Genomic DNA, 72,089 nt, shown 5'->3' on the forward strand with positions numbered 1-72,089 from the left:
GCAAGGTATTTTTGGTGTTTTTGTATGTAGATCTGAATATATAATGTGTAAAATAGACCTGGGTGCCATAGTGTTCACTAGAGGCTTCTCTCATGATAGCAAGTATTACGGTGGGTGAACGAATTACTGTCGAGCAATTGATAGAATCGCGCAAAGTCATGAGGATATCTAAGGAAATGATCATACATATAGGCATCACGTCCGAGAAAAGTAGACCGATACTTTCTGCATCTACTACTATTACTCCATACATCGACCGCTATCCAGCATGCATCTAGTGTATTAAGTTCATAACAAACAGAGTAACGCCTTAAGCAAGATGACATGATGTAGAGGGATAAATTCATGCAATATGATATAAAACCCATCTTTTTACCCTTGATGGCAACAACACGATGCGTGCCTCGCTACCCCTTCTGTCACTAGGTGAGGACACCGCACGGTATGAACCCAAAACCAAGCACTTCTCCCATTGCAAGAATTATAGATCAAGTTGGCCAAACGAAACCAATAACTCGAAGATAATTACAAGGATACGAAATCATGCATATAAGAAGTCAGAGGAGACTCAAACAATATTCATAGATAACTTGATCATAAATCCACAATTCATCGGATCTCGACAAACACACCGCAAAAGAAAGTTACATCGAATAGATCTCCATGAAGATCATGGAGAACTTTGTATTGAAGATCCAGTATAGAGAAGAAGCCATCTAGGTACTAGCTATGGACCCGAAGGTCTGTGGTGAACTACGCATGCATCATCGGAGAGGCAATGGTGTTTATGAAGAAGCCATGTGTGTCTAAATCCCCCTCCGGCAGGGCACCAGAACGGTCCCCATATCGGATTTCGTGGAGACAGAATCTTGCGGTGGCGGAAAAGTATTTTCGTGGCTCTCTTGTTGGTTTCAGGATTTTTGGGATTTTATAGGCGAAAGAGGTAGGGTAGAGGAGCCACGGGGGGGGCACGAGCCTGCTAGGCGCGCCCCCCTAGGGCGCGCCTAGGGGGCTCGTGGCCTCCCCCGAGACCTCGTGCCTTGGTTCTCAAGTCCTCCACGTATCTTCTGTTGTGGAAAAAATCACCCCGCAGGTTTTATTCCGTTTGGACTCCATTTAATATTCTTTTCTGAAAAAGGTCAAAAACACGAAAATAATAGAAATTGGCACTAGGCACTGAGTTAATAGGTTAGTCCCAAAAATGGTATAAAATGGCATATAAATGCACATAAGACATCCCAAGTTGATAATATAATAGCATGGAACAATCAAAAATTATAGATACGTTGGAGACGTATCAAGCATCCCCAAGCTTAACTCTTGCTCATCCTCGAGTAGGGAAGTGATAAAGACCAGATTTTCTATGTGGAATGCTACCTAACATATTTGTTCTTTGTGACTTCTTTATTGTGGCACGAATGTTCAGATCCATAAGATTTAAAACACTAGTTTAATATTGACATGAAAAAAATAATACTTCAAGCATACTAGCAAAGTAATCATGAACTTTTGAAATAACAAGGCCAAAGAAAGTTATCCCTACAAAATCATATAGCCTCGCTATGCTCCATCATCCCCACACAAGGAATTTAAATCACGCACAACCCCGGTATTGGCCAAGTAATTGTTTCCGCACTCTTACTTTCTCAACTTTTTCAACTCTCACGCAATACATGAGCGTGAGCCATGTATATAACACTATGGGTGGAATAGAGTGTGGTGGAGGTTGTGAGGAAAAAAGGAGGAGATGGTCACATCGACTCGGTGTATCAATGAGCTATGGAGATGCCCATCAATAGATCAATGTGAATGAGTAGAGATTGCCATGCAACGGATGCACTAGAGCTATAAGTGTATGAAAGCTCAAAAAGAAAACTAGTGGGCGTGCACCCAACTTGCTTGCTCACGAAGACCTAGGGCAATTTTGAGGAAGCCCATCATTGGAATATACAAGCCAAGTTAGATAATGAAAAATCCCACTAGTATATGAAAGTGACAAAACAAGAGACTCTCTATCATGAAGAACATGGTGCTATTTTGAAGCACAAGTGTGGAAAAAGATAGTAGCATTGTCCCTTCTCTCTTTTTCTCTCATCATTTTTTTTGTTTGGGCTCTTTGGCTTATTTTTTTCATTTTTTTTGGTGGCATCTTTGGCCTTTTTTTTATTTCCTCACATGGGACAATGCTCTAATAATTATGATCATCACACCTTTATTTACTTACAACTCAATACTTAGAACAATAATGACTCTATATGAAATGCCTCCGGTAGTGTACCGGGATGTGTAACGATCTAGCTTAGTGTATGACATTGGAACATCTTGCTAGCTATCTTACGATCATGCAATGGCAATATGAAAGTGATGACACATGTCATGAGACGGAACGGTGGAAGTTGCATGGCGATATATCTCGGAATGGCTGTGAAAATGCCATAATAGGTAGGTATGGTGGCTGTTTTGAGGAAGGTATATGGTGGGTTTGTGCACCGGCGAAAGTTGCGCGGCACTAGAGAGGCTAGCAATGGTGGAAGGTGAGAGTGCATCTATACCATGGACTCACATTAGTCATGAAGAACTCATATACTTATTGCGAAAGTTTTATTAGTAATCGAAACAAAGTGCTAAACGCATACTCCTAGGGGAAGGGTTGGTAGGTGTTAACCATCGCGCGATCCCGACCGCCACACAAAGGATGACAATCAATAAATCAATTATGCTCCGACTTCCTAACATAGCGGTTCACCATACGTGCATGCTACGGGAATCACTATCCTCAGCACAATTATTTCTAGATTCACAACACTCTACTAACATAACTCTAATATTACCATATCCATATCTCAAAACTAATTATGAGGAATCAAACTTCTCTTACTAATCAATTTACTAGAATATGAAAGTTTCTATTATATCCTCTTTGGATGCCTGTCATATTTAGGACTAATTTCATGGCACACGTCAATTACCAAGTTACTTAGAGAGAGCTCTCTCAAAATGATGTAAGTGAAGATCGAGAGTTTTTATTTCTACAAAATATGACACCGCCGTGCTCTAAAAAGATTTAAGTGAAGCACTAGAGCAAAATTATCTAACTCAAAAGATATAAGTGAAGCTCATGGGAGCTAAATTGCCTAGCTCAAAAGATATAAGTGAAGCTCGTTGAGCATTCTAACAAATTCACGATGAGTGCATGTCCCTCTCAAAAAGGTGTGCAGCAAGGACGATTGTGACAAAACAAAAAGCAAAGACTCCTATAATACACGACGCTCCAAGCAAAACACATATCATGTGGTGAATAAAAATATAGCTCCAAGTAACGTTACCGATGGATTGAAGACGAAAGAGGGGATGCCTTCCCGGGGCATCCCCAAGCTTAGGCTTTTTGGTGTCTTTGAATTTGGCTTGGGATGACTTGGGAAACCCAAGCTTAAGCTCTTTCCACTCTTTATTCCATTGTCCATAAGAACATCATCCAAAACTTGAAAACTTCACAACACAAAACTTAAACAGAAACTCGTGATATCATTAGCATAAGAAAACAAACTACCAACTTTTTAGGTATTGTAGTAAACTTTATTTATATTTAGATTGATGTTATATTACTGTATTCTCACTTTTCCATGGCTCATACCACCTGATACTAACCATAGTTTCATCAAAATAAGCAATCAACACAACAAAAACAGAATCTGTAAAAAACAGAACATTTTGTAGTAATCTGTATATTTCGTATACCTATGGTATCCCACAAATTATGAAAAATTATGAAAATTAGGGAAATTTGCATATCAATCAGCAGCAAAAAGAATCAACTCAAAATCTCTTTCTGGATAGGAATTAAAAATAATTTCGTGAGCACAAAGTTTCTGTCTTTTTCAGCATGATTAAACAACTATCACCAAAACTAATCATAAAGGTTTTACTTGGCACAAACACTAATTGAAACATAAAAAACAAAATCATAACAGAATCATGATGGTGTGGACTCAATAAAACATAAATTGAAAAGCAAAAATAAATTTATTCATTGGGTTGCCTCCCAACAAGCGTTATCGTTTAACGCCCTTAGCTAGGCTTAACGATTTCAATGATGCTCACATAAAAAGTAGTAGTTGAGATATGCAAAAGAGCATCATGAATGGCAAAAAACACGTTTAAGTCTAACCCACTTCCTATGCATAGGGATTTTGTGAGCAAACAATTTATGGGAACAAGAATTAAGTAGCATAGGAAGGCAAAACAAGCATAACTTCAAAACGTTGAACACATAGAGAGGAAGCTTGATATAATTGCAATATGTAAAAGCATATGTTCCTCTCTCATAGTAATTTTCAGTAACATCATGAAGGAATCTTACAATATAACTATCACACAAAACATTCTTTTCATGATCAATTATAGCATAAGGGTCATCACCAAAAATTGGGAAACAAAAAATATCATCGTCATCAAGCATAGCATCTCCAAGCTTGTGGTTTTGCATATCATTAGCATCATAGATATTCAGAGAATTCATACTAACAACATGGCAATAATGTTTTTCATTCAAGCAGATATCATGAACCACTTTATAATTTTCTTCTTTCAACACTTCATCAAAATTTTCAGATTCATGATTTTCAAACAAAACTCCATAGAGATAGTCAAGTGCACTCAACTCACTAGCAAATTGTTCATCATAATTTGGTATTTTGAAAAGATTAGCAAGTGGATGAGGATCCATATCAATAGATTTTTAGCAAGCGAAGATGCAAGCAAATAGAAGGCACATGGCAACACAAGCAAACAGAAAGCAAGCAAAAGATAAGGCGAACGAAAAAGGCAAATATTTTTGTAATATTTTTTTTCGAAGTGGGGGAGAGGAAAACGAGAGGCAAAAGTCAAATAATGTAAATGCAAGAGATGAGTTTGTGATAGTTACTTGGTAGATATGCTTCACTTGAATACTCCCGGCAACGGCGCCAGAAATTCTTCTTGCTACTTCTTGAGCTTGCGTTGGTTTTTCCCTTGAAGAGGACAGGGTGATGCAGCAAAGTAGAGATAAGTATTTCCCTCAGTTTGAGAACCAAGGTATCAATTCAGTAGGAGTATCAAGATGAGGCACCAATGAACCTGCGAAAAAACAAACAATCTTGCACCCAACGCGATAAAGGGGTTGTCAATCCCTTCACGATTACTTGCAATCTGAGATCTCATAGTGATGAAAGGTAAATAAAAGTAAAAGTGCAACAAGGTATTTTTGGTGTTTTTGTATGTAGATCTGAATATATAATGTGTAAAATAGACCCGGGGGCCATAGTGTTCACTAGAGGCTTCTCTCATGATAGCAAGTATTACGGTGGGTGAACGAATTACTGTCTAGCAATTGATAGAATCGCGCAAAGTCATGACGATATCTAAGGCAATGATCATACATATAGGCATCACGTCCGAGACAAGTAGACCGATACTTTCTGCATCTACTACTATTACTCCACACATCGACCGCTATCCAGCATGCATCTAGTGTATTAAGTTCATAACAAACAAAGTAACGCCTTAAGCAAGATGACATGATGTAGAGGGATAAATTCATGCAATATGATATAAAACCCATCTTTTTACCCTTGATGGAAACAACACGATGCGTGCCTCGCTACTCCTTCTGTCACTAGGTGAGGACACCGCACGGTATGAACCCAAAACCAAGCACTTCTCCCATTGCAAGAATTATAGATCAAGTTGGCCAAACTCGGATAAATTCGTTGAAATCACATGGTGATGTGAACTAGATTATTGACTCTAGTGCAAGTGGGAAACTGTTGGAAATATGCCCTAGAGGCAATAATAAATTAGTTATTATTATATTTCTTAGTTCATGATAATCGTTTATTATCCATGCTATAATTGTATAGATTGGAAACACGGTGCATGTGTGGATACATAGACAAAACAATGTCCCTAGTAAGCCTCTAGTTGAGTAGCTCGTTGATCAAAGATGGTCAAGGTTTCCTGACCATAGACAAGTGTTCTCACTTGATAACGGGATCACATCATTAGGAGAATCATGTGATGGACTAGACCCAAACTAATAGACGTACCATGTTGATCGTGTCATTTTGTTGCTATTGTTTTCTGCGTGTCAAGTATTTGTTCCTATGACCATGAGATCATATAACTCACTAACACTGGAGGAATGCTTTGTGTGTCTCAAACGTCGCAACGTAACTGGGTGACTATAGATGATCTACAGGTATCTCCGAAGGTGTTCGTTGAGTTAGTATGGATCGACACTGGGATTTGTCACTCCATGTGACGGAGAGGTATCTTGGGGCCCACTCGGTAATACAACATCACACACAAGCCTTGCAAGCAATGTGACTTAGTGTAAGTTGTGGGATCTTGTATTACGGAACGAGTAAAGAAACTTGCCGGTAAACGAATTTGAAATAGGTATACGGATACTGACGATCGAATCTCGGGCAAGTAACATACCGAAGGACAAAGGGAATGACATACAGGATTATATGAATCCTTGGCACTGAGGTTCAAACGATAAGATCTTCGTAGAATATGTAGGATCCAATATGGGCATCTAAGTCCCGCTATTGGATATTGACCGAGGAGTCTCTCGGGTCATGTCTACATAGTTCTCGAACCCGCAGGGTCTGCACACTTAAGGTTCGACGTTGTTTTATGCGTATTTGAGTTATATGGTTGGTTATCGAATGTTGTTCGGAGTCCCGGATGAGATCACGGACGTCACGAGGGTTTCCGGAATGGTCCGGAAACGAAGATTGATATATAGGATGACCTCATTTGATTACCGGAAGGTTTTCGGAGTTACCGGGAATGTACCCGGAATGACGAATGGGTTCCGGGAGTTCACCGGGGGGGCAACCCACCCCGGGAAGCCCATAGGCATTGGGGGTGGCGCACCAGCCCTTAGTAGGCTGGTGGGACAGCCCAAAAGATCCCTATGCGCCATAGGAAGAAAAATCAAAGAGAAAAGAAAAAAAAGGAGAGGAGGTGGGAAAAGGGGGAAGGACTCCTCCTTCCAAACCTAGTTGGACTCAGTTTGGAAGGGGAGAACTCCCCCCCCTTGGCTCGACCGAAGTCCTTAGGGGTCCTTGGACCCCAAGGCAAGGCTCCCCCTCTTCCCCCTATATATACGGAGGTTTTAGGGCTGATTTGACACAACTTTGCCACGGCAGCCCGACCACATATCTCCACGGTTTTACCTCTAGATCGTGTTTCTGCGGAGCTCGGGCGGAGCCCTGCTGAGATGAGATCATCACCAACCTCCGGAGCGCCGTCACGCTGCCGGAGAACTCTTCTACCTCTCCGTCTCTCTTGCTGGATCAAGAAGGCCGAGATCATCGTCGAGATGTACGTGTGCTGAACGCGGAGGTGCCGTCCGTTCGGCACTAGATCGTGGGACTGATCGCGGGACGGTTCGCGGGGCGGATCGAGGGACGTGATGACGTTCCACTACATCAACCGCGTTCACTAACGCTTCTGCTGTACGGTCTACAAGGGTACGTAGATCAACCATCCCCTCTCGTAGATGGACATCACCATGATAGGTCTTCGTGCGCGTAGGAAAATTTTTGTTTCCCATGCGACGTTCCCCAACAGTGGCATCATGAGCTAGGTTCATGCGTAGATGTCTTTTCGAGTAGAACACAAAAGTTTTTGTGGGCGGTCATATGCGTTTTGCTGCCCTCCTTAGTCTTTTCTTGATTCCGCGGTATTGTTGGATCGAAGCGGCTCGGACCGACATTACTCGTACGCTGACGAGAGACTGGTTTCATCGCTACGAGTAACTCCGTTGCTCAAAGATGACTGGCGGGTGTCAGTTTCTCCAACTTTAGTTGAATCGGATTTGACCGAGGAGGTCCTTGGATGAGGTTAAATAGCAACTCACATATCTCCGTTGTGGTGTTTGCGTAAGTAAGATGCGATCCTACTAGATACCCATGGTCACCACGTAAAACATGCAACAACAAAATTAGAGGACGTCTAACTTGTTTTTGCAGGGTATGCTTGTGATGTGATATGGCCAACGATGTGATGTGATATATTGGATGTATGAGATGATCATGTTTTAATAGATAATATCGACTTGCACGTCGATGGTACGGCAACCGGCAGGAGCCATAGGGTTGTCTTCAAACTAACGTTTGTGCTTGCAGGTGCGTTTACTATTTTGCTAGGATGTAGCTTTAGTAGTAATAGCATGAGTAGCACGACAACCCCGATGGCGACACGTTGATGGAGATCATGGTGTGGCGCCGGTGACAAGAAGATCGTGCCGGTGCTTTGGTGATGGAGATCAAGAAGCACATGATGATGGCCATATCATGTCACTTATGAATTGCATGTGATGTTAATCGTTTTATGCACCTTATCTTGCTTAGAACGACGGTAGCATTATGAGGTGATCTCTCACTAAAATTTCAAGACGAAATTGTGTTCTCCCCGATTGTGCACTGTTGCGACAGTTCTTCGTTTCGAGACACCACGTGATGATCGGGTGTGATAGACTCAACGTTCACATACGACGGGTGCAAAACAGTTGCACACGCGGAACACTCGGGTTAAGCTTGACGAACCTAGCATGTGCAGACGTGGCCTCGGAACACATAAGACCGAAAGGTTGAGCATGAATCGTATAGTTGATATGATTAGCATAGAGATGCTTACCACTGAAACTATTCTCGACTCACGTGATGATCGGACTTGAGATAGTGGATTTGGATCATGTACCACTCAAATGACTAGAGAGATGTACTTTTTGAGTGGGAGTTCTTAAGTAATATGATTAATTGAACTAATTGTCATGAACATAGTCTAATGGTCTTTGCGAATTACGATGTAGCTTGCGCTATAGCTCTACCGTTTTTTATATGTTCCTAGAGAAAATTTAGTTGAAAGTTGATAGTAGCAAACTTTGCAGACTAAGTCTGTAAAACCGAGGATTGTCCTCGTTGCTGCACAGAAGGCTTATGTCCTTAATGCACCACTCGGTGTGCTGCACCTCGAGCGTCGTCTGTGGATGTTGTGAACATCCGACATACACGTTTCTGATGACTACACGATAGTTCAGTGCAAAATACTTAATGGCTTAGAAGCAAGGCGCCGAAAACGTTTTGAAACGTCACGGAACATAAGTGATGTTCTAAAGAGATGAAATTGTGATTTCATGCTTGTGCCCTTGTTAAGAGGTACGAGACCTCCAACAAGATTCTTTGTCCACAAAGTAAAGGAGAAAAGCTCAATCGTTGAGCGTGTGCTCAGATTGTCTGAGCACGACAATCGCTTGAATCAAGTGGGAGTTAATCTTCCAGATGAGATAGTGATGGTTCTCCAAAGTCACTACCACCAAGCTGTGAGAGCTTCGTGATGAACTATAACATATCAAGGATAGATACAATGATCCTTGAGTGATTCGTGATGTTTGACACTGTGAAAGTAGAAATCAAGAAGGAGCATCAATAGTTGATGGTTAGTAAAACCACTAAGTTTCAAGAAAAGGCAAGGGCTAGAAGGGATACTTCGTGAAACGGCAAAACCGTTGCTGCACTAATGAAGAGACCCAAGATTAAACCCAAACCCGAGACTAAGTGCTTCTGTAATGAGGGGAACAGTCACTGAGGCAGAGCAACTCTAGATACTTGGTAGATAAGAAGGCTGGCAAAAGTCGAAAGAAGTATATTTAATATACATGATGTTGATGTGTACTTTACTAGTACTCCTAGTAGCATGAGGGTATTGGATACCGGTTCGGTTGCTAAGTGATTAGTAACACGAAATGAAAGCTATGACATAAACGGAGACTAGCTAAAGGCGAGGTGACGATACGTGTTGGAAGTGTTTCCAAGGTTGATATGATCAAACGTCGCACGCTCCCTCTACCATCGGGATTGGTGTTAAACCTAAATAATTGTTATTTGGTGCTTGCGTTAAGCATGAACATGATTGGATCGTGTTTATTGCAATACGATTATTCATTTAAAGAGAATAATGGTTACTCTATTTGCTTGAATAATCACCTTCAATGGTTTATTGAATCTCGATCGTAGTGTTACACATGTTCATGATACTGGTGCCAAAAGATACGAGGTAATGATGATAGTACCACTTAATTGTGGCACTGCCGCTTGAGTCATGTTGGTATAAATTTCATGAAGAGGCTCCATGTTGATGGATCTTTATACTCACTTGATTTTGAATCACTAGTGACATGCAAATCATACTACATGAGCAAAGCCTTGTTTTCATTGAGATGAAACAAGATAGTAACTTGTTGGAAGTGATACATTTTGATGTATGCAGTCCAATGGGTGCTGAGGCACGCAGTGGATATCATTATGTTCTTACTTCAATGACGATTTGAGTAGATACAAGAGTATTTACTTAATGAATCACAAGTCTGAAATATTGAAAAGTTCAATTATGTTTCAGAATGAAGTTCGTCGTAACAAGAGGATAAACTGTCTACGATATGATCATGGAAATGAATATCTGAGTTACGAGTTTTGGTACACAGTTAAGACAATGTGGAAATTGTTTCGCAGTTCATGCCACCTCGAACATCACAGTGTGATGATGTGTCTGAACGTCATAGCCACGCACTATTTGGTATGGTGCATGCTATGATGTCTCTTATTGAATTACCACTATTGTTTATGGGTTATGCATTAGAGACAACCGCATTCACTTTAAATAGGGCACCGCGTATTTCCATTGAGATGACACAGTATAGACTCGGGTTTAGAGAAATCTAAACTGTCGTTTCTTGAAAGTTTGGGGCTTCGACACTTATGTGAAAAAGTTTCAGTCTCATAAGCTCGAACCCAAAGCGGATAAATGCATCTTCATAGGATATCCAAAACAGTTGGGTACATCTCCTATCTCAGATCCGAAAGCAAAGTGTTTGTTTCTAGAAACGGATCCTTTCTCGAGGAAAGGTTTCTCTCAAAAGAATTGAGTGGGAGGGTAGTAGAACTTGATGAGGTTATTGAACCATCACTTCAACCAGTGTGTAGCAGGGCGCAGGAAGTTGTTCCTGTGGCGCCTACACCAATTGAAGTGGAAGCTGATGATGGTGATCATCGAGCATCTGATCAAGTTACTACAAGCCTCGTAGGTTGACAAGGTCGCGTACTACTGCAGAGTGGTACGGTAACCCTGTCTTGGAGGTCATGTTGTTGAGCAACAATGAACTTACGAGTTATGAAGAAAGCAATGGTGGGCCCGGATTCCTACAAATGGCTGGAAGCCATGAAATCCGAGAGAGGATCCATGTATGAAAACAAAGTGTAGACTTTGGAAGAACTACTTGATGGTCAGAGGACTATTGAGTAAAGATGGATATTTAAAAGGAAGACGGACGATGATGGTGATAAGTCACTATTAAGAAAAGCTCGACTTGTCGCAAAGATGTTTCCGACAAGATCAAACAGTTGACTATGATGAGACTTTCTCACTCATAGCGATGCTAAAAGTCTGTAAGAATTATGTTAGTAGTTGCTGCATTATTTATGAAATATTGCACGTAGGATGTCAAAACATTGTTTCCTCGACGGTTTCCTTGAGCAAACATTGTATGTGATACAACCAGGAGGTTTTGTCGATCCTAAAGATACTAGCAAGTATGCAAGCTCCAGTGATCCTTCAATGGACTGGTGCAAGCATCTCGGAGTTGGAATATACACTTTGATGAGATGATCAAAGATTTTGGGTTTGTACAAGGTTTATGAGAAACTTGTATTTTCCAAAGAAGTGAGTGGGAGCACTATAGAATTTCTGATAAGTATATGTGGTTGACATATTGTGGATCAGAAGTTATGTAGAATTTCTGTAAAGCATACAAGGTTGTTTGAAAGGAGTTTTCAAAGGAATACCTGGATTGAGCTACTTGAACGTTGAGCATCAAAGATCTATGGAGATAGATCGAAAGCGCTTAATGGAAGTTTCAACAAGATGCATGCCTTGACAAGTTTTTGAAGGAGTTCAAAATAGATCAGCAAAGAAGGAGTTCTTGATTGCGTTGTAAGGTGTGAATTTGAGTAAGACCCAAAACCCGACCACGGCAGAATAAAGAGAATAGACGAAGGTCGTCTTCTATGCCTTAGCCGTAGACTCTAAAGTATGGCATGCTGAGTACCGCACCTGATGTGTGCCTTGCAGCAAGTCTGTGCACAGAGTGATCCAGGATTGAATCACTGATCAACGGTCAAAGTTATCCTTAGTAACTAAATAGACTAAGGAATTTTTCTCGATTATGGAGGTGGTTAAAGAGATCGTCGTAAAGGGTTACGTCGATGCAAGCTTTGACACTAATGCGAATAACTATGAGTAGTGAAACGGATTCGTATAGTAGAGTAGATATTTGGAGCATTTCCGAATAGCACGTAGTAACAGCATCTATAAGATGACATAAAGATTTGTAAAGAACGCACGGATCTGAAAGTTTCAGAACCGTTGACTAAAACCTCTCTCACGAGCAAGACGTGACCAGACCCCAGAACTATATGGGTGTTGGATTCGTTGAAATCACATGGTGATGTGAACTAGATTATTGACTCTAGTGCAAGTGGGAAACTGTTGGAAATATGCCCTAGAGGCAATAATAAATTAGTTATTATTATATTTCTTAGTTCATGATAATCGTTTATTATCCATGCTATAATTGTATTGATTGGAAACACGGTGCATGTGTGGATACATAGACAAAACAATGTCCCTAGTAAGCCTCTAGTTGACTAGCTCGTTGATCAAAGATGGTCAAGGTTTCCTGACCATAGGCAAGTGTTGTCACTTGATAACGGGATCACATCATTAGGAGAATCATGTGATGGACTAGACCCAAACTAATAGACGTAGCATGTTGATCGTGTCATTTTGTTGCTACTGTTTTCTACGTGTCAAGTATTTGTTCCTATGACCATGAGATCATATAACTCACTAACACCGGAGGAATGCTTTGTGTGTATCAAACGTCGCAACGTAACTGGGTGACTATAAAGATGCTCTACAGGTATCTCCGAAGGTGTTCGTTGAGTTAGTATGGATCGAGACTGGGATTTGTCACTCCGTGTGACGGAGAGGTATCTCGGGGCCCACTCGGTAATACAACATCACACACAAGCCTTGCAAGCAATGTGACTTAGTGTAAGTTGCGGGATCTTGTATTATGGAACGAGTAAAGAAACTTTCCGGTAAACGAATTTGAAATAGGTATACGGATACTGACGATCGAATCTCGGGCAAGTAACATACCGAAGGACAAAGGGAATGACATACGGGATTATATGAATCCTTGGCACCGAGGTTCAAACGATAAGATCTTCGTAGAATATGTAGGATCCAATATGGGCATCCAGGTCCCGCTATTGGATATTGACCGAGGAGTCTCTCGGGTCATGTCTACATAGTTCTCGAACCCGCAGGGTCTGCACACTTAAGGTTCAACGTTGTTTTATGCGTATTTGAGTTATATGGTTGGTTACCGAATGTTGTTCGGAGTCCGGATGAGATCACGGACGTCACGAGGATTTCCGGAATGGTCCAGAAACAAAGATTGATATATAGGATGACCTCATTTGATTACCGGAAGGTTTTTGGAGTTACCGGGAATGTACCGGGAATGACGAATGGGTTCCGGGAGTTCACCGGGGGGGCAACCTACCCCGGGGGAGCCCATAGGCATTGGGGGTGGCGCACCAGCCCTTAGTAGGCTGGTGGGACAGCCCAAAAGAGCCCTATGCGCCATAGGAAGAAAAATCAAAGAGAAAAAAGAGAGGAGGTGGGAAAAGGGGGAAGGACTCCTCCTTCCAAACCTAGTTGGACTCAGTTTGGAAGGGGAGAACTCCACCCCCTTGGCTCGGCCGAAGTCCTTAGGGGTCCTTGGACCCCAAGGAAAGGCTCCCCCTCTTCCCCCTATATATACGGAGGTTTTGGGGCTGATTTGACACAACTTTGCCACGGCAGCCCGACCACATATCTCCACGGTTTTACCTCTAGATCGCGTTTCTGCGGAGCTCAGGCGGAGCCCTGCTGAGACGAGATCATCACCAACCTCCAGAGCACCGTCACGCTGCCGAAGAACTCTTCTACCTCTCCGTCTCTCTTGCTGGATCAAGAAGGCCGAGATCATCGTCGAGCTGTACGTGTGCTGAATGCGGAGGTGCCGTCCGTTCGGCACTAGATCGTGGGACTGATCGCGGGACGGTTCGCGGGGCGGATCGAGGGACGTGAGGACGTTCCACTACATCAACCGCGTTCACTAACGCTTCTGATGTACGGTCTACAAGGGTACGTAGATCAACCATCCCCTCTCGTAGATGGACATCACCATGATAGTTCTTCGTGCGCGTAGGAAATTTTTTGTTTCCTATGCGACGTTCCCCAACACATGTAACATCTCAGTAAGGTGCTCATACCACGCACGTGGGGCTTGTTTAAGGCCATAGAGTTCCTTATCGAGAACATACACATGATTAGGGAACTTGGGATCCTCGAACCCCGGTGGTTGCTTGACATAAACCAACTCCTTAAGGGGACCATTAATAAATGCACTCTTCACATCCATTTGGTATAATTTGAAGTTATGATGAGAAGCAACTGCAAGCAACATGCGAATAGATTCAAGGCGAGTGAAAGGAGCAAAGGTTTCACCATAGTCGCTACCCTCGACTTGGGAATAGCCTTGTGCCACCAATCTTGCCTTGTTCTGAGTGATGACACCGTCCGCATCTTGCTTGTTCCTAAAGACCCACTTTCTCCAAATGACATTGTGGTTCTCCCTTGGTCTTGGCACCAGTCGCCACACTTTGTTGCGCTTGAAGTTGTTGAGTTCTTCATGTATGGCTTCAACCCAGTCCATGTCTTCGAGAGCCTCTTGTACCTTTAGTGGTTCAATGCAAGAAACAAAATGCATGATGGGCACTAAAGTTTGATAATTGACGACGTGTGGTTACCCCTCTCTGTAAGTTGTCATAGACATTCTCCAACACATGATAAAGATTCTTGAGCGTTTTGGTAGTCTTGGCAACGCGTCTTTCTTGAATCTCCTCAGGGGTAAGCTGAGAAGCATGTATGCGACCTTTGCTGCCTTTTTGAGTTTGTCCTTAATCTTGAGCTTGATTTTGTTCATGCGCTTCCTCTTGATCTTGAACTTGGTATTGATCTCGAGCTTGCTCTTGATCTTGAGCATTCTCAGAGGGGTGAGCAGGATCAAGGACATCATTTGGTGCAGGACCATCTTGAGGTTGATCTTCTCCTTGATCGGGATCACGGGGATGAGGGCCTTTAGAGCATTCTTTGGAAGCATGTGGGTCTTGCGTCGGTGATGGTTCTACATGAGTGGAACATTGTCCTTCTCCTTGAGCCAAAAAGGGTTCCTCAACGGGCAGGAAGTATCCCACGCCCATTCTTCTTATGTCTTGGGGAGGAATTTCATCACCTACATCACAAAGACCACTTTGCTCCAGTTGGGAGCCATTATTCTTGTCAAACTCCACGTTACACGTATCCTCAATGAGTCCTGAGGAATTTTTGAGGACACGGTAAGTGCGAAAGTTTGTAGCATAACCGACAAATATGCCCTCTTGAGCTCTAGGTTCAAATTTAGACAAACGATCACCTTTCTTAAGAATGAAACACTTACAGCCAAACACCCGGAAGTACTTGAGGTTGGGCTTGTTGCCGGTAAGAATTTCATATGGAGTATTGTTCAAGCCTTTGCGAAGGTAGATCCGATTGGATGCATGACATGCAGTGTTGGTGGATTTGGCCCAAAAGTTATACGGAGATTTAAACTCCGCCATCATGGTTCTTGCCGCATCCATCAACGTCCGGTTCTTCCATTCCGCCATGCCATTTTTCTGAGAAGTGTAAGGAGAAGAGTATTGATGCTTGATTCCTTCATCACTCGGAAATTCATTTAGGGTGTAGTTCTTGAACTTGGTGCCATTGTCACTTCTGATCATCAATATCTTTGCATTATGTTGGTGTTGTGCTTCGTTAGCAAAGTCGATGACTGTTTCTTCAGTCTCACTCTTTCTCTTGAAAAAGTATACCCAGGTAAATATTGAGTAATCATCCACTATCACCAAGCAATACTTTCTTCCCCCAAGACTATCATAAGATGAAAGACCAAAGAGATCCATGTGAAGGAGTTCGAGGGTCCTTTTTGTATAGATGATAGTCATGGGGCGGTGGGATGTCTCATGAATCTTTCCTTCAATACATGCACTGCAAGCACGATCTCTGGGAAACTCACATTGGTTAGTCCGAGAACGTGATCCCCTTTGAGGAGACTTTGCAAAGATCTCATATTGACATGGCCTAGCCGGTGATGCCAGTGCCATCCAACATTAACTTTATCCATTAGGCAAGTCGCGGCCTTAGTGTGTTGCTCCAAAAAGTTAACCACATAGAGACCGTTCTCGACATGCCCAACAAAGGCTACTTTAAGAGTCTTGCTCCACAAAAGGGCTACAGAGTCAATGCCAAAGAAAGTACTAAATCCCATAAGTGCAAGTTGATGAACGGAAAGTAAGTTGTATGCGAGGGTCTCAACAAGCATAACCTTTTCAATGGTAAGTTCCGGAGAAATTACCACCTTGCTCAGACCCAATACCTTTGAAATCGCGTCATCACCAAAGGAGACTTGGGTGGCAATGGATGGGTCGGGATGAACATCCACCACCAAGTCCTTGCTTCCGGTCATATGATTTGTTGCTCCACTATCAAGCAACCATGACACCCCACCGGAAGCAAACTCCTGCATAAGTTCAATGCTCGGATTTAGGTACCCATTCTTTAATGGGTCCTATTATGTTAGTAACAAGGGTCCTAGCAACCCAAATAGACCATGCAATGTACTCATCATAAGAACCAACAAACTTAGCAAAACCGTTTCCATCACTGGCATGACACGACACATAGGAGGGATTAAAATCGCTGGCTGTGTTGGGTAGAGGGGTATTGCCCTTCACGGCATTACCACCCTTAGCTTGGTCTTTTTTCTTCCCATGAGTACCATCCCCTGATTTAACAAAGGTTTCCGTAAGCCGGGGAGGTTGCTTGGTCTTCTTCTTGTTGTTCTTCTTCTTGGACTTGGGTGCAAATCCAACTCCTTCCTTTGCAACCACTTCCTTTTGACTGCTCAAAAGGTCATTAAGATTCTTTTCACCTTGGATGCATGTCACAAGGCCTTTCTCAAGCTGCTCTTTTTGATTTGGAGTTATCCTCCACAAGATGTCCATGCTCACAACAGGGGTTAGTAGCATGGACATTATCAATTAAAACAAATGGAGAGCAAGTGGCTATTTCCTTAGTGAGTTTTACTTGGAGTTGAGCATGAGACTCTTTTAAAAAGACACGAGCACTCTTCAAGGCCTTGTGAGACTTGTCAAGTGTTGCAAGCTCTTTCTTGAGTCTATCATGATCAAGCCCAAGTGCACTCTTTTCGAATTGAAGCACACGGGTAAGAACAAGAGCATGATCAAGATCTTTCTTTAACTTTGCACGGTCATCGTTAGGTGATTCCTCAAGAATCAAGCAAAGTCCTTGCTCTTTTTCAAGAGCAATCGAAAGATCCACAATCTCATCGGCATAGTCACGACTATGACCTTGTAGCATGGAGATAGTATCTTCATGAGATTCAATAAGGTCATTAGCCTCACCGAGTTGTTCCAAGAGAGCAACAACATGCTTCTTGGATTTACCCTTGAGATTTCTCATGAAATTACCAAAGGAGTATTCCTCCTCCTCTACATCTTCCTTTTCATCTCCGCTATCCATGTTAGTGGAAAATGTAGCTTTGATGTTGGAAGTTTGAGTGTTAGATGTTACCTTGTTGGATGCCTTGGCCATTAGACACTTGGCCACACAGTTCTCATTGGGGGCCTTGAAGAGAGACACCTTGCTTGGAGAATAAGATGCAATGGCCATCGTGGTCATTCCCATTACTTCACCACTTGTCTCATCGTCATCATCCTCATCGGAGAGATACTCTTCTTGAGCCACCAACCCCTTAGGGGGCATCTTCTTGGGGAAGTTGTTCTTCTTTGGGAAATACTTGGTCTTGTCTTTGCGAATGAGCTTGCTACCATTGTCTTCCCTCTGCTCATAGATATAGTCTGCCACAAAGTGACTCACATTGCCACAATTGTAGCAAGTTCTCACGCGTTGCTTTCCCTTAGACCCGCTTGAGTTGTTCTTGGAGAAGTTGGGACTTGAGTTTTTCTTGTTGCCCAAAAACCGCCTTGATGCAAGAGCCATGTGCTCGTGGTAAGCATACTTGGTGTCTCCAGGATAAGATTCTTCTTCGTCTTCGTCATCTTCCTCCACATCAGCCTTGGCCTTCAAAGCTAGGTTGGGGGAGCCTTTTATTGACCGTTGAACTCGGGCTAGAGCATTGTTAGCAGTTTTGTTCAAAATGTTCATGGCAATAAACTCATCCAACACATCACTTGAGGACAAGGAATGAAAGTCTGGCCTTTGACAGATGACAGAGGACATGGACTTGTTGAAAGGCATGATGGCCTTGATAAACTTGCGCTTAATCCAGATGTCATCCACATCTTTGCTTCCATGATCCTTAAGAGCAACATAAAGAGTTGTAACTCTTTGATATAGCTCACGAGGATCCTCATCCTCGATCATATCAAATTCATCGACCTCATCAAGAACCACTTCATAGTTGGACCGTTGAATGCTAGAGCTTCCCTTGTACATGGAGATGATGTGCTCCCAACAATATTTGGTATGAGTGAAGGGACGCAAGTGAGGAAGATCTTCAATAGGAACAACTACTTCAACAATGAACAAGGCAGAGTGATTGAGCTGATTGCCGGCCTCTTCTCTTGGCGTGAGGTTGCTTGGATCATGTGGGTAGTACCCTTACTCAATGATTCTCCAAAGTTGTGTTGAGTTGTGATTCAAATGAGACTTGATACGAAAAACCCAATTAGCAAAATCATTCTTAACAAGCTTTGATGGAGGACCTAAATTAACAATATGCGGTGGGTGGACCGGTCCTCCATAGACCATGTGAGGAGGAACAGAGGCAAAAGCATTTGCGCCGCTTGTTCCTTGAGGTGTTTTATCCTATTCACTACTAGTATTTTCCTTTTCGGAATTTCCCCTCGAACCCAAAGTCGTGGGAGGCACCAACAACGGGTCGGTAGGCGGTTTTGTAAATATCAAGGAAATCCTTAAGCATGTTTTTGACTTCGATAGCCATTGAGGATTTAAATATGGACATGACCTCATTTAATTCCTCTCGGGTGACCGAGTTTGCAACACCTCCCTCGGGCACCTCATCAACCCGTTCCACGTCGTCAACCATACTCTTTGGGTGGTGAAACCCTTAATAAAGAGACGAGGCTCTGATACCAATTGAAATGATCGATATGGTTGACTAGGGGGGAGTGAATAGGCTGTTGGGGAACGTCGCATGGGAAACAAAAAATTTCCTACGCGCACGAAGACCTATCATGCTGATGTCCATCTACGAGAGGGGATGAGTGATCTACGTACCCTTGTAGATCGTACAGCAGAAGCGTTAGTGAACGCGGTTGATGTAGTGGAACGTCCTCACGTCCCTCGATCCGCCCCGCGAACAATCCCGCGATCAGTCCCACGAACTAGTACCGAACGGACGGCACCTCCGCGTTCAGCACACGTACATCTCGACGATGATCTCGGCCTTCTTGATCTAGCAAGAGAGACGGAGAGGTAGAAGAGTTCTCCGGCAGCGTGACGGCGTTCCGGAGGTTGGTGATGACCTTGTCTCAGCAGGGCTCCGCCCGAGCTCCGCAGAAACGCGATCTAGAGGAAAAACTGTGGAGGTATGTGGTCGGGCTGCCGTGGAAAAGTCGTCTCAAATCAGCCCTAAAACCTCCGTATATATAGGTGGGAGGGAGGGGACCTTGCCTTGGGGCTCAAGGATCCCCAAGGGGGTCGGCCGAGTCCAAGGGGGGAGGACTCCCCCCCCAAACCGAGTTGGACTTGGTTTGGTGGGAGGGAGTCCCCCTTCCTTCCCACCTCCTCCTTTTTTTTCTCTTGATTTTCTCTTCTTGGCGCATAGAGCCCTTTTTGGCTGTCCCAACAGCCCACTAAGGGCTGGTGTGCCACCCTCAAGGCCTATGGGCTTCCCCGGGGTGGGTTGCCCCCCCCCCCCGGTGAACTCCCGGAACCCATTCGTCATTCCCGGTACATTCCCGGTAACTCCGAAAACCTTCCGGTAATCAAATGAGGTCATCCTATATATCAATCTTCGTTTCCGGACTATTCCGGAAACCCTCGTGACGTCCGTGATCTCATCCGGGACTCCGAACAACATTCGGTAACCAACCATATAACTCAAATACGCATAAAACAACGTCGAACCTTAAGTGTGCAGACCCTGCGGGTTCGAGAACTATGTAGACATGACCCGAGAGACTCCTCGGTCAATATCCAATAGCGGGACCTGGATGCCCATATTGGATCCTACATATTCTACGAAGATCTTATCGTTTGAACCTCAGTGCCAAGGATTCATATAATCCCGTATGTCATACCCTTTGTCCTTCGGTATGTTACTTGCCCGAGATTCGATCGTTAGTATCCGTATACCTATATCAATCTCGTTTACCGGCAAGTCTCTTTACTCGTTCCGTAATACAAGATCCCGCAACTTACACTAAGTTACATTGCTTGCAAGGCTTGTGTGTGATGTTGTATTACCGAGTGGGCCCTGAGATACCTCTCCGTTCACACAGAGTGACAAATCCCAGTCTTGATCCATACTAACTCAACTAACACCTTCGGAGATACCTGTAGAGCATCTTTATAGTCACCCAGTTACGTTGCGACGTTTGATACACACAAAGCATTCCTCCGGTGTGAGTGAGTTATATGATCTCATGGTCATAGGAATAAATACTTGACACGCAGAAAACAGTAGCAACAAAATGACACGATCAACATGCTATGTCTATTAGTTTGGGTCTAGTCCATCACGTGATTCTCCTAATGACGTGATCCAGTTATCAAGCAACAACACCTTGTTCATAATCAGAAGACACTGACTATCTTTGATCAACTGGCTAGCCAACTAGAGGCTTGCTAGGGACGGTATTTTGTCTATGTATCCACACATGTAAATGAGTCTTCATTCAATACAATTATAGCATGGATAATAAACGATTATCTTGATACAGGAATTATAATAATAACTATATTTATTATTGCCTCTAGGGCATAACTCCAACAGTCTCCCACTTTCACTAGAGTCAATAATCTAGCCCTCACATCACCATGTGAATTACATTGTAATAAATCTAACACCCATACAATTCTGGTGTTGATCATGTTTTGGCCGTGGAAGAGGTTTAGTCAGCGGGTCTGCTACATTCAGATCCGTGTGCACTTTGCATATATTCACGTCCTCTCCCTCGATGTAGTCGCGGATGAGGTTGAAGCGTCGTTTGATGTGTCTAGTCTTCTTGTGAAACCGCGGTTCCTTTGCTAAGGCAATGGCACCAGTGTTGTCACAGAACAAGGTTATTGGATTCAGTGCGCTTGGCACCACTCCAAGATCCGTCATGAACTGCTTCATCCAGACACCCTCCTTAGCCGCCTCCGAGGCAGCCATGTACTCCGCTTCACATGTAGAATCTGCTACGACGCTTTGCTTGGAACTGCACCCGCTTACTGCACCCCCATTAAGAATAAATACGTATCCGGTATGCGACTTAGAGTCGTCCGGATCTGTGTCAAAGCTTGCATCGACGTAACCTTTTACGGCGAGCTCTTCGTCACCTCCATACACGAGAAACATCTCCTTAGTCCTTTTCAGGTACTTCAGGATATTCTTGACCGCTGTCCAGTTATCCACTCCTGGATTACTCTGGAACCTACCTGCCATACTTATGGCCAGGCTAACATCCGGTCTAGTGCACAGCATCGCATACATGATAGAACCTATGGCTGAAGCATAGGGGACGGAGCGCATATGCTCTCTATCTTCATCGGTTGCTGGGCACTGAGTCTTACTCAATCTCGTACCTTGTAGAACTGGCAAGAACCCTTTCTTGGACTGTTCCATTTTGAACCTCTTCAAAACTTTATCAAGGTATGTGCTTTGTGAAAGTCCTATCAGGCGTTTTGATCTATCCCTATAGATCTTAATGCGTAGAATGTAAGCAGCTTCTCCTAGGTCCTTCATAGAGAAACTTTTATTCAAGTAATCCTTTATGCTCTATAAAAACTCTACGTTGTTTCCAATCAGTAATATGTCATCCACATATAATATTAGAAACGCCACAGAGCTCCCACTCACTTTCTTGTAAATACAAGATTCTCCAACCACTTGTATAAACCCAAATGCTTTGATCACCTCATCAAAGCGTTTGTTCCAACTCCGAGATGCTTGCACCAGTCCATAAATGGATCGCTGGAGCTTGCACACCTTGTTAGCATTCTTAGGATCGACAAAACATTCGGGTTGTATCATATACAATTCTTCTTTAAGGAAACCGTTAAGGAACGCCGTTTTGACATCCATCTGCCAGATTTCATAATCGAAAAATGCAGCTATTGCTAACATGATTCTGACGGACTTAAGCATCGCTACGGGTGAGAAAGTCTCATCGTAGTCAACTCCTTGAACTTGTGAAAAACCCTTTGCCACAAGTCGAGCTTTATAAACGGTCACATTACCGTCAGCGTCCGTCTTCCTCTTAAAGACCCATTTGTTCTGAATGGCCTTGCGGCCCTCAGGCAGTACCTCCAAAGTCCACACTTTGTTCTCATACATGGATCCTATCTCGGACTTCATGGCTTCCAACCATTTGTTGGAATCTGGGCCCACCATTGCTTCTTCATAATTCGCAGGTTCATTGTTGTCTAACAACATGATTGATAAGACGGGATTACCGTACCAATCTGGAGCAGCACGTGGTCTCGTCGACCTGCGTGGTTCGACAGAAACTTGAACTGAAGTTTCATGATCATCATCATTAACTTCCTCCTCAACTGGCGTCGCAATGACAGAGGTTTCCCCTTGCCCTGCGCCACCATCCAGAGGGATGAGAGGTTCGACAACCTCGTCAAGTTCTATCTTCCTCCCACTCAATTCTCTCGAGAGAAACTCCTTCTCGAGAAAAGCTTCGTTTTTAGCAACAAACACTTTGCCCTCGGATTTGAGATAGAAGGTGTACCCAACTGTCTCTTTTGGGTAACCTATGAAGACGCACCTTTCCGCTTTGGGTTCCAGCTTTTTAGGCTGAAGCTTTTTGACATAGGCATCACATCCCCAAACTTTAAGAAACGACAACTTTGGCCTTTTGCCATACCATAGTTCGTATGGTGTCGTCTCAACGGATTTTGATGGTGCCCTATTTAAAGTGAATGTAGTTGTTTCTAATGCATAGCCCCAAAATGATAACGGCAAATCAGTAAGAGACATCATAGATCGCACCATCTCTAATAGAGTACGATTACGACGTTCGGACACACCATTACGCTGTGGTGTTCCAGGCGGTGTTAACTGTGAAACAATTCCACATTGCCTTAAGTGAGCACCAAACTCGAAACTCAGATATTCACCCCCACGATCAGACCGTAGGAACTTGATCTTCTTGTTACGATGATTTTCCACTTCACTCTGAAATTGCTTGAACTTTTCAAATGTTTCAGACTTGTGCTTCATCAAGTAGACATAACCATATCTACTTAAATCGTCAGTGAAGGTGAGAAAATAACGATATCCGCCGCGTGCCTCCACGCTCATCGGACCACACACATCGGTATGTATGATTTCCAACAAGTCACTTGCACGCTCCATTGTTCCTGAGAATGGAGTCTTAGTCATCTTGCCCATGAGGCATGGTTCGCACGTGTCAAGTGAATCAAAGTCAAGTGACTCCAAAAGTCCATCAGCATGGAGTTTCTTCATGCGCTTTACACCAATATGACCTAAGCGGCAGTGCCACAAAAATATGGTGCTATCATTGTTAACTCTAACTCTTTTGGTCTCAATGTTATGTATATGCGTATTGCTATCAAGATTCAATATGAACAATCCTCTCACATTCGGTGCATGACCATAAAAGATGTTACTCATAGAAATAGAACAACCATTATTCTCTGACTTAAAAGAGTAACCGTCTCGCAATAAACAAGATCCAGATATAATGTTCATGCTCAACGCAGGCACTAAATAACAATGATTTAAGTTCATCACTAATCCTGACAGTAACTGAAGTGACACTGTGCCGACGACGATTGCATCAACCTTGGAACCATTTCCTACGAGCATCGTCACTTCATCTTTCGCCAGCCTTCGCCTATTCCGCAGTTCCTGTTTCGAGTTGCAAATACGAGCAACAGAACCGGTATCGAATACCCAGGCACTACTACGAGAGCCGATTAAGTACACATCAATAACATGTATATCAAATATACCTGATTTTTCTTTGCCCGCCTTCTTATCTGCCAGATACTTGGGGCAATTGCACTTCCAGTGACCCATACCCTTGCAATAGTAACACTCCGTTTCCGGCTTAGGTCCAGCTTTGGGTTTCTTCGTCGGATTGGCAACAGGCTTGCCGCTCTTCTTTGAATTGCCCTTCTTGCCTTTGTCGTTTCTCTTGAAACTAGTGGTCTTATTCACCATCAACACTTGATGCTCTTTACGGAGTTCAGACTCTGCGACTTTCAGCATCGCAAACAACTCGCCGGGAGACTTGTTCATCCCTTGCATGTTGTAGTTCAACACAAAGCCTTTATAGCTTGGCGGCAGTGATTGAAGGATTCTGTCAGTGATAGCTTCTTGCGGGAGTTCAATCCCCAGCTCAGCTAGACGGTTTGAGTACCCAGACATTTTGAGCACATGTTCACTGACAGATGAGTTTTCCTCCATCTTGCAAGCATAGAATTTATCGGAGGTCTCATACCTCTCGATCCGGTCGTTCTTCTGAAAGATAAACTCCAACTCCTGGAACATCTCAAATGCTCCATGACACTCAAAGCGACGTTGAAGTCCCGGTTCTAAGCCATACAAGACTGCACATTGAACTATTGAGTAGTCCTCCTTACGTGCTAACCAAGCGTTCTTAACATCCTGATCAGCCGTAGCGGGTGGTTCATCTCCTAACGCAGCATTAAGGACATAATCCTTCTTCCCAGCTTGTAAGATTAGCTTAAGATTACGAGCCCAGTCTACAAAGTTGCTTCCATCATCTTTCAACTTAGCTTTCTCTAGGAACGTATTAAAATTCAGGATGACTGTCGCGTGAGCCATGATCTACAACACAAATATATTCAAAGTGGACTTAGACTATGTTCAAGATAATTTAGAGTTTAACTTAATCAAATTATTCGCTAAACTCCCACTCAAAAAGTACATCTCTCTAGTCATTTGAGTGGTTCATGATCCACTTACACTAGCTCAAGTCCGATCATCACGTGAGTTGAGTATAGTTTCAGTGGTAAGCATCCCTATGCTAATCATATCATCCATATGATTCATGATCGACCTTTCGGTCTTATGTGTTCCGAGGCCATGTCTGCACATGCTAGGCTCGTCAAGCTTAACCCGAGTGTTCCGCGTGTGCAACTGTTTTGCACCCGTTGTATGTGAACGTTGAGTCTATCACACCCGATCATCACATGGTGTCTCGAAACGACGAACTGTAGCAACGGTGCACAGTCGGGGAGAACACAATTTCGTCTTGAAATTTTAGTGAGAGATCACCTCATAATGCTACCGTCGTTCTAAGCAAAATAAGGTGCATAAAAGGATTAACATCACATGCAATTCATAAGTGACATGATATGGCCATCATCACGTGCTTCTTGATCTCCATCACCAAAGCACCAGCACGATCTTCTTGTCACCGGCGCCACACCATGATCTCCATCAACATGTTGCCATCGGGGTTGTCGTGCTACTCATGCTATTACTACTAAAGCTACATCCTAGCAAAATAGTAAACGCATCTGCAAGCACACACGTTAGTATAAAGACAACCCTATGGCTCCTGTCGGTTGCCGTACCATCGACGTGCAAGTCGATATTTCTATTACAACATGATCATCTCATACATCCAATATATCACATCACATCATTGGCCATATCACATCACAAGCATACCCTGCAAAAACAAGTTAGACGTCCTCTAATTTTGTTGTTGCATGTTTTACGTGGTGACCATGGGTATCTAGTAGGATCGCATCTTACTTACGCAAACACCACAACGGAGATATATGAGTTGCTATTTAACCTCATCCAAGGACCTCCTCGGTCAAATCCGATTCAACTAAAGTTGGAGAAACCGACACTTGCCAGTCATCTTTGAGCAACGGAGTTACTCGTAACGATGAAACCAGTCTCTCGTAAGCGTACGAGTAATGTCGGTCCAAGCCGCTTCAATCCAACAATACCGCGGAATCAAGAAAAGACTAAGGAGGGCAGCAAAACGCACATCACCGCCCACAAAAACTTTTGTGTTCTACTCGAGAAGACATCTACGCATGAACCTAGCTCATGATGCCACTGTTGGGGAACGTCGCATGGGAAACAAAAATTTTCCTACGCGCACGAAGACCTATCATGGTGATGTCCATCTACGAGAGGGGATGAGTGATCTACGTACCCTTCTAGATCGTACAGCAGAAGCGTTAGTGAACGCGGTTGATGTAGTGGAACGTCCTCACGTCCCTCGATCCGCCCCGCGAACAATCCCGCGATCAGTCCCACGATCTAGTACCGAACGGACGGCACCTCCGCGTTCAGCACACGTACAGCTCGACGATGATCTCGACCTTCTTGATCCAGCAAGAGAGACGGAGAGGTAGAAGAGTTCTCCGGCAGTGTGACGGCGCTCCGGAGGTTCGTGATGACCTTGTCTCAGCAGGGCTCCGCCCGAGCTCCGCGGAAACGCGATCTAGAGGAAAAACTGTGGAGGTATGTGGTCGGGCTGCCGTGGAAAAGTCATCTCAAATCAGCCCTAAAACCTCCGTATATATAGGTGGGAGGGAGGGGACCTTGCCTTGGGGCTCAAGGAGCCCCAAGGGGGTCGGCCGAGTCCAAGGGGGGAGGACTCCCCCCCCCCCCAAACTGAGTTGGACTTGGTTTGGTGGGAGGGAGTCCCCCTTCCTTCCCACCTCCTCCTTTTTTTTTCTCTTGATTTTCTCTTCTTGGCGCATAGAGCCCTTTTGGGCTGTCCCACCAGCCTACTAAGGGCTGGTGTGCCACCCTCAAGGCCTATGGGCTTCCCCGGGGTGGGTTGCCCCCCCGGTGAACTCCCGGAACCCATTTGTCATTCCCGGTACATTCCCGGTAACTCCGAAAACCTTCCGGTAATCAAATGAGGTCATCCTATATATCAATCTTCATTTCCGGACTATTCCGGAAACCCTCGTGACGTCTGTGATCTCATCCGGGACTCCGAACAACATTCGGTAACCAACCATATAACTCAAATACGCATAAAACAACGTCGAACCTTAAGTGTGCAGACCCTGCGGGTTCGAGAACTATGTAGACATGACCCGAGAGACTCCTCGGTCAATATCCAATAGCGGGACCTGGATGCCCATATTGGATCCTACATATTCTACGAAGATCTTATCGTTTGAACCTCAGTGCCAAGGATTCATATAATCCCGTATGTCATTCCCTTTGTCCTTCGGTATGTTACTTGCCCGAGATTCGATCGTTAGTATCCGTATACCTATTTCAATCTCGTTTACCGGCAAGTCTCTTTACTCGTTCCGTAATACAAGATCCCGCAACTTACACTAAGTTACATTGCTTGCAAGGCTTGTGTGTGATGTTGTATTACCGAGTGGGCCCCGAGATACCTCTCCTTTCACACGGAGTGACAAATCCCAGTCTTGATCCATACTAACTCAACTAACACCTTCGGAGATACCTGTAGACCATCTTTATAGTCACCCAGTTACGTTGCGACGTTTGATACACACAAAGCATTCCTCCGGTGTCAGTGAGTTATATGATCTCATGGTCATAGGAATAAATACTTGACACGCAGAAAACAGTAGCAACAAAATGACACGATCAACATGCTACGTCTATTAGTTTGGGTCTAGTCCATCACGTGATTCTCCTAATGACGTGATCCAGTTATCAAGCAACAACACCTTGTTCATAATCAGAAGACACTGACTATCTTTGATCAACTGGCTAGCCAACTAGAGGCTTGCTAGGGACGGTATTTTGTCTATGTATCCACACATGTAAATGAGTCTTCATTCAATACAATTATAGCATGGATAATAAACGATTATCTTGATACAGGAATTATAATAATAACTATATGTATTATTGCCTCTAGGGCATAATTCCAACATAGGCATCTAACAAATTTTAAGCTTTTCTTTAAACAAATTAGGTTTAGCAACAAATGGATTGTCTTGATATGCAACTAGGTGAGCAACCTATATGATGCTAACAACAACAATAATAAGCAATGAGTAAATACAAGTAATGGTAATAAATAACCACAAGTGAAACCGATGAAGACGAGGATGTGTTCCCGAAGTTCCTTCCCTTTGAGGGGAAATACGTCTCCGTTGGAGTAGTGTGGAGGCACAATGCTCCCCAAGATGCCACTAAGGCCACCGTATTCTCCTCACGCCCTCACACAATGTGAAGTGTCGTGATTCTACTAAGTGGTGCCCTTGAAGGTGGCAACAGAACCTTTACAACAAGGTTGGGGCTCTCTTCGCGACTCAATTGGAGGCTCCCAACAAAACCACAGAGCTTCACCACAATGGAATGTGGTTCCGAGGTGACCTCTTCCTTCTAGTGTGCTCAAACACCCAAGAGTAACAAAATCCACACAAGGACTTGGGGGGAATCAATTTTCCTTTGGTGAAAGTGTAGATCTAGGTCTCCTCCTTCAATCCCTAGCAAGACAACAAGTTTGGATAGCTAGGGAGGGAGATCGGGCAAGAAAGCTTCAGTGCATCAATGGTGGAGAGAGAGAGAGAGGTAAGAGATAAGGGGGAGGAAGAACAAAACCCCCCTTATATAGCCCCCCCCAATTCTAACCGCTACAACCATTTTACACTAGACGATACAACCGGTTGCCACGCCGGTTCAACCGATGTTCCTATATTAGCGGAATAACCGGTCAACCACCGCCCTACAACCAGGCCAAAACAGAAAGTTGGCCCTGAGGTGCCACCAGTCTCGACCGCTGGGCGTGGCTAAGTCCCAAGCGGTACAACCGCTTGGAGCACCGGTAGTACCGACTATAATTAATATAGCGGTACAACCGGGCCACCACCGCCCAACAACCGAAGTGAAATAGAGCCATGATCGGTTGTGGACCGTTGCAGGGCTGGTACAACCGCCCAGCTGTTAAGCGGTACAACCGCCCATAGCAGCGGTACAACTGGTTAGTTAGAAAAATAGGGGCTTCCCTCACAATGATGCGACAGAACAAGATGGGTGCAAAAGTGTGTGAGAAGAATTGATTCACCCATAGACTTCCAATGTGGATTCCTTCTTAATAGTACGGGATCCCTACGATCAAAGAGAATAAACACGTAGGGAACACGTCTTCGATCTTTTCAATTTGAAGGGAATACCTAACCGTTTTGTGTCTAACATATGATACCTGCATACTTAACACCCTGCATAGTGAGTTGTCATCATCACCAAAACACTTAAGCAGGAGAATGCCCTTACACATGTGTATATGAGTTTTTCACTAAATCACATAACCCAGGATCATAACAGTTATAGCATAAAATATAAACTATTAGTTATGAATATGAAAACATAATAATACAATATTATTGACTCTATGACATATTTCTAACATTTTCGCCCCAACCCCAAACCCTAACCCCATCCCCACACCGCCCCAAACCCCACATAGAACGCCACTACCGCGAGCGGGAACACAGTTGCATCATTGTCGTCATAACCACTCAAAGAGCAGCAACGACAGATCCATGACACGGTCGTTGCATGTGTGTGTGTGTGGGGTGGGTGGGAGGGGGATGGTGGGGGTGGGGGCGATGGACGCGGGCGTAGCGGGCGAGGCAATGGAGGTTGACAATGATATTCCTTCTATTTCAACCAATGTATCCTCATAAGATGGTCCATGTTAGATCACATGCATTGATTGACTTAAGTGAACCGATATCGACAAATCAGAAGCTGCCATGTGTCCACCCCTACACTCCCAATTTATTTTTCTGTTTAGTTTTAATTATAAAATTATTCAAACTTCAAATGCTTATAACTCTTGTTCTGTTTGGCCAAAATTTACAAATTTGGTATTCCTAAAATCCTTGGAACATGAATGTCCCAAATATATAATTTCAATGGGAAAAGATTACGTCCCACCGGCTGATCCGGTTGATCCATCCGCCGCCTGCTCGTCCGTTAGATCTCGCCTCGATCACGAACCATTTTCCGAAACTGGCTCATTGTTTCAGAAACTAGAGCGTTGTTTCAGGAACGGGGGCTGAAGCTGGAGCACTCCAGGTTCCTCGTCACGGCTCCTCTGCTACCGGGGGACGAGCCTGCCGGAGTCCGGCGAACCGTCGCCGCCGTCGGTCCTCGCCAGCTCGCCGGATCCCCACCTCGCCGACGAGATCCAGCCCCTCGCCGGATCCCCACCTCGCGCGGCGAACGAGGAGGTGTGCGGCGCGGACGCCGACGAGCTCCCGCCGCCGGGGAGCTTCTCTGCCTCGCTGGAGATGCGTCCCTGCTCGCGCGTCCGACTCTCCGTTGAGCATGGATCCCGGCTGCAACGTGACTTTCGTTGCAAAATTTCCTGAAACTCGACCGTTGTTGCAAAAAATTCTTTCGTAAAAATACCTATGTTACAGAAAGACGATTTTTTTTCTGCAACAAGCAAATTGTTTATGAAACTCGATCGTTGTTTCAGAAATTAACGGATCCAAAGTTTATTTCTTGCAACAAAGCGAAAGTTTTCGCAACTCGAGCGTCGTTTCAGGAAATAACTACTCACCATGCGGCGGGGATGTGGGGCGTTAGATCGACATCCGACGGCTAGCTAGGTGACGGATAATTTTTAAAAATCATTCAACGGGTGCGTAGAGTTCCCGAATTTCTATATGGTTATTAAACAATAAACAAAGCAAATAATTCAAATAGATACTTTATAGAAGTTTGATGATCTAGGATCTTGTTCCACAACCTTCCATTTACACCAAATACACAAGCGGAGCCTGAACCAGCGCAAAGTCATTATTTTCCTCGCAATAGCAGACTCTCCCCCGTCCCGTCCCCTCCGCCCGCATCTCCCTTCCCCCCTCCAGCTCCTCCTCCACCCACCTGAAAGCGACGCCGGCGCACCGAGCACAGCCAACCCCCCTCCCCTCACCTCGTCCTCTCGCCACCAGCGACAGCGACGGCCGGTCGCTTCAAATGACCTAAGCACCCCCGCCCTCGCGCCCCCCTTTTTCCTCCCCTTCCCCCGTCCCATCCCTCTCCGTCCTTATGACCTCTTCGTCCCCCGCCCCAAACCCTAACCCCGTCCCCACACCGCCCCCAAACCCCGCACCGAACGCCACGCCCGCGAGCGGGAACGCGGTCGCAGCGTCGTCGCCGCCGCCGCTCAAGGAGCAGCAGCAGCAGAGCCAGGACGGCATCGTCGCTGGTGGCGGAGCGGGGGCGGATGGTGGGGCCGGGGGCGGTGGCGGTGGCGAGGCTGTGGAGGCGGCTGTGACGGGCGAGGCGATGGAGGTTGACGGCGGCGCTGGTGGAGCTGGGGATGTGGAGGGCGGAGGTGGCAGTGGAGCGGCCGGAGGAGCGCAGCTGGCCTCATCACCGGCGACCGTGTTCCGGATCCGCCTCAAGCAGCCCCCCGCGAGCCTCAAGCACAAGATGCGCGTGCCCGAGCTATGCAGGAACTTCAGGTGTGGCCGCTTGAGTCGCCCACTGCCTCCTTGAACCTCCGTCATTCTATGATGAACTTAAAAGCTACCATTATCTTTGTTTTTATTTTCGTGACAAAGGAAAATGTGTAGCGGAGACAATAAGTAGTGCATGAGTTGGGTTTGCTTTGTTTCCCGTGGCCTCCTAAAATGCTATGATCTCGTTTAGAGAAGGGCTAAACACTGTTTACAGAATTACAGTTACAATTTTAGTGAGATCAATCCGCCCTTCCCAAGCCAGAGAAAATTCGGTAAAAATGATGAAAACCACTTCAGGAAATTCACGTATGTATCTGGACGATTCATGAACAGATCTTGTGAAGTTTTACTGGATGTTCTATAGCTAGTGATCCCGAAATTGCTAGGTGGTGATACCGCCACACTAGGCTGGAAGTGGAACTGCTTAGTTAAATTTGGTAATCTTTTGTGGAGTGTCTTTCTTGTTGGAGTGCACATTTATTCCCATGTCTTGGTAATAACTTCGTAGACAGTCGGTATGCTAAACCTTTACAATTCTGCGTGCTTCTTCATGGTTTCAGGAACAATGGGTGCGCTCTTTAATTGGTTTGACCTGAAATGTGGATTACCATATACCAGCTTTAGGTTTCATATTTTTAAAGCTCTAGTTTCATGCACATTTTCCTTGTTGACATATCTGTCTAAATCGCTAGGATAGTGCGCCTAGTCCAATTTGCCCCACGGTTAACTGAAACTTGTAAATTATATCTTTCAATTGCAGCGCTGTTGCTTGGTGTGGGAAACTGAATGCAATTGCATGTGCGTCAGAGACTTGTGCGCGGATTCCAAGGTTAGATATTCCTCTATCTGTTCCCTGAAGTTTACCTTGACCCTCACTTGTTATCGCACCGGAATTTCATTTTCAGACCAAGGAATTTTAGGTGGCAGCATTAATAGCGCCATTTTACTCTAGAGACGCTTCACAAATTATTTAATCATTTCAAGGAATTGTCCATTTACCTTTTTTCTTATGGTTAGGGATATTCTTTCCCACAAAGTAATGTATTGGATTTTTTGCAGCTCTAATTCAAGCCCACCATTTTGGATTCCTATACACATACTGAATCCAGAGAGACCAACAGAATGTTCTGTTTTCAATGTTAGAGCTGGTAAGCATCTATTCATCAGTTACTCAAAATATTCCTGTATCCTCCATACATGCTGTAATTTGATTATTTTTGTTTGTGAAATGCTGTACTCAACCAAAGTATTCCTGTCTCATTGTGTCTCCCTGTAATTACATTCTTAATTGGCAGATTCTCCACGGGACTTTGTTCAGTTCATTGAATGGTCTCCTACGTCATGCCCACGTTCATTATTAGTGGCAAATTTTCATGGGCGGATTACTATATGGACACAGCCAACTAAGGTATGCAATTCTCTTGATCGAAGTCCAGATCAAATAATAATGTTCTTTTCTGGGGAGGGTGTAGTGCTATTTAATTCAACTTTTCCATTGTAAAATAGTCAGTTTTTTTAATCTTCATACATTTGATGCCATTTAAATAATTTGATTAGTTTATTTTTGAAATGGTGAAGGGTCCTGTTAATCTTGTACGTGACTCCAGCTCCTGGCAGTGTGAACATGAATGGCGTCAAGATCTCTCTGTGGTTACCAAATGGCTATCCGGAGTTTCTCCGGTATGTCGTTAATGTTTACCTATGTTCTCCCTACATGATAATGTTGTGTTGTTGCATTATGATTGAAACAACACTTTATCTACGTAGCATGCTCTTCAAGGACCTGATTTCCTGGTACAGCTGTAGTTTCGAGACTTCTATGCCTCATTTAACATTAATTTTTCTTGTGAACCATACGAGACATGATCCCACCTAGCTCTTGATGATACCTTAGTAAGGATACTAGAGGAGTGAAGCTGAAACTACTGTAAGAGCATCTCTAGCAGACTCCGTATAATGCCGAACCGCATAAGGCGTTTACAGTTCGACAAAGATATGTTTTGCGGGGCAAAATCGTGCGCTGCAGAATAGACTCCGTATATGAAACTGTATAATTTAAAAAAAAACTTTCGCTGGAGAAATTGCAACCACACTGATCATTCATGGTTCATCACATACTACATGATCATACATACTACATTCTACTACTACTACTAGAGGGGGTGGGGGATCTCGCGCGGCGAGGCCGAGGTCGATGTACCAAAATGGAGGAGCTCGCGGCCGAGGACGACGTGGTGGAGGAGCTCAGTCCTCCTCGTCGGAGCTGGCGAGGTCGATGAACTTCTCCCTCTGCTCCTCGCGGATGCGCCGCCACTCGTCGTCCTTGTCCTTCGCGGCGAGGTTGGCCGCGACCGCTTGCTTGAACAGGAGGTCTTCGAGCTCCTCGTCGTGGTGGCGGCTCTCCGCCTCCTCGCGCAAGCTCCGTTTGGCAATGGCGGCCACGACCGCATCGACATCGTCGCCGACGTAATCTTCGGGCCCGACGATGCCTCGAGGCCTTGGTTCGTCCACCTCCTCGCCGCGCGCTTCCTCGCGCCGTCCATGCAGACGCACCGCTCGCGCTCGGGGTCGCCGCCCCTGTCGGAGCTGCGGCCGGAGCTCCACATACGGCCCCACATGGCGTTTGGAGGCGGAAGAGGGCTCATCGGCGGCGAGAAATGCGAGGGAGAGAGTGGGGAATCGCGGCGAAACGCGGCGGCGGGGGGATAGGGTTTCGACCCGTACCTGCCCCGTAAACCCGTAAATATACGGCTTCGGGGGTGAGGTTTGCGGGCTGCGGTAAATTTTTTTACGGGCCTGACGAGTATACGGGCTCTGTTCTAGCCAGAAAATTGGGCCGAGCCCATATACTCGCCGGAATTATGCAGGTTCGCGCGTTATACGGGGTCTGCTAGAGATGCTCTAAGATTGTACTAGTAGACATTTAATTCAAAAGTAGCTGCGAGTTGTAATTATAGGTCCATCCTGCTGATGCACCACATTGTATATTTCTGTTAGTGTTTTTGTTTTCTTTTGTAATTGTAGTGCATCTGTGTTTGATTACCTATTTATTCCAGCACAATTACTAGCTGCTGCTAAATTATTATGTGCATTGGTTCTACAGTATAGATGGCTTCCTGCAAACTCCAGCACTTCAAATTTAAAAGCCTTTGAGGAAAAATTCCTTACACAGCACCCTCAGAATTCAGGTTAGTGAGCCAAATGTTTAACTGAGCAAATGATACGTTTTTTAGGGAGACTTCCTTCAGACGCGTTTTATTTGATTCTGACATAATCTTGTTTACTGCAGCAGGGTGGCCAAATATTCTATGCGTTTGTTCTGTATTTTCATCAGGGTCTGTTCAACTTCATTGGTCACAGTGGCCTCCTCAAAACTCAGCACAACCTAGATGGTTCTCTACTAGCAAAGGCCTTCTTGGGGCAGGCCCCAGCGGCATAATGGCTGCTGATGCCATTATTACCGAGTCTGGAGCTTTACATGTTGCTGGTGTTCCCCTTGTTAATCCATCTACTGTAGTGGTTTGGGAGGTGATGCCAGGTCTTGGTAATGGCATTCAGGCAACTGCGAAGATAAATGCAACAAGCCCTCTTCCTCCATCTCTGAACCCCCCTTCCTGGTCTGGTTTTGCTCCATTAGCAGCTTATCTCTTTTCTTTGCAAGACTACCTTGTGTCTGAGGCTGCACAAACAAGAAAACAGATAGATAATGAGATCACCGAAGCCGCATCGATCCATTGTTGTCCTGTTTCCAATTTTTCAGCTTATGTCAGTCCTGAAGCTGCTGCCCAGTCGGCAACTACTACAACATGGGGATCTGGGGTTACTTCAGTTGCTTTTGATCCCACTCGAGGAGGAGGAGTAATTACAGTTGTAATAGTTGAAGGTGTGTATACTTCTCAACAGCGGAAATCATATATTATTAAGCCATGCAGTTACAATGGCAGTTTTTAGTTTGTTCTGTTGCATTGCATGAATCTCATTGTAATGGTGTACTCCTGTCCTTTCTTCATGTCCTCATTTTTCGGTTTAGTTATGATGCTAAACTCAAATATTATTAGGTGAATTGGTTGCTCTTAGCTTTTATTTGTCTCTTCTACTGACAACCATTCACTAATTGCAGGACAGTATATGTCTCCTTATGACCCCGATGAAGGGCCTTCCATCACTGGCTGGAGAGTCCAATGCTGGGAATCTTCACTTCAACCTGTTGTTCTTCACCCAATATTTGGAAGCCCTTCTAGCTTTGGCGGGCAGCCTCCAATGCAAACTGTTTGGTCCACTAGAGTTAACAAGAGCATTGCACCAACAGAGGACCTTAAAAACCCTCAAACGTATGTTCCAATGCCAACAACTTCAGATGAGCGGAGCTCTTCTGAGTGCAGTGTTGACAGGGCAAACAGACTTAGTTTTGACCCTTATGATCTTCCGAATGATGTTAGACAGCTGGCGCAAATAGTTTATTCTGCACATGGTGGTGAGGTTGCTGTTGCTTTCCTGCGTGGAGGAGTGCACATTTTCTCGGGCCCAAATTTTGATCAGGTTGATAGCTATCATGTCAATGTTGGCTCATCAATTGCTCCACCAGCCTTCTCCTCTAGCAGTTGTTGCCTGGCATCAGTATGGCATGACACACTAAAAGATCGAACCATACTGAAGATAATACGGGTGCTTCCTCCTGCAATTCTTAATGTTCAGACAAAGGTCAGCTCAGCTGTTTGGGAACGGGCAATAGCAGATAGGTATGCAGCACAGTTAATACAAACTGATTGAACTGATTTATTTAATCTCACAGTTGTGTTTTGTTGGCAGATTTTGGTGGAGTTTGATGGCTGGTGTGGATTGGTGGGATGCTGTCGGTTGCACACAGAGTGCTGCTGAAGATGGTATTGGTAAGTAACTAAGTTTGTAGTTTGTCAAGTTCGATTTGTTTGAGTTGCCTTTGCAATTTGATGGGAAGTTGATCCTTTGTGTACTGTACAATTTCCACAATTGGTGTTCCGGATTCTGCAAGTCTCTTTACTTCATGGGGGTAAAATCATTTTTTGTTGTTGTTTAGGGCTTAACTGAATTAAATTTGATGTTTATGATTTGAAAAAGTACTTGGTGACATTGTTTTAAATTTAAATGGCCTATAATGGGACAGCGTTCATCCTCCATCTTATGAGGATAATCCATGGGGCTTCGGAATGACAGCTTGGAATATGCACTGTGCATCCGCCTTACCTTGAAATGTGCTTTTGCCTATGTTCCTTGTCTGGATTTCTTAATGTATTAAATTGATTTTCTGCTGTGACCGGAGATAGACTTTCTTAAGCAAATTGACGTCTCTGTTTTTAGCATATACCACTATTTGCTGCAATATGGTTGGCATCATGTGCAACATTTATGCTTCTCAGCAAGAAACTAAAATCCTTTCTCTTCTTTCAGTCTCACTTAACAGTGTGATAGCTTTGCTGGATACGGACTTCCATTGTCTTCCAACTATGCAACAGAGGCAGCAGCACTGTCCTGTAAGTGGCGGTGTTGTAGTTTGCTATGAACAGCTTGTAGCACTGGCCTTCAATTATTCATTATATTTATAATCAACTTGCTTTCTTATGGAGTATGTAATAAATGTGTCACATTAACTTCTTGAATTCTTGAGATAGTGCATTCATCAATTAGCATGATGGTTCATCTACCACTTTTTACCCTTGCAATTACAAAGGAGATGCATACACTCCCTTCACTCTTTTTTTATACTACTAGTCTTGTGACTTGCATATTTACTGGCACTACTTTGAGTTGTGGTGAAATTACTTGAAACACATGCAAGCCATCACATCATCAGGCGCATGCAACCAATCCACTTTTCACTTTTCACTTTCCACCACAGCATCAAGCGTGCATGCAACCATTCCATTTTCCACTTCTGCCACATGCAAACTCTCCCCATTATTATTTTCATCTTTTGAACAAGAAATAACTGAACTTGAATGTCACAAGCCAATAGAACATGCATCCATCCTCCATTTATCTCTTAAGTTTGCTACCATCATATGGTGAGAATGTTGTACGGTATTATTTTCATGTATTTAAATTATATTTTCAATAATGCCAATGCTATAAATTTCTGCAGCAACATGCGGTGCGTTATCTAGTTACTGAAATAGCTGGATCTTTCAGTAATAATAATCTTTTTTATATATCTCCAAATCTCCAGTGCAATATGCTTTAACAGAAATCCTTAGAGAGAGAATAGTCACATTACCAAACACCTGTACTTTGTAGATGTCTGGACGGATAGGTTATTTAGTGATTAGATTAGAGGTAATTTATATGCATAAGCATCCGATAGACATCGGTGCATTATCAAGCAGCTATGCTAAAGATTAGTACCTTATATGTTGTATACATGGCAAGAAAAGTGGTTTTCTTGGCAGTATGGATTAATCTATTACTTTCTAACACCTGCGATTGATTGATTTTCTGCATGCAGAACCTTGATAGGATAAAGTGTAGGTTGTTGGAAGGAACTAATGCTCAAGACGTAAGAGCACTTGTGTTGGACATGCAAGCAAGATTGCTTCTGGATATGCTAGGCAAGGGAATAGAGTCTGCGCTGATAAATCCATCAACCCTGCTACCTGAACCCTGGCAAGCTTCTAGTGAATTGTTGTCTAACATTGAGCCTGACAAAATGACGGTTGACCCAGCTCTACTTCCAAGCATCCAGGTCTACTACTTCCCGTGCTTCTCATTTCGTTGTCATAAAGCTTGATAAAACTTGATTTATTACCATCCATTGTTTTTATTTTTATTGACATGTGCTTTGGGAGCATTGATACTTTGGAGATTTTTATTAACACTTGTATGTAGGTGGTATTAAATTTCTTTCATCATGAGCATTGCTTTCCCTAGGTTAGGTGAAATCATGCCCAACTCATCAACTGCCACCTATGCTCTGACTAAATTGCGTCATTACACATTCAACATAAGCTGCATGCATAGAAACTTACATGTCGTTAATCCGTGAATGTACTTATTTTTTAACACTGGAATGCAGGGTTATGTTGATGCTGTTCTAGATTTAGCATCACATTTCATCACACGCTTGCGGCGTTATGCAAGCTTCTGCCGGACTTTGGCTAGCCATGCTGTAGGAGCATCTTCTAGTTCAGGCAATTCGAGGAATATGGTTACTAGTCCAACCAACAATTCTCCGTCACCGTCAAATAATCAAGGTTAATTTTTTATTCCTTCTATTTTATCTAAATTTCAGCGTTTCTGTAGTTTGTGCAGAACAGAGACACCTTGAAATCTTCTGTTTGCCATTTCATGTTCTACAAATGACTGAGTTGCTTTTATACTTTATGATTTAGCATTACTGCTTAGCATAATAACATTTGATACTTCTGTCTCCTGCAATTTACAGGTAATCAAGGTGGAGTAGCATCTGCGACAGGGAGCTCACAAATGCAGGAGTGGGTCCAAGGTGCCATTGCTAAGATTAGCAACAATGCTGATGGCGCTGCCAATGCCGCACCAAATCCAGTTAGTGGGAGGTCATCATTTATTCCTATAAGCATCAACACAGGGACTTTTCCCGGGACACCTGCTGTCAGGCTTATTGGAGACTGCCATTTCCTTCATAGATTATGTCAATTGCTGCTATTTTGTTTGCTTTTCCGGAGGAGGCAATCACCAAGATTACTCGCAAATGCACAGAGAAATCCTGATTCTGCCATGCAGAAAATACAGCACTTGATGAACAGTAAGATAGAGGACAGTAGTTCTGCTATTTCTGCTGTAAGATCTGGTCTAGGGGCTGCCAAAGTGGAAGATGGTGCAGCTACACGTGGACAGTTGGTTCTTGGAGCAAAGGGTCTTGAAGAAAATCCAATGGGAAAATCTGTTAGAATTGGTTCTGGCAATGCTGGCCAGGGCTACACATCGGATGAGGTAACAACAGTAATTTATTGCCATGAGTTTCTTTTGCTAAATCACTGTAGCATGTATTGTTTTAAGAGAAGCACTGAAATTGCGTTTTCCGTTAACCATTCTACACTTCTCAGGGACTAACAATATGAATGAAGTAAAAAAGTCATATATGTTGGAGAGAGAGGGGGCAATGCCCACATTTCAGTTTACGTCAGTTGTCAAAGTTAAATCACGCACCAAACATGCTTTTTTTTTATTTCATCATGTTGACAGATAACAATTATAAGTTACTGAAAATGTTACTGCACCTCCATTTGAACATTCCTCTCCAGTCCCTGTAGTTTCTTGACCAAAACATCTGTATAAGAGCCATTACATGGTATATTATATCTGTATGTTATCTGGAAACCGTGAGTTAGCTAGCTTGTTCAGAGCCACTGTAAGACTGATTACTGGGATAGTTTACTTTGTTGTATTAATCTACCCAGTTGACTACTGCAGTTTTACTAACCGTGTATTACTGTAAGACTAAGATTTGATTGGATAGTTTACCGATGATATACTGCAGTTTCACTAATTACTTGGACTCAGGATTTTCTACATGCTTCTAATGCAGTTTCACTAATTATTTGGACTCGTGAAATGCTTTATTGCAGGTGAAGGTTCTATTTCTCATATTGGTTGACCTTTGTCGAAGGACATCAGGCTTGCAACACCCATTGCCTGTTTCTCAGGTTGGCACTAGCAACATAATTATAAGGCTGCACTTCATCGACGGCACTTACACTGTGCTCCCTGAGGTAGTGGAAGCATCTCTTGGTCCCCATATGCAGGTACAACACAGTTTCTCAACGAACCTTCGTCCGTTTAAGAATTTATGTATATGTGTGAGTGTCCAACATTTAAATAACATGCGATAATAATAATGGTATATTGTCTTGGAGAAAAAGAGATTGTAGTATTCTATGTTCTCTGCTACTTATACTTGCCCAAGTTAATGGTGGATTTAGTCCCTAAAAGAATAATCAGCGACAATTAAAATGGATCGGATGGAGCACAACTTTGTACTCCCTCCGTCACGGTTTAGAAGGCACCCTTGTAAAATCTCTGGGACCAAGGTAGTCATCGATTGGTTGTGAGATGTAGCAGGTGTAAATACTAATGCACCTAATCAACTGAGAAAATACTAGTACTAATGTGCGAGCAGCAAATTGGGAGGGCGCATGCATGAGTAGTACTAGTACTAATTAATAGGAGTAATTGCTTTCGCGCCTTAAACCTTGTCTATTTTGGAATGCACGCAAGTTTAACCGTGCCTTCTAAACCGTGACGGAGGGAGTACTAAATCAGCGGCATTTAATATGGATCGGAAGGAGTACTGTTTTTGAGTGACTCGGGTGATTCCGGTACTTATACTATACAACCTCAGTAAACAAGTGCCAAAGATAATAAAAGGCAAGTGAAATAGTGTTACCACCATGGAGGTGGGGCAAGGACATGTGAGTTGTAACTCGACATGTTCAGAGCCTCGCAGGTATTATTTATGGGAATCAGGGGGTCTCATTCTCAACGAAGTGTGTGGAGAGGTGGTGCAGCGATCTGAATATGCATGCTATTTCATTTTGTATTTTTTTTGCAGAACATGCCGCGTCCACGGGGAGCTGATGCTGCTGGTCTTTTACTTCGAGAATTGGAACTACAACCTCCTTCTGAAGAATGGCATAGGCGCAACATGTTTGGAGGGCCCTGGTCAGAACCAGATGATCTCGGTCCATTGGATAATATGCCACATCTGAAAATAGGTGGTCATATCAACCCACACGCGTCTGACATGGAAGAGGAGGGTAAAACTAACTTTGGGATTCAAAGTCTTTGGCCAAGAAAGCGCCGGTTGTCTGAAAGAGATGCAGCATTTGGTCTGAAAACATCTGTAGGTCTTGGAGCTTATCTTGGCGTAATGGGGTCTCGACGAGATGTCATTACAGCCGTGTGGAAAACAGGACTTGATGGTGAATGGTATAAGGTGAGTATGCTTAGATTCGCTTGGCAATTAGTCTCATTCCTGTTTTTTTATACTAGATGTTATCAGTGTATTCTATCCAGTTTTGTGTCTAATCCTCTCTTCTGCAGTGCATACGATGTTTACGGCAAACTTGTGCATTTGCACAGCCTGGTGCCGCAAACATGGCAAATGAACGCGAGGCGTGGTGGATCAGCCGGTGGACCCAAGCATGTCCAATGTGTGGTGGGTCATGGGTGAAAGTTGTGTGATCGCTGTCTTCCGTGACTACTTCACCATGCTAATTCTTCTATAGTAGTTGCTGCTTGGCCAAATCTGAACGAGCATTGTTGGTTACCATGTTGGATAATTTTGTGCCCAACAATTAGATCATCAGTCTCATGCCCCAGCGCTTTGGCTTTTACCTCCAGAGGTCAAAAGCTTAAAGCAGATACTGAGACTTGGCTCTAACGGCTATGTAAAAGTATAGTAATATTAGGGGAGATGGCAATGTTTGCATTGTGCGTTTCTTATGTGTGTAAATGTATCACAATGTTCGAACAAAGCTGTTAGATACACATATTGCTAGTGATGGATGTAGCTAAATTGCTAGCGATGTGAAATGATGATTTACCCCTCATCTTTAGGTGAGTTCAGCTATTTTGATAAAAATAAACTCTGCACACCATGTAAATTTATGTGAATGTTATGTTCTGTTAGATGAGATGGAAGCTGCAGTTGTCACTACCTAGTTCCTTGGCATCGTATGTTCTTGGATCCTTTGATTCAAAGGATTTTTGTAGGAATTTTGAATCCTGAAGGATTGGAAACCTTATGATTTTTTCCCACACTGTTTGTTTGATTTGTATGATTGAATCCTATAAGAAATTTTCCTAAGCATTCCTTTGTACTCCCTTCGTTTCAAAATAAGTGACTCAAAAATGACTTAGTTCTATACTAATTTTAGTACTATAAAATAAAGTTATTTTTGAGTCACTTATTTTGGGACCGAAGGAGTATTACATTTCATACGAATTTTAGCATCCACTCAAGCCTCTTAGAAGTAGAAAGGATCTTTTGTTTTTTCTATGATGCAGGCAAACCAAGATAATGTAGTATTCAAAAGAACATGACATTACAATCCTATCTGAGAAGACTGAAATCCTACGAATCAATGACAAAGAGGCCCTTGATTTCACGGCAGTGTTATGCTTTGTTTCCCGATTTCTTTTGCTGATGTGATCGTGCTGTGTTCGAAGTTTACAATTTTCTCAGCTCCAGCGCGATTTTTTTATTGAACTAATTTCGCCCTCTAAAATAGATAGACGAACTTTAGCTGCACTTTTCGTTTCTTCTTAACTAGCTAGTCTTTTGAGTGCCGCGAAACTGCGACGCGACTTCAGAAACGAGATCACATCCATCCAGATCTCTCTGCACATCGCTAGCGATGTCGTCGCCCTACGCCGGCGCGCAGCAGCCGTCCCCGGCGACGCACCAGCTGCCGGCGGCGCAGCAGAACCATTCGCTGGCGTTCCGCGTGATGCGGCTGTCCCGCCCTTCGCTGCGGCCCGACCCGGCGGCGCTCCTCCGCTTCGACCCCCGCGACGTCTTCCTCCCCGAGGACGCGCTCACCTCCCCCGACCCCTCCGCCGCCGCCGACTTTCTTCAGGGCCTGCTCCACCCGCCCGACCCCGGCGCAGCCACCACCGTTGCCGGGGACTTCACCTTCCGCGATCGCTTCCTCCTCCACGACACCGCCGACGCCCTGGCGCCCCCCGGACTCCTCGTCCTCCCACAGGCCTTCGGGTTAGCCTTTCCATTTCCTTATAGACTATAATGTTTTGTGCGGCTCTAGACGAGAGCCTGCGCTGATGCTTCTGTGTCTTCGTGAGTAGGGCGATCTATTTGGGGGAGACATTCTGCAGCTACATCAGCATCAACAACAGCTCCGGCTTGGAAGCCAGGGAAGTCATAATCAAGGTGTGTTGAGCCGCCGCGCTCTTTTTGTCTCACGAAGTTTCAAGTGCATTAGATCATCTCTAGACAATTGTCTCAATTTCTGACGGAAACCATTGATTCAATTGGTCCAGTTATTATTGGCTGGTGTGAATTGTGACACGTCAGTTAAACTGCTACTTCCTAAATATTCATAGTTCAATTTGAACTACCAAAACGTCTTATATTTAAGAACGGAGGGACCGAGGGAGTAGGTTATTACTTTTGGAATCTCCGGATCAGCAGGATGCTGCATGTTTAGCCTTAGTTCTTGTCGCTGTGGTCATGACCAATCTTATTGCTGCAGTCATTACCAAAGATAGACTTAGTTCTTATTGCTGCAGTCATGACCTATCATTAAGGTCGATTACTGAATCGCCTTGCTACCGTCATGAATGTTCAGTTGTAATTTGTACGTTGCAGTTTCCATATGGTGTTTGATCAAGTCGATCTACAACTGGTGATATGAGGTATCAGCACATGTGAGACAGTATGCACGCAAGTAGCATCATTATTTTCATGTGGATGGCTGGCCTTAGCTCTTTTTAGCTCTTGTTATGCATGCACGATAGTTCCGATCATGGATTTGCAGGTCTATCTGTCTTCAGATTTGTGATACTTATGCATTCCCTTTTGTGATGATATGCATTGTGGACTCTGCTCTCTCATACAGTTTGGTCTTACTCTGTCACAAAGTTTGACTGAACTTTACTTGCATTAGGCAGAAATACAAACCGAGAGACAGAGGATACTTCTCCTGGATACATCGAAATCACCTGTTGAATCGATTCGATCAGGGGGTAGATATGATTTTATCGTGGAGCATGATGTCAAAGAACTTGGCGCACATACGTATGCTCCTTTCCTTTTTATTTAACTTCCACAACTGTTGCTTTGGCGATAGCAATCTTGATTATTTATTTGATTTGTGTGGTTATTGAATCCAGGCTTGTCTGTACTGCTTTATATAATGATGGTGATGCGGAGCGTAAATATCTTCCTCAGTTCTTCAAGTTTACTGTTTCAAACCCATTGTCTGTTCGAACAAAGGTACTTTACTTCTCGTATTTATATATGTATGTATCTGATCTATGTTCTGTAGGTCGAATCAATAATCTGGGTTTCACCTCTTTTTTTTCAGGTTCGCACCATCAAGGTAGGTTACCTCATGCTTTACAAGTGTACATGTAACTGTGAGTCCTTCGATTAAATGTAGGTGTCTTCTTTAGGAATCATTAAATGTATATGTTTGCAAAGATCTTTTCACATTTGCTTCTAGATTATAGTTTCCCTACTTAATCTTGCCCTCTGTGCTTAGATTGTAACCTTGTAGCAATAGCAGTTCACATTTCTTTTTCATGCTTGCTATTCTTTTTTTTTTGGCCCTCTTTTTACCAGCTCAGCTTTCTGCTGAGAATCATCTGTAAACTCTTTTTACTGCCGTATTCTTATAACTGACTAGAACTTCTAGTGGAGAAATCTCAGTGTTCTCCCCTGGGAATAACACTTCAGGGAACTGTTTATTTCGTTAAACCTATAGCACTGTATATTCCATTATACCTGCAGTACTATTTATTCCCTACTGTTTATTTCTTCGACATTAAATTTGTAGTACTGTTATTCTGTTATTACTGTAACAACCTATTACCTTAACTTGATGGGGTTATTTCCTTTAAATTGTGTAAAATTGATGGGGTTAGTCCCTTTAAACCTATAATATTGTTTATTGTATATATTCCATTTTCATTTATTAATTCACCATGGCAATCTTGAACTCCATATAGTTGATCCACGTTGACAGGATACTACATATCTGGAAGCCTGCATAGAGAATCATACAAAATCTAACCTTTACATGGATCAAGTAGATTTTGAACCTGCCCAACAGTGGAGCGCTACAATACTGGAAGCTGATGAACACCCCTCAGTGGTGAAGTCTACAATACGGTAATTCAGTGCTGGAAACAAGCTCATCCATTTCAGCATGTTGACTCTGTCACGTTAATAAATGAATGGCTAGTCTGAGTTTTATTTTTATACAGGGACCTCTGCAAACAACCAATTCTGATTCGAGCTGCAGGAGGAATATACAATTACCTATACCAGCTCAGACCATCGTCCGATGAGCCTGGTCAAATCAAGACAGAGGGTAGCAGCATACTTGGTAAATTTCAGATTACATGGCGGACAAATCTTGGTGAACCAGGCCGCCTGCAAACTCAGAACATTCATAGCACTGTCAGTAACTTCCTGGCCTCTCATTTGATATTTATGTTACGTGTAGACTACAATGATATCTAGTTGGTTTTCCTATTAAAATTGAGAATGAAAATGATTTGCAAGCTCTTTAGTTTAACCCATTACTGATATTTTTGACCTATTTTCTTTTTGGCAGCCTACTCCAAGCAAAGACGTTGACCTTCGTGCTGTGAAAATTCCACCTGTTATATTTCTAGAAAGACCATTTATGGTAAGTGATTTATTGGTTAATATTTCATCCAAAATCGTGCTCCCTAAACTACTGTCGCCTGAATAGCCAGCTAATACAGTTAATGCATGATGGAATTTCCTTTCACAATTTCTGTGGAAAGGCAAAATCATAGATCTTATCTGTGAAGTTTAACATAACTTACTTCTTCTGCAGAGTACTAGATGGAGGTTAATAATATTGAGTTTATTTCTACCTTTTCTTCTAAGTTCTAACAATACAGCTAAGAATTTCTTAGCTTATCCTGCTTCTGGGTATCAAATTGAGTTGGTCTTGCAATTTTCTGCTGGGCCATGTGGATGTGGATCCTCTATATAGTCCATCTATATTTTCTTTTCTTTTATATATTACTATATGTTCACTAGGGGTTCTTACTTGATGTTCCCATATAAAAATGGACTAGTCTAAATCCACTTTGTCAGTTTTTGTTCGTTCCTGTTCCAAGTCATTATCTTTTCCTAGCTGGCTTGTGTAATTGCAACAACCGGTGATAGCATATGGATCTTAGCTTGTTTTCCACCTTAAACAACACATTTGCCTCTTGCCATCCTTGACCGACCGACTCTCTGGCCTTTAGTCTTCCCGAGCTCCTTTTTTTTCCCCCTGAATCTCAAGCCTTTACTTTGTTAAATCTATCACCTGAGAACTTGTATTACATCCGCTACAGTTCCTTGTATACTTGAGCATGCAGGCAAAAGCTTCTGGTAACATTATCTGACCATTTTATATTTGCTGAACTAGGATAAGTATCTGACAGTTTATATTTGTTGAACTAGGATAATAACTACATATTTTATGTATGGTACGGTTTGAAGGCTTGAATCAGTCATATTTTGTTTCTCTCTTCATTTTATGATTGGCGATCCATCATTATGCATCAGTGCACAAATTGCTACAGTTGTTCAATGTACATTATTCTCTTCAGGTTAATCTATGCCTTACAAATCAAACAGAGAAAACAGTTGGCCCTTTTGAAGTATTTCTAGCTCCAAGCGTATCTGGTGAACAAAAAACTGTTCTGGTCAATGGATTACAGAAGTTGGTTAGTTGCTTTACTTATATGTTATTTAATCTTTATAATGATAAATTGATCTGATTTTACCTTTACATTGGAACATTTTTTATGCGGTATTTGATAGCTTCTTAAATAATTGTCATGTGAAAATTATGATTGGTATTCCATTTAATTTGGACATCAATGTAATGAATGATCCGTGGTTTAGGTATGCTAATGTAGTGTGTAGACATGTGTCAGCCCATGTGGTTCTGAGTTGAAAAAAAACAGCATGTCTGACCAAGGTTTTATCTTTGTATTTTTGCTTTCATGCTCATGGCCTTTTAGAGGAAGACGAGGGATGTTGGCGAAGTCAAATGCATCAAGGACGGAGATGATCAGCTTCTTGTGAAGGATGAGGCGATCAAGCGTAGATGGCGGGAGTACTTTGACAACCTTTATAATGGAGAGGTTGACAGCTCTACCATTGAGCTAGACGACTCCTTTGATGATACCAGCATGTGCTTTGTGCGACGTATCCAGGAGTGTGAGGTTAAGGAGGCGTTAAAAAGGATGAAAGTAGGCAAGGCGATGGGTCCTGATGGTATCCCCATCGAGGTGTGGAGAGGCCTTGGAGACATAGCGGTAGTATGGCTAACTAAGCTTTTCAACCTCATTTTTCGGTCAAACAAGATGCCCGAAGAATGGAGGCGGAGTATTTTAGTACCAATCTTTAAGAACAAGGGGGATGTTCAAAGTTGTACTAATTACCGCGGAATCAAGCTGATGAGCCATACTATGAAGCTATGGGAGAGAGTCATTGAACACCGCTTAAGAAGGTTGACAAACGTGACCAAAAACTAATTTGGTTTCATGCCTGGGAGGTCTACCATGGAAGCCATCTTCTTGGTACGACAGCTGATGGAGAGATACAGGGAGCAAAAGAAGGACCTTCATATGGTGTTCATTGATTTGGAGAAGGCCTATGATAAGATACCTCGGAATGTCATGTGGTGGGCCTTGGAGAAACACAAAGTCCCAATAAAGTACATTACCCTCATCAAGGATATGTATGATAATGTTGTGACAAGTGTTCGAACAAGTGATGGCGACACCGATGACTTTCCGATTAGAATAGGGCTACACCAAGGGTCAGCTTTGAGCCCTTATCTTTTTGATTTGGTGATGGATGAGGTCACAAGGGATATACAAGGAGATATCCCATGGTGTATGCTCTTTGCGGATGATGTGGTGCTAGTCGATGATAGCCGAACGGGGGTTAATAGAAAGTTAGAGTTATGGAGGCGGACTCTAGAATCGAAAGGTTTTAGGCTTAGTAGAACTAAAACTGAATACATGAGGTGCAGTTTTAGTGCTACTAGGCACGATGATGGAGAGGTTAGCCTTGGTGGGCAGGTGGTACTGGAGAGAGACACGTTTCGATATTTGGGGTCCATGTTGCAGAAGGATGGCGATATCGATGAAGACGTGGGCTAGCGAATCAAGGCTGGGTGGATGAAGTGGCGCCAAGCTTCTGGTGTACTCTGTGACAAGAGAGTGCCACAAAAGCTAAAAGGCAGGTTTTATAGGTCAGCTATCCGACCTGCGATGTTGTATGGCGCGGAGTGTTGGCCAACCAAGAGACGACATATCCAACAGTTAGGTGTAGCAGAGATGCGCATGTTGAGATGGATATGTGGCCACACAAGGAAGGATCGGGTACGGAATGACGATATACGAAAGAGACTTGGGGTAGCACCGATTGAAGAGAAGCTGGTCCAGCATCGTCTCAGATGGTTTGGACATATTCAACGGAGGCCACCGGAAGCGCCGGTGCATAGCGGACGGATAAAGCGTGATGAGAATGTTAAGAGGGGTCGTGGTAGACCAAACTTGACATGGAAGGAGTCCGTTAAGAGAGACCTGAAGGTTTGGAATATCGACAAAGACTTAGCCATGGACAGGGGTGCGTGGAAGTTAGCTATCCACGTTCCAGAGCCATGACTTGGCTTCGAGATCTTATGGGTTTCAACTCTAGCCTACCCCAACTTGTTTGGGACTGAAAGGCTTGGTGGTTGTTGTTGTTGTTGTTGTTGCTGCTGCTCATGGCCTTTTAGTTTTAGGTCAATAATAATTTTACATCCTGCTACTTATTTCTGATGTATGTAATCTGGTAGTTCGCTAGTTTAGATCATTAAACTCGTTACTTCTCTAGTTTTTAATTTATATACTAGTTAAAAAGAAGTTTAATTCTCAATGTTATCTAAGTTGCAGTTAATCTCAACAAATATAATTCCGTGTCAGTATGTTTTTGACATCTCACTGTTGGCCGTGCACAGGTTTTGCCATTAGTGGAGGCTTTTGAGTCCATCAACTTTGACCTGGTGAGGACACTATGAATACATAACTTGTGCATATATATCTTGTTTGATCGTTCAATAAAATAAATGTCTTTTTGGCGTCACATATAGTATGAAAATTGATAGTATTGATGAATAACCTGTGCTCTTGGTGGTTCAGCAATTCAAACTCTGTTCCCCTGAATCTTATCGACTTTGCTCATTTCAATTACTGTATAATTGCACTTTTGCATATATTAGGAATTGAGAGGACTTCAAGTCTGCATATCATGGCGGCCGTGTAACCTCCCCCCTCCCACTCAACCCAAGTTCAGTTAGGAAAATCGAGATAGCGATAAGAGTTTCTCCCTCCGTTCACAAATATAAGATGTTTTGAATATTTTGATATGGACTACATACGGACTGAAATGAATGAACAGACACACTAAAACTTGTCTGTATACATCTGATTCAGAAAAAAGTTTAGAACATCTTATATTTGTGAATGGAGGGATTGGTTTCCTTTGAATGAAATATTATCTCCTTTAAGTTAGTGATTAGTTTCTTGGGCCATCATATTTTGTTCCCTATAAAAGGTATACCAATGGTACTGTCAGAAAACACAAACTGTAAGCCTCCGAACCTCTCTAATCATGCCAGGGGTTAAGCCCTGTTGGTGGCTAGAGAGACTCATATCCCTGCCCTCTGGAACTTTACGAAGTTTCTGCACATGGCACTTGATGGATGACATTGTTACTGGATATTTAGCTTGCTGTTATGGTTGCTAGGGTTTAAGCGGGAGAGAGAGAGCTGGAGGGCGCGAGAGAGCCGGCCGTGGGGGTCCTTTCCCATGGCCGGGCAAGAGGGAAAAGGGTTTTCCTTCTTAATTCTTGCCTGATTAGATTGATACATCTCCTCTCCATATATAGAGAGGTTTACTTGACCCCTAAGCAAACCCTAAGACCAACGGGCCCAGGCCCATCACGTACTCTAACACTACACCCCGCCTGGACATGCAGCTCGTCCTCGAGCTGCAACCTAACGACGATTCGACCCCACACAACCCTAACGCCTAAAAAACAAGCCTTTTACATCTCGGCCTATTGTATTGACCTGAAATAAGCTAACCTGAATGAGACTCCGACTCTTTATTTTTGACTCCGAACGATAAGGCGAGAATCCTCCGCGCGCCGAACTTGTGCGTTTGCAGCCCCCTGGATCCCAAGGACACCATCGGGACCAAGGGAGCCCTCGCGGCGGCCGGCGGCGGAATGCAGTGGTGCTACGCGGTGCGCTCCTGTCGGTGACACCATGTCTTCTCCCCGCCGGCTGACTGTCGATGTCGCAGAGGTCGTCGCCCGTGGGAAAAACAGCATGCCCGCCGCCCGTGGGGGAAACCGCATCCCAAGATCCTTCACGCAGCGGACGAGATCGAGGTCCGTTGCACCGCGAAGCGTAACTTGGAGGAGCTGCAGCTGCAAATCACGCATCTCCCGCACATGCCGACGCGCTAGGAGGCCGCGCGCAACAGCCTGCAGCCTCACCGCCGCCGACACGTGGTGGGTAGCGATCCAAGCCGGAAGCGGTGCCGGCGACGGCTGAAACTTGATCTGTTGGATGGGATTGTCCTGGGACGGCGGTGGCGCTGCTGGGAACGAGGTCGTCGTAGTCCCGTCGTAGGGCATCCCATGCTGGAACGTGATGACCGGCGCCGTGGTCGCAGCCGAGGGCGGCGGCGGCGGCCGTGCGGGGATCGGCGCCGGTGCTGTGACCATGGAGGACCCCCCATGGAATGGTGCACCGTCGGGACCGGCGAAGCGGGAGGGCCCGTCGTACTGTTGGGGTGGCGCCGGTGGCGACTGGATGTGCGGCGGCGCCCAGGCCGCCGTATAGATCGGCCTGGAGACGGGGAACGGCGGCAGCAGCTGCAGCAGCCTGGCGTCGAGTGGCGGCGACGACAGCAGCAGCGTCGGCTGCCGTGGCCCGGCTATCGCGGCGGAGGCCGCCTGGTGCGGCGGCTGCCACGGCAGCCGCGCCGGCCCGTAGGCGGCGACTGATGGCGCGGCCGGCGGCGGTCCGTAGGGACCGGCCAGGAAGAGGCAGATCCCTTGGACGGCGGTGGTGAGATCGCGGATTGCTCTGGCGATCTCCTCCGAGGTGAGGGCGACAGGAAGCGGCGGCGACGGGGTGAACATGATCGAGCTTGAGAAATCTGGTACAGATGTTATGGTTGCTAGGGTTTGAACGGGAGAGAGAGAGCTGCGGGTGCGAGAGAGCCGGTCGTGGGGGTCCTTTCCCACGGCCGGGCAAGAGGGAAAAGGGTTTTTCTTCTTAATTCTTGCCTGATTAGATTGATACATCTCCTCTTCATATATAGAGAGGTTTACTTGACTCCCAAGTAAGGCTTACTTGACCCCTAAGCAAACCCTAAGACTAACGGGCCCAGGCCCATCACATACTCTAACACTTGCATTTCATACAAGCGTCCTTGAAGCGAAAGCATCCATTTGATCGTCAAAGTCAGTAGGGTGTTCCTTTTTTTACTACTGTGTGCAATCATGTCTTGCCACAGAAGTCCGGTAAGTCGGGTACAAGATTGTGGTGCATTTGTAGTTGTTATTTTTCTGGCGCCTTGTTTGAATGTGGTGTAGTAACTATATCTGGGATAACCTTGTGCAGAGCATGGTAGCTACCCAACTTGGCGTGCAAAAGATCTCTGGAATTACATTGTACGCCGTGCAGGAAAGGAAGCACTACGAACCTTTGCCAGACATAGAGGTAGGAAAGGAAGCACTATGAACCTTTGCCGTAACAACTTTGGTGTCAAGTTCGTCTCTTCATTTGCCGAAGTGAATGGTAGCATTTTAGTTTGTTGAACATTTGATCGCTTTGCAGATTTTCGTCGATGCGGAATAGAACAACCGCATCCACATCGGGAGACCCGTTGGACGTGCTAGATTAGACCTTCAGGGCGAACCATATTCTCGTTGCTGTACTTCTGTGTATTGTACTACTGATATCATCATGTTGTAATTAACCACAAATTTTATATCAAAAGTAATGCATCCGTGCATGTTCGTTGTTAATTGTGGCATGAACTGGTTGAGTCAGGCAAGAAAGGATTATTTTTGCTCCGTTACCTTTTCTGCATTTTGTTAGTGTGTTTTGAGTCGGGCCGGGTGGGCTTAGGCTTGAGACTTTGAATTCCAGCTTTACTAAGCCCGGCTCAAACCCTATACGACACGGAGAATGGTCAGGTTTAGTGTCTGGGTGGACAAATGAGGGAGTAGTCCATTACCATGGTATCCAATGGGCGCCCCCATTTGCCCAAATTCTTCTTTTCTCTCTCCGTTTGTACTTCTACTTCTATGTATGCTCCAATATAGTCTAGCATTATTCAAAACAATGATAAATAATATGAAAACAATTATTACAACACAAAGAATTGCTAAACAATTCAAGTAAGTCGGTGGAATTGTTTGAAGAAAATGAGATTCTTATTCAATGATGACAGAGATCTGCCCTTTTATACAACGGGAGGAGACGCAATCGCAAGGGATGCGTCGGTTCCCGGAGAGAGAACCGTCATTGCGGGAGGAAACCGCTTGACGGTTGGTTAAGGGGAGATTTTCCCCTAATTACATAATTAGTTTTAACACTCCCCCTAATCTACACTTGACCATGTGGAGTTATCTTCATAATTGTCCGGGAAGCTTTATCATCTCAAAAACTCTTCTTCAAAAGTTCTTCATAAAGACTTTGATGAGAACCTGAAATGTAAACTCACAAAGAGATAGCATAATGTGATGTTATTTGAACAAGGATATCTCAAGAAGAAACTCCCCCTGTTGCCTGCAAGTCTCTAAGTCGTCGCATACCAATTCCGTGAACATATTTCTGGAATGTTGAGTTTGGTAGAGACTTAGTAAACAAATCAGCAAGGTTGTCACATGATTTGACTTGCAGAATGCTTATTTCCCCGCTTTTTTGAAGATTGTGGGGGAAAAACCATTTAGGAGAAATATGCTTAGTGATATTACTCTTGATATATCCTGTCTGCATCTGTGCAACACATGCCGCATTATCCTCATAGATAATGGTGGGTGATTCAATAGAACCAATTCCACATGACCGTTGTATATGGTTTATCATTCTGCGAAGCCATACACATTCACATGATGCTTCAAATAATGAAATTATTTCAGAATGATTGGTAGATGTAGCCACTAGAGTCTGTTTGGAAGACTTCCATGATATAGCTGTACCACCATGTAGGAACACAAAACCGGTCTGAGATCTGGCATTATGGGGATCAGACAAATAACCGGCATCTGCATACCCAATTATATCAGAGTCCAGATTTTGCTGGAACTGAAAAATAGGCCAAGATCCTTTGTGCCTTGGAGATATCGAAAGATATTCTTCACTCCAGACCAATGACGTTTGGTGGGAGCTGCGCTGTGTCTAGCAAGTAGATTCACTGCAAATGCAATATCAGGTCTCGTGCAATTTGCAAGATACATAAGCACTCCAACTGCACTGAGATATGGAACTTCAGGTCCCAACACCTCTTCTCCATCATCCCTCGGTCTGAACGGGTCTTTCTCTACGTCTAGAGATCGAACCACCATGGGAGTTTTAGATGGATAGGATTTGTCCATATTGAATTTCTCCAATATTTTCTGGATATAGGCAGCTTGGTGTACCATGATTCCTGAGGGAAGGTGCTCAAGTTGAATCCCTAAGCAAAATTTGGTTTTACCCAAATCCTTCATCTCAAATTCCATCTTTAGGTGATTGCTTGCTTCATCAATGTCTGGTGCACTGCCGATGATGTTGAGATCATCAACATACACAGAAATGATGCAAAATCCTGTATAGGACTTCTTGATGAAGACACATGGGCAATCATCACTATTGGAGTAACCTTTCCGAAGAAGGAACTCACTTAGTCGGTTGTACCACATCCCTCCCGACTGTTTTAAGCCATACAATGACTTATTCAACTTTACACAATACATGTTGCGTTTTGCATTGTTATTCGGGACGGAGATTCCGTCAGGAACCTTCATATATATGTCCGAATCTAGTGACCCGTAAAGATATGCGGTCACGACGTCCATCAACTGCATGTATAGACGATTTTGCACTGCCATAGATATAAGATATCGGAAAGTGGTTCCACTCATTACTGGAGAGTATGTTTCATTGAAATCAATGCCGGGTTTCTGCGTAAAACCTTGTGCTACGAGCCTTGCTTTATATCTCACCACCTCATTGTTCTCATTCCGTTTCCGGAGGAAAACCCATTTGAATCCCACGGGGAAAACATTGGGAGGTGCAGGTATTGCTTCAGTGAATACCTTCCTTTTGTTAAGCGAGGCAATTTCTGCTTGGATTGCATCCTTCCATTTAGGCCAGTCGGAGCGCCTTTGGCACTCGACGATAGACCTTGGATCATGATCAGTGAGAAGGGTATCTGCAATCTTTTCAGCAAAATATATGTCGACAGTCGTAGTCTTACGGTCAAATGATTCTCCAGAATCAACATAGTTGATGGAAATTTCCTGCACCCCTAGAGACTCTTCGTGATTTCCCAATACGGTTGAGTCTGGGTGTTCCGATGTTCCAGCTAGTTTGTGCACACTAGAGCTGGGTTGTGAAGGTTGCCCTTCCACTGGGTGTGAACTACCCATCAGGTGTTTGTCAACGTTGAGTTGACCTGCATTTACTGACTCTGAGGATTTTTTTCTCGATTTCCTTTGCTGCTTGCTAGAAGCTAGCTCCAGGTCAGAAGCCATACTACTCCCCCTCTTTTTTAGGAACAGGGAGTTGAGTGGTTTTTATTGGTACCTCCACTCTTTCTGGCGCGTTTCTGGCCGGATTTAAGGATTTTGTAACACCTTTTAGATCAGTAAATGAATCTGGCAGGTTATTTGCAAGATGTTGCAAATTAATGATCTTCCGAACTTGAAGTTCGGTCTCATGGGTACGTGGATCAGAGGATGAAATGGCATGAGCATTCCAATCGATTTCCGGGCATTCTTTCTGGTACTTGAAATCTCCCCCTAATGCCGGGAAATGTTCCTCATTAAATATGCAATCAGCGTGACGGGCTGTGAACAGATCCCCAGTTAGGGGTTCCAGGTACTTGATAATCGACGGTGATTTGTACCCCACATAGATCCCCAACTTTCTGTGTGGGCCCATAGATGTCCGCTGTGGTGGTGAGATCGGGATGTATGCAGCACATCCGAACTTACGCAGATGGGAAATGCTAGGAGGATTTCCACGTACCAATTCCAGAGGGGAAGAACTGTGATATGCAGTTGGCCTCAATTGTATCAAGTCAGCAGCGTGTAAAACTGCATGACCCCAACAAGAGGTTGGCAAGTTGCAATTCATCAACAAAGGTCTTGCAATGAGTTTAATCCTCTTAATCAATGCTTCAGCCAAACCATTTTGTGTATGGACATATGGAACAGAGTGCTGAACTTCAATCCCCAAAGCCATGCAATAATCATTGAAGGCACGTGAGGAGAATTCTGCAGCGTTGTCCATTCGAATTGTCTTAATTCGACTTTCAGGATAATGGGCTTGCAACTTAATGACTTGCCTCATTATCTTGGCAAATGCATGGTTTCGTGTGGATAGAAGGCACACATGTGACCATCGTGTAGATGCGTCAATCAGAACCATGAAATACCGAAAAGGTCCAGATAATGGCTGAATGGGACCACAAATGTCTCCTTGAATATGTTCAAGGAATTGAAGTGGTTCAACTTGTATTTTGAGGTGCGAGGGCCTCAAAATTAGCTTTCCCGTGGCACAAGATGTGCACACAAAATCAGAAGATTGAGGAAATTTTGACTCAAGCAAATTATGACCAATGGAATTGCTAGTAATTTTTCTCATCATCCCGATTCCGGGATGGCCCAGGCGATCATGCCAGGTTTGGAATGCGTCAACATTCTGAAAAATTACTTTGTATGCAACATGTTCCACGGGTTTGATGTACGTATAGTACAAACCAGACGATAGAGAAGGAATTTTCTCATGTACCTTTTTGCCATATCCGTGATCTTTAGTAAAGAGTAAATACTCCTCTTTGTTGTCTTCATGGGTTTCAATATGAAAACCATTCTTACGGATATCTCGATAACTGATCAGGGTACGTGATGAGTCAGGATACAATAAAGCATCCTCTATCGTCACTTGTGTATCACTTGGGAGTGTGAATATGGCACGTCCAGTACCAACAATCACTGTATCGCGTCCAGCGATAGTTAGAATATCTCCATTCATATTTTTCAGAGTTTGGAAATATTTTATCTCCCTCAGTATGGAGTTTGTGGTACCACTGTCCACAAGGCATAATTCCTCTTCCATCGGATTGTCCCCGTAGAAAAACTATATAAAAACGAAAGAATTTTCAATAAGAAAACCTTATGTTAATACATAGAATACAATCTTTATTATATCAAATGCGCTGATACAATACAATATAAAGACAACAACAAACTTATGTTCTTATTACAATCATCACAAATGGACATAGTTAAATAGATCACTAAGGAGGTCGAGGGACTAGTCAAAGTCGCCAAACACATCGTTTGAGGTGTACTCAAGTAACATGGCCTCCGTTTCAGCAGGGTCCTCAAGAGGATAAGGAATCTTGGCGTTGCTTGGTCCAGGAGGAATATCCTGTGAATCGCCAGCTCCATTTGCGCTATGCGGATGTAGGTTGAAGTTAGCTTCAAGCCTTTTCCCTTGAGGTGCTTTGCGTCCCTGAGATTGCTGGTACAGCATGACCAGATGCTTGGGCATTGAGCACTTTTCAGTAGAATGCGAGTAGCATCCACACTTGTTGCAAAGTTTAGTTTTATCAAACTTTGGCTTTGCAGTGCCTTTGCCCTTGCCCATGTTTCTGAATTTTCTGTTCCCATTGCGCTTGTGCTTGTGCTCAGAATTGGAATGTTTACCTCGAAAGGTACCATTAAACTTCTGTCTATTCGCGACATTCAGATGAACTTCAGGTAAAGGTTGTGCCCCAACTGGGCGCTGAGAGCCATTCTTAGCGAGTAGCTCATCATGCTTTTCAGCCTGAAGTAACATGTGAATAAGCTCGGAATAGACAGTGTAGTTGCGAGCACGGTATTGCTGTTGGAGGATCCTATTAGAAGGGAGCATAGTAGATAAAGTTTTCTCTATCATCTCCCCCTGAGTAGGTTCCTTCTCACAAAAACGCAGTTTGGAACATATCTTATGAACAGCATGATTGTACTCACCAATGGACTTGAAATCCTGAAGGCGGAGATGAGTCCAATCATGGAGTGCTTCAGGCAAGACCACTGCCTTCTGTTGTTCATACCTCGTTTTGAGGGCCAGAAACAGAGTACTAGGAGATTCCTCCTGTAAATACTCAGACTTGAGATCTGGATGAATATGGTGCCTTATGATGTATAAGGCAGCATAGTTCTGCTGTTCTGTCAGCGGCGTGGCTCCAGCCGGGAGAGGAGTCTCCGGGGGCTGGATTGCACGCGCAATCCCACGGGATGCAAGACTGATCTTGATGTCCATGGCCCATGTAGGGTAATTGTGGCCATTGAGGGCAAGCTCCTCAAATTCTTTGGCAGTCATCTTTGCCTACATGGAGAACCAGAGATAATTAATTTACGGGTGGTAAATTAAAAAAACCCTCATGGTTGTGTAATAAGAATGCAAAATTTTGATAGTCAAGTGTAAAAACTTGAAAATTTTCTCAACCTCAATTGTGTGAACATAACACATTGAAGATCACTTAGATCTCACAGTAATAGGCTGCATGGCCATTACCTTGTGTATGCTACAATTTAGATATAAGGAATACACGTCGAAGGTAATCGTTTGTCGAGATTGACAAAGCGTAGACCTCAGAGTAAGAGAGGATAGTCTGCACATGTGCAGTAGATCACAACTCATTACCTTGTGTTCAAAATAAGACAAGGGAGAAATATTCAAAAATTTGCAAGTTTGACACGCGAGAGAAGCGAATCTCAATCGCAAAAACATGTTCGAGAAAATGTGGTAAACACATGAAACATGTCATTTTTCCTAGATGAAATCCGGTACTTTATTTATATCATCAATCCATTGCATAATATAAACACACTTATAATTACACAAATCTTAAACTAGAGTAAATCTAGAACTAGACTAAGTGTAAATAGTAATACTAAAATAGTAGTGCTAAATATAGTCTAAAACTATACTATGTACACTAACTAGTGCTAACTAGTACTAAATAGAGAAATAAGAAAGAGAGAAGAAAAAAATGAACAACGGCCGGCCAGAGCAACACGTGCGCCTGGGCCAAAACAGCCTTTGGCTGGCAAAAGCAAACACGTGTGCCTGGGCTGCATAACACTAGCACACCGCATAAGAGAGAGAGAGAGGAGGAGGTGGGATCGGTTCCAGATCCATCCAGCCAGCACCGCTCCTCTCCCGCATCGCTCCTCTCCCCACCAGCATCGCTCCTCTCCTCACCACCACGCGAAGACCAGTAGAAGCCCGTCGGCGGGAGTGAGGGCTGCTGCCTCCCTAGCATCTCCGGTGATCATCGGCGCGGCAAGGAGGATCCCTCCTCGTCAGAGGAAGAGGAAACGATGACCGAGTCCTGGGGGACAGCTCCGAGGCCAAGGCCGAGGCCGAGGCTCGCCGGAGCCCACAAGCCGGCGCAGCGGCCGGGCTGGCGGTCGAGGGCAGCGACGGCGCGCCCAAAGAGGCGGTCGAAGCGCCGCTCCGTGCGGCTGCCCAGGCCCGCGTTCATCTCCTGCGGTGGTGGGGCATTGGCCGCGATGCCCTCCATTCCTGCTCCGAGACGGACGACACCGGAGGCACCGGTGGGCGCTGAGACGAAGCCGAGCGCCTCCTCCGCGGTCACCTCAGTGCGCATCGGCACAGGTAAGTAGTCGGGCGGGCGTCGACTTGGGCCGGCATCCTCGGCGGCGGGTGTTGGCGTGTGTGGAGGCAGCCAGTGCGCTGGCGGAGGAGGGGGTGGAGGCGGGTCCGCGTGCACCATCGGCGCGGCGTGGCCGGCGAGCAGCCATGGGTCGAGGCCGACGGGAGGAGGCGCGGCGGCGCCAAGGCCGACGGGAGCGCCCTGGGCGGCGTCCTCTGTGGCGCGCTGGCCACCCGCATGCCTGGGGGCGCGGTAACCGCCCCGTGCGAATCCACCGGCGGCATCCTGACCGCGTGCAGTGGCACCCCGGCCACGTGCAGTGGCGTTCCGGCCGCTTCCAGCAGCGTTCAGGCCGCGTCCAGCGAGGGTACAGGGGCGACGGGCAACGAGGCGGTTCCGGCGGTTGTCCTCCTTGACGAGGCGAAGGAAGAAAGTAGTCAGGGGCGACATCTCACCAGCAGCGAGTCTTTCTTCCCTTCTCTGTTTCTCTATTCGCTCTTTTCTGGCAGACTCGTGCTGATAACGTGTTTGAAGAAAATGAGATTCTTATTCAATGATGACAGAGATCTGCCCTTTTATACAACGGGAGGAGATGCAATCGCAAGGGATGCGTCGGTTGCAGAAGAGACGGAGAGAGAACCGTCATTGCGGGAGGAAACCGCTTGACGGTTGGTTAAGGGGAGATTTTCCCCTAATTACATAATTAGTTTTAACAGGAATCTCTCTTAGTTTCCAAACTATTCATCATAGACTTTGACATCCTCCACAATGTGCAAGAACAAATGTTGGAATTGAGCAATGAATCTGCCGTGATTGCATTAACTGGTTACAGTTTACATATAGAGAGGAGTCCCTACATGCAGGGCACGTCCCAAGTCATGAACCCCCCCCACTGCGTGTAGGACGTTCAGACCGGAGCGAAAATTACGAAACACTAACGACGACAATCCCCTTGGCGAAGATATCAGCAAACTGGGATGCCGTTGGGACGTGGAACACCTTGACTTTGCTGAGTGCCACACGATCATGCACGAAATGTAAGTCATTCTTCACATGCTTGGTGCGCCGATGCTGGACGGGGTTCGACGAGAGGTACACCACGTTCATATTATCACAGTAGACAATCGTAGCTCGTCGAGGAGGGTGGTGAAGCTCGGTGAGAAGCTCGCATAGCCAACATGTCTCGGCCACGCACTTGGCGACTCCATGATACTCGACCTCGACGCTGGATCTAGATACGATGTGTTGTCACTTCGAAGACCAAGCGACTAAACTAGAGCCAAGGAACACACAAACCCCCGAGGTGGAGCGGCGTGTATCGGGACAACCAGTTGTTGGATCGAGAAGGGGCGTCAAGAGGGGGGGGGGGAGTGAATAGACTACTTGGCAAAATAAACACATAACCTTTTCTCAATTTTATTGGTTGGCAAGTTTTAGCAATTCTAGCAAGTTTAGCACACCCTACATATGCAAGTCAATGAGTATATCAGTGGAAAGTAAAGCAATGCACATGTAAGTAAGGAGTAGATATAGAAAGACCAAACACAAAGATGCCATATATATATTTTTGGCCTGGTTCCGATAGGTGGTGCTATCATACGTCCATGTTGATGGAGACTTCAACCCACAGAGGGTAGCGGCTGCACGAGTCCATGAAGGGCTCCACCCACGAAGGGTTCACGAAGAAGCAACCTTGTCTATTCCATCATGGCTTACGTCCATGAAGGACTAGCCTCACTCAGGGTAGATCTTCACGAAGTAGGCGATCTCCTTGCCCTTACAAACTTCTTGGTTCAAATCCACATGATTTGGAGGCTCCCAAGCGACACCTAACCAATCTAGGAGTCACCACTCTCCAAAAGGCAATAGATGTGGTATGGATGACGAACTCCTTGCTCTTATGCTTCAAAAGATAGTCTCCTCAACACTCAATCACTCTCTCAGGGGATTTGTCTTAGTAGAAGAAAATGATTGGATGGAAAGAAACTTGGGGAGGCTAGAAATCAAGATTCATATGGTTGGAGTGGAATATTTTGATCTCAACACATGAATAAGTGGTTCTCTCTCAAAAAATGAATGGTGGAAGTGTTTGCTTGTTCTGAGTGCTCTCTCTTTGAATGAGAGGGAGGTGGAGGAGTATATATAGCCATCTCCAAAAATCCAACCGTTACAACATTATTGCCCAACTCGGTGGAATCGAAGTAAAAATTCGGTTACACCAACTAGTGCAAAAGGTTGCAACTTTCGGCTTTTCGGTGAGACCGATATACAACATCTCTGAGAGACCGATTTGGTTGACCTAGGCAGTACCAAGACTCAGCGAGACTGATTTGCCAAACTCGGAAATTTTGATTTTATGCAAATGATCAACAACAAGTTTGCCACTGTTTTCGGCTGTACCGAGATGGGACTTGGTTATACCAAGTTGCTAGGGTTTTGCTCCGGGATCTGTCTATGGAAAACTCGGTATGGCCGATTGGAAAATGTTGGTGGCACCGAATTTGACTTTTAGGAATTTGACAGAATATATTGTGGGAGAATTCTTGAGGGTTTTTGGTGGCTAATCTCTAAGCACCCGAGCAACCAGATCATCATAGATATCTCATCGCCTTTTAATAGTATTGCCTTTACTATGGACTTAAGATGTGATTTCTCTCATAAATATAAAATACTGAGTCTTTTAACCTTGAAGCTTTGCCAATCCTATCCTTTCCTTCTTGGGGATTCTCCTCACAATTCTAGCCACAACAGTCTTTTGGACTTAATCTGGAACACTAGGTAGAATCATTAGTCCAAGAGATAATGTATGTTGTCATGAATTATCAAAACCTCCAAGGGAACATATGTGCTTTCAATCTCCTCCTTTTTGGTAATCAAAGCTTCAATTAAAAATTAGACAATAACATGTGATCGCTTTGAGAGACATATGACTAAGACAAGCCCCCCCTAAATGTGTGCAACCCTTTTAAGGACTAGTTGTTTTTGGAATGCATGAGTGCACACATAGTAGACAAATCATGACAAGTCATATGTACCTTGGCTATATGCATAATATAAATAAGAATGAAGTATCTCCATGTTCAGGACTCATCTTTGCAAAACAATATGTGCAAGAAGCAAGAAATTGTCCTGACTAAGAATATGATGCATATACTTACCTTGAAGTTCTGGAGCATTTTCACTTGAGGAACACACTTGAGAAAACAAGGTTAGATAACACATGAGTATTTCTTTCATACAAATGCAAGGAAAAATTCAATTTGACCAAGATTTGGAAGACATTTAGGAAACATTATTTTTCAAGATTAACATGTATCCAAGAATAAATTTAGAACTTTCTCCCATGATTGTAGATTTTAGTTTCTCCTCTCCCCTGAATCTTAACATGTAGATATTGGGAGTAGGTAGGGTGAGACAAGTCTAGCAAGAAAGATATATCGATGCAAGAACGTGAATAACATGAATCCATGTCACATAGTCTTTTATCTCTATCTCCTTTTAAGAATATTGAAAAGAGTTGATCTCTCCCCCTAATGGTTAGCTTTGAGATTTGAGATTCTCCGCCCGAAGCTTTGAATTTAATCTTTGATCTTTCTCCCCTTTTGGCATTAATTTCCAAGAAGGGCTAGAGGGTAAGGGATCCTTGAGAGTAAGGGTCATGGAGAATAATTTCTGAAAGAGTGAAAATCATGGCAAAGAACACAGATAGTAGCGAAGTCGGAGGCTTCAAGGCAAGTTTAATTGGTGGACCGAAAAGGAAATTAGAGCACTGGGTAATATCGGTGATGCCTAAGAGTTCCATGTCGGTACCGAAGGGACTCTCAGCAGTTTATCTGGTACATCGGTGAAGTTGATTCCTCTAAGTCGGAGGCTCAGAGCTGCGATCATAAACTTAGCAAAGGCATTCTTGGCCATTTTTTGTCAAATATTTCAGAACTACTTGACTTAATTTTCCAGAAATTTTAATAAGCTTTGCAAGGAATTTCCATCTAGGAAGAATTGGATGAGTGCAACAAAGAAAAATTCTTCCATACAAGTTCCTTACCTAGATGGTGGGCGATGACTAGGTAACCTATATTAGAGTATATTGACTTAGAAGCCAAGAAAGAATGATTAATCATAGGTCATACTCATCGTTAAACGCAAAATGGGGTTACCATTTTTCGTTTAGCATTTTAATGTCTCCATATCACTTAGAATTGCTTTAACTCATGACTTGGAGTAAAGCTTCTTCATGGATATGATTACATACCTTTGAGTGATGTAGCATGTAGGTGAAATTGTTTTGGATGCTCAAAGTTGATGAAGATCATCTTGAGTTGGGAGTAATCCTTCTTGTTTTGTTCACTTCTCACCTACATGGATTAGTCAAGCAAGGAAGAACATTATATATCCAAATGACAAGAGTGATTTTTTTCAACAAATAATTGTCAAGGATATGGTTTGTGTTGTCTTCTTCCTCCATCTCAAAGTAGGGATGTTGATACTTGTCCATAACAAGATTGCTTGTAATTTGAGTGGATGCCAATCTTGTGGAGTGTAGTTCTTCCAAGTACCTACACAAAGGTTGGATGCAATAAAAGGGAGCATATATTTCCAAGGTACGAAGTACCTTCATATTAATAGTATCAAGGAATAGTCATGTAAGCTCATGCCCTTGCATGCATCCGAGTGAGTTTATCTCAAGTTTGAAGCATCAATGATGTTCAAGTCACTCCTCAAATGACATAACACTTTCTCATCAAGTGGTGTAGTAAATATATCCACTAATTGTTTGTCGACATGAACATTTTTGAGTTTCATACCCCCTTTGGTAACATGGTCACGAATGAAATGATGTCGAACTTGAATATGCTTAGTTCGAGAATGTTGCACGAGATTATGTGCAATCTTAATAGAACTCTCATTGTCAAAAAACAGTGGAATGTGTTTTACATGTATTCCATAGTCCTTAAGAGTTTGAGTCATCCATAGCAACTGCGCATAACATGATCTGACGATAATGTATTCCACTTCCGCGGCTGTGACATCCTCGACTGTTGCTACAGTGATGATTGTAATTAAGCTACAGTGATCCCGCGCTAATGATGCCACGTCATCGTGGATTATATCAATGTTGTCATGTTGGTTGAAACTGAATCAAAATCCGAGCTTTGAGATTAAGTCAAACGAGAAAAGAATTCGTTTGTTGAAATAATAACTTGGGGAGTTATAAAGATTTCCTCGCGGATTATTATATCAAATCGGGCACTTTAGGAATTATCGGTAAACGCTATATATTTAAAAGTGGGGCTTTGAATAAAATAAATAAAATAAATATAGTAAATAGAAAAGAAATGAATAAAAGAAAGTAAATAAAAAGAATGATGAAAAGAAATAGTAATAATAATAAAAAAGGAAAGTATTAAAAAAAAGAAAAGAAAAGGGAACCCCTCGCCTAACTGGGCCTAGTGGCCCAATCGGCCAGGCCACCAGCCCACCGCGCCAAACCCTAGCGAGCGAGGCACCGGCTCCCCTCGCTCTCCCTCCTGCCGCCGCCAGAAAGGAACGAGGGAGCCCTCCCCTCGTCACCCCCACCAACCGTCGCCCCACCTACCGCGCCCACGTCGTTCGCGTCCTCCCCCTGGCGCTCGTTCCCCGCTCGCCCCTCGTCTCCCTCCCCTCGCGGGAACCCCCCGTCGACCCCCTCAGATCCACCCCCTCCCCGACCGGCGAGCTCCCCTGCCTCCCACCCGACCGGCGAGCTCCCCTGCCTCCCACCCGACCGGCGAGCTCCCCTGCCTCCCTCCTCTCGGCCTCGCCTCACTCCCCCACCGGCCATCCCGACAACCACCTCGCCCCCTTCAACTCCGGCGACCACCATGACCGGCCGACCTTCCTCCCCTTGAGGCCGGGGCAACCCTCGCCGGATCCGGCCGGCCCCTTCTTCACCGAAGGGCTCTCCTCTCCAGCGACGACTCCGGGAGGCCCCCTCCAGCGACCGTCACCGCCGCCACCACGTCCTCACCGGCACCACCGTCATCACCGCGCCATCACCACCGTCGCCTCCGCCTTTCCGCGAACTCCGGCTTCACCGGGCCGTCTCATCAACGTTGGTGAGCCCCTCCTCGGGCTCCTCCCACCATCGCGTTCCCCTCACCGTCCCGGTTCCGTTCCGGCAAACGGGGCTCCGATCCGTCGACGTTTGACTCCGGTAGGAGGAGATGAAGTTGGCTCTCTTCTATGTTGAGGAAGTTAACACAGACTCTCTGTTGTGTTCTCTGTTGTCTTTTAACAGAGAGAGATGAGAGTGTTAAGAGTTAAAAGAAAATAAAACAAAAGATGTATTAGATGCCGTATGTATGAGATGCGATGTATGTATTTGCGTATATAGATATTTGGAGGAATACGATAATTGCATGATTATCTATGTGTGAATAAAATTGAGTATTTGGCCTAAGGTCACTTACCGGTGGGGCCAACACACCCGCTGTCTATGAAAGGGAGGCCCCACGCGATAATTAAATAAAAAAAATTAATGTTAATGTTTTTATTAAATAAATAAATAGATATATATTTGTTAAATTAAGTAATTGGATAATTAGAATAATTAGAATATGACACGTGGGGCCCCCACTAAATTAATCTGATTAATTAATATTTAATCTTAATTAAAACTTGTGCCTATGACGTTCGGGACCCGCTGGTCAGTTGACCAGTCAACTGTTGATGTCAGCATGACATCATGCTGATGTCATAATTGCTTTTATTGAAATTAATTAAATATGTTTTTTAATTCCTATTTATTGAATAAAACTTTAAAAATTAAATTTAAATAATCCGTAAGTGAGATCAAAATATTTTCAACATGAAAGTTGATCAGCAGAACGAGACGAACCCGGATACACGGTCCATTCGTGTGTCACGCGTCCCAGCATAGCAAACATGGAACCTTTCCATTGTTTCCAGTATAACCGGTAGTAGCCCGAGACCCGGAAAATATCGTCAGATATTCTTCCGACCCGTCTATGACAGATGTTGCTGTGTTAACTCATGTCTAGCCTGCATCTTGCCATGTCATGCTTTGTGTTGCACCGTTGCTATTATTTATTGTTTCTTCCCCCTCTTCTTACCAGTAGACCCCGAGACTGACGCTGCTGCCGGGTACATCTACGACCCTGCCGATCAGTCCTTTGCCGCAGAGCAGCAAGGCAAGCAAACCCCCTTGATCATTCCTATATCGCGTATGTCTTTCATCCTACTGCTTGCATTAGTATTTTGCTACTATTGTAGTTAGCTCCTATATCTGATGCATAGCCTGTTTTTGATGAACTGCTACTTTCAGTCCTGTACTTTAATCTGCTTAGTATAGGTGGAGCAGTCATCCCCTCTGACCCCGTAGTTCAGTTGCCCCGCTTGTTTTCAATCTCGATCCCTGATCGACGAGACAGAGCCGACACCTCAAACACACACCCCTTAGTTGTACGACGCTACAGGGATACTATCGGGTACCGAGGGTGACATCTCGCTAAGTACTCATGATGATATCTCTGTAGTATAACTAGTCGGTCGTGGTTATCGAGGGTGATTCCTCTTTCACCATTCCCGACGATGCCTCTGTCGTACAACCCCTCAAGTGTGGGACCCCCGAGGGTGATTCCTCTAAGCCCACCTTGACGGGTACATTGTTCGGAATCCAACGAGGGTGATACCTCGGATTCCCCCCCGATGTTACAACCACACAGTTACTCGACCATGTTACTGGGATCATTGGTGATTAGTTGTAAGACGGGTGGATTCCCGTGAGACTGTGTTGATGGCCTAATTAAAATGTTAATGGATTTGGGTATTTGATCTGGGTTGGTCGGAGACCTTTTCGCACTAACTGGGTATGCGGGAAGAATTATGGGTACTCGACGTCGCGGTATCAGCCGAAGCTTTTCAGATGCCAGCAATGTAGCGGCGCGCGCCCGAGTGGTCCCGAGATGCATCGCTCTTGTGATTAAGGGATGCTAGGACTGACGTCGACCGCCCACGCCACGTGCAGGAGCGCGAAGGGGAACTGGGCCCACGAACCCTTTGTGCTTAGGAGTTAGACCGGTGGGCTGGCCTCTCTGATTAGTCTTAGGTGGGGCTGCGACGTGTCGATATTCCGAGGCCGGACAGGACCCAGAAAAGTATGTCCGGCCAGAGTAGTATCGAGCGTGACGGGACATGTGGTGCACCCCTGCAGGGATGAACATTAACTATTCGGATAGCCGTGTCCACGGTTACAGGACGACTTGGAGTTGTGCCCCGATCTTATACAACTACAATTGTTACTTAACTGGAATTAGTTTGCCTCGGGATTGCTTCCTCGCAGGGAGTCGAGGGAGGATCTTTAGGCGCGACCTCACTTTAATATTGCTGCAACAATATGACTATTAATGTTTTACCCGTGTTCTACTCTCGTCTATTGCTGCAAGACCCTGAAGATGCTAGTCTTCGATAGGACTAGGCCTTCTCTCTCTATTCTGGCATTGCTGTAGTCAGTCCACATATAACCCCCCCTTCTTTGATACTGATGCATAATTAGAATAGTTCTGATGTAAGACTTGCGAGTACCTTGGATGAGTACTCACCGCTGCTTTGCTCCCCCTCTTGTCCCCTCGATCCTTTGCTGCGACCAGATGATGGAGCCCAGGAGATGGAGGTCCCCGCCGCCGATGACTGCTACTCCGACGGTGCCTACTACTACGTGGAGGCCGCTGATGATCAGGAGTAGTTAGGAGGTTCCCAGGCAGGAGGCCTCGCCTCGTTCGATCGTTGTATCTTTTGTGCTAGCCTTCTCTAAGGCACCCCCTTGTTTTATGTCTGTACTCAGATATTTGTTGCTTCCGCTGACTCGTGTGTTTATCGAGCTTTCGTATTCTAGCCCTCGAGGCCCCTGGCTTGTAATATGAAGCTAATATTATTTTATTTGTGTCTAGAGTTGTGTTGTGATATCTTCCCGTGAGTCCTTGGGTTTGATCGTACGCATTTGCGTGTATGGTTAGCGTACGATTAAATCGATGGCGTCACAAGTTGGTATCAGAGCCGACTGCCTGTAGGTAGCCCCCTTTCCAACTCCTTGGCCGAAGTGTAGTCTAGTGTTTGAAAAACTTTACTAACACTGATGTTGTGGCTTACGGGCCCACATCTCAATTGGGTGGTATTAGTATCTTTTACTCCTTTCCTATACTCTGGGCTCTACTCTCTCTTCTCTTTCGGGTTAAAGATTTTACTAACTCTAACATTAGGTTCTCGTAAATACTTCCTTCCGAAGAGTCCCTCATTCATGATAATGACTCGATTCGTCAGGAGACTCCGATGCTTTCTCTCGAGAACTTGTGCCCATCGCTCTTACGATTACCCTTCCTTCGTCAACCACTATGGATGACTACCTGCAAATGTCGTTCATACCTTCTTTTCTAATTGCTCTTGTTTTACGAGATGCAACGCATTATCTTATCAGGGATTCGTCCATCATCAGTTGTCATGGGTTTCGAAAGTTCTTCGGATTACTATTCGATCTTTCGGAATCCCCAGTAGCCTATTGCTTTTGACCTTTCTCACCAGCTGGTGTTATGGTTAAATCCATATGTCTAGCAGCCTACATTAAAATCCTTTGTGATTTTCCTGTGATCTTATTGATTCTACCTTTGTGTGAATGCACACAATCATGTGTTGTGACTCATAAATTATGTGCCGGCTCAGACGTCCTTCCAGACCGAGCTGGTTCTCGACAAATCAATTTTTGGTTGGTTGTCCATCTAAGTCCATTCAACCTACTTGTATTTGATCAGAGCATCTGATTATGATACGCCAACCTGAAAATCATAATCCCTTTGGTAATTAAGTATCGATAATTTTTAGATCTTTTATTAACACGATGCATTGCATCCTATGTCCCTCGGATTGAGTACCGATACTCACATCAGATCTTTGTGGACTGCCAGACTCATTCTGGGTTATTATCCGACGACATCTTTTGCTTTCAAAAATTCTTGTGAATGCTTCCCGTGACACATGATGCCATTGGTAAATTGTGTCTTCTCCCTCTGATAAATTCTAGCCTGTGCTTTTGTTGGCCATGCGCTGTTGTCAAGCATGTATTAATTACTCTTGGAGTGTATGGTATATGTTCCTAAGATGCCCCTATGGGTTGAACCTATGCCTTACTAAATCAATATGATCCGAAGAGTTTTCACGAGTCTTGCTCTTCTGGTGTTTTGCCGAATGTTCTTTCAAAGCTACAACCTGATCAGAGGCGAGGAGTAAATGGCAGGTGATGCATTGATGAAGTGGGAGTCAACCTTGAACTTTGTGTTCATGCCCATGGAAGGGACGTTGATCCTATCATAAACAACTTCTCGTATCAATAATCATTCATTCTGTGGTTTAATCTGGTATCGGTGATCTTGTCCTTTGTAATCGTGGTTCCGACCATGTTGTCCTACCTTAATATCATTCTCAGACGAGTTAAAGTACTTGTCTTCTTCAGATCAACACACCGGTCCAAACCTTAAAGTTGATCTACCTCCGAGTATTATTCCTTGTAGCTCGAGGATATCGCGGAGCTATATAACTTCTTATGAGGTCCTCATCAACTATGATATTTTCATTAATTCCAGTTTCCTCGTGTTTGAGTTGTTGGACACGCAAATACATCGATAACTGAATCGAGTACACATTGCAATTCAACAACTCTTAGTAATCTTTCTTGCTTACGAGTTTGTACTCGATCATAACAATCCAAGCTGTTAAGCTACATCATCATCGTCATATTGGAGCTCGACCATGCTACCTATACCGTTCATCCCTGGAACACAATTCCAACTATGTGTTTAGCTTGCATCGAGCTTTCCACATCATGTTGGTTGTTCTGAAAGGCAATATCAATTCTAAGCTAGCAACCTTATCTGTGATTCCGACAACCACTTGCTTCATCATTCCCTTGCTTGATGTCGTCGCTGAACGATTACATATTCGTGAAGTTTCTCGACAACAGTGTCGTGATCATCATCAAACTTCTGAGTTCTTGCAGGGTATCAGTTGAATGCATGATGAGAAAACACCATCCTTGCCCCTCGATGGTTTGTGTTTTCATCGGCAACCTTTTGCCTTCCCTCCAACACAAACGTGTTCATGTTTTGTGTTGTCCCTTGAGTTCCTTGCTAGTTCAGCTTATGTTAGCTTCTACCTTGGAGTCTTACTATCTTTTCTATCAAGAATGTTGTGAGCATCATTGCACCCCTTAAGAACCCTTGACATAGTAATACTTCTCGCCATCACCATTCATTTCTTGGTCCCGTGTTGTTGCAAACCGGACTACCAACAACTGAACTCTGATATGTGATTCCAAAACTTCTGGCAACCCTATTGCCTTGAGGTTCACAATTGATTGTTTCTTTCTGAAGTGTGTTGGGTGTTGACTCATCATTTTTGACATTGGTTGTGCTACTCATTCCGTATTTTTGAGTGCATCCTTCGACCAATGTTTAATTGATGATGTTCCCTCGAGCATACGACATTATACCATTTGATTTGACAAATGCTATCTCCTTGATATTATAACTTTGGAAATTCATCCCGGTCAAAATCTTGAAAGGATTGTTGTTGAGCCCATCAGTCACACCCTCAACTTCTCCATGTTCCACGATGAAACTCTTGAAAGGATTATACTTGTGCCTAGCTCATGAAGAATGTGTTTGGTAGCAGAAATGTTTTCCCAAAGTTCACGTGCACTCTTTCCATCATGAATAGGTGAAAGTTTTGTTTCGCTGCTTCTCGGGAAATCCCAAGTCATTCAGGCATTTGTGAAGTGTTATATGTTTTGAAGGATTGCTATCTTCACTTCATATAACTTCTCTTAGCACGCGAAGCCACCGACTGATTTGATCAAGGAAAATAAGTTCCTTCAAAAGAGCTGATCCAGATTTACACATAGAACCTTGTTACCCTCGATGATGGTTTCCAAATGAGAACTTAGTTGCATTTTGACGTAAGAATTCTATGTGGGCACGAGTGTATTGACCTTGTGTTCATATGTCTTACAAGCCAACTCGTGATCCAAGGATTACTTGTGTAGTTCATATCCTGAGAATCCTGCATCATCATCTTTTCTTCTCAGGCATCTTGAGTCCGAGGCGTCCCGTCACCAATCAGATCTGAATTTCGGACAGATATGATGGTTGGAACAATTTCCCAATAATTATAACTTTGGTCTTATGTAACCCGGTACGATGATGTCTTATTTGGCACACCGGGCCGCATGATCTATTGTTATAAATCCTCCCATATGTAAGATTCGTCATCTTCCATGCGGAAACTATATGGCTTATTTTATAAGTTGTTTTTGATGAATTCTTTGTGTACGCAAAGTCCAACCTTTATCTGATGACCATGTCGATGCTACCCCAAAACACGGATGTGGTACTTCATATTTCAACAGGAACATTGGAAGCGCAATGCTAAATTGTTCCTGATCAATTATCCAAACC

The 72,089-nt window shown here is 44.1% G+C and overlaps 2 protein-coding genes across 3 annotated transcripts; both read left to right on the forward strand.

The window, feature by feature from the left end:
• Positions 1 to 31,289: 31,289 nt before the first annotated feature.
• On the forward strand, positions 31,290 to 42,580 carry LOC123432911 (mediator of RNA polymerase II transcription subunit 16). Of its 2 annotated transcripts, none has more exons than XM_045115424.1 (16): positions 31,290 to 31,917; positions 32,675 to 32,743; positions 32,974 to 33,062; positions 33,210 to 33,322; positions 33,493 to 33,594; positions 35,018 to 35,102; positions 35,207 to 35,797; positions 36,035 to 36,653; positions 36,724 to 36,803; positions 37,342 to 37,424; positions 38,393 to 38,629; positions 38,960 to 39,137; positions 39,329 to 39,855; positions 40,491 to 40,667; positions 41,474 to 41,857; positions 41,965 to 42,580. In XM_045115424.1, the coding sequence occupies exons 1-16, from the start codon at positions 31,499 to 31,501 to the stop codon at positions 42,103 to 42,105; spliced, it is 3,894 nt and encodes a 1,297-aa protein (XP_044971359.1). In that variant the 5' UTR covers positions 31,290 to 31,498; the 3' UTR covers positions 42,106 to 42,580. The 2 variants fall into 2 exon arrangements, with proteins under 2 accessions (XP_044971359.1, XP_044971358.1); XM_045115423.1 differs by having other exon boundaries at positions 31,291 to 31,917; positions 35,204 to 35,797.
• Positions 42,581 to 43,196: 616 nt separating this feature from the next.
• Positions 43,197 to 52,735, forward strand: LOC123432937 (trafficking protein particle complex subunit 13). Its single transcript, XM_045115425.1, has 12 exons — positions 43,197 to 43,639; positions 43,729 to 43,813; positions 44,550 to 44,680; positions 44,776 to 44,878; positions 44,970 to 44,984; positions 45,630 to 45,775; positions 45,871 to 46,066; positions 46,224 to 46,298; positions 47,242 to 47,358; positions 49,650 to 49,694; positions 52,329 to 52,427; positions 52,545 to 52,735. Exons 1-12 carry the CDS (start codon positions 43,281 to 43,283, stop codon positions 52,563 to 52,565), a joined length of 1,392 nt encoding a protein of 463 aa, XP_044971360.1. The 5' UTR covers positions 43,197 to 43,280; the 3' UTR covers positions 52,566 to 52,735.
• The last annotated feature ends 19,354 nt before the right edge of the window (positions 52,736 to 72,089 follow it).

This window comes from Hordeum vulgare, chromosome 1H (assembly GCF_904849725.1).
Source record: "Hordeum vulgare subsp. vulgare chromosome 1H, MorexV3_pseudomolecules_assembly, whole genome shotgun sequence".
In the NCBI taxonomy this organism is placed as follows: Eukaryota; Viridiplantae; Streptophyta; class Magnoliopsida; order Poales; family Poaceae; genus Hordeum; species Hordeum vulgare.

What these genes read in the sequence shown, in the direction of transcription:
- LOC123432911 (XM_045115423.1), top strand. Translation starts at nt 31,499, where the DNA reads ATGACCTCTTCGTCCCCCGCCCCAAACCCTAACCCCGTCCCCACACCG. An exon ending in TATGGACACAGCCAACTAAG is followed by an intron (nt 33,323 to 33,492) that starts GTATGCAATTCT and finishes GAAATGGTGAAG; the next exon opens with GGTCCTGTTAATCTTGTACG. An exon ending in CTCTTGGTCCCCATATGCAG is followed by an intron (nt 40,668 to 41,473) that starts GTACAACACAGT and finishes TTTTTTTTGCAG; the next exon opens with AACATGCCGCGTCCACGGGG.
- LOC123432937 (XM_045115425.1), top strand. Translation starts at nt 43,281, where the DNA reads ATGTCGTCGCCCTACGCCGGCGCGCAGCAGCCGTCCCCGGCGACGCAC. An exon ending in GTCCTCCCACAGGCCTTCGG is followed by an intron (nt 43,640 to 43,728) that starts GTTAGCCTTTCC and finishes CTTCGTGAGTAG; the next exon opens with GGCGATCTATTTGGGGGAGA. An exon ending in AACCTTTGCCAGACATAGAG is followed by an intron (nt 52,428 to 52,544) that starts GTAGGAAAGGAA and finishes ATCGCTTTGCAG; the next exon opens with ATTTTCGTCGATGCGGAATA.